Genomic DNA, 60948 nt, shown 5'->3' on the forward strand with positions numbered 1-60948 from the left:
ATTGTGTTATAATCCAGTTCTCATTTGCAGCCCTATTCTTGTGGACGGAGCCTTATCTGGGACTTCGGCGTTTGGCGTAACGACGACGACTGCGCCTTACTCTCTGGACAGATAAGTGGTTACACAAGAGTTGCACGAGTGTGTGATTCGGAGGTGGAGGTTCCCCCTCCTAACGGTGTACAGACCAAGGACCACTGAGTGTACAGACTTACACTCATTCATCTTGTTTCTGCTTTTTGCCAGCAGTACCAGGGTCGACAGCCGAAGACAGAGGTCACCTGGGGATTCGGGACTTGGCGGCTCCGGAGTTCTTCAGGCCGTTGGTGGTGGAAGCCGTGTGGGACGCGGCCTCTCTCTCATCGGGGTCTCCTATCTTCGAGCCTGCCCACACGTCACCTGGTGTTAATTGACTTTGCAGATTTTGTGTGTTTAGTTGTGTATTGTCACAACATTAAATTGTTACCTTTTGGCTTACTCATTGTCCGTTCATTTGCGCCCCCTGTTGTGGGTCCGTGCTACGACACCTTCCCAACACGTAGTTAAAGAATCACCCAAGAATTTGAATCTGACTCAGCTTTGCACTGGGAGCTTGTGATTAAGCGAACTAGTGATATTTTGTTTTTTCCGTGTTGGGGTAGTGATTCTGGCTGTTGCATTCTGGATGAGTTGCAGCCTCATTATTGTTCCTTTTTGGCAGCACAAGCGGAACTGAGCGCTGCAGTAATCCAGAGGATGGAGCAGTTTGTCAGAGTCACCTTTCCATAAGAATACTCTGATTTCAGATACGTTCCTCAAGTGACAGAAGCTGTCCTGGTTAATATGATCAGGAACCACAATGACCCTCAAATTACTCGTTTTATTGTGTATATGTGCGTTGTAGGGGAAGCAGAATCAGTAACACAGCCACAGTTCTTACAGAATACTTCTCTGATGGAAAAAACTTTTTTTTTTCGTGCCAAGCCGAGTGTGCCGGGACCCACTGATGTAACCCTTTATGTGGGTCAGTGGGCAGCAGTGCTCGGTGTAGTCTGAAGTGGGTCTGTTTTAGATTTACTGTGTGCTGCACATTCAAGCTCGGGGTCCCTATCAGGTGCCCAGTTGCTGAAATGGAGCAGATCATTTGGGAAATACCAAGTGCAGTCAGCCAGCATCTTCTGGACTCATCACTGAGGTACACCCCAGAGTTCTGCCCCGGATGATGGACTAACACACCACCCTAAAGTACTGACATTTACAGATAGAGATGTAGTCATTCGCTCCCTTATCAGGTAAAATAACTGCAATGATTTATTTATTGAGACATATTTTATCTACATTTCTCTTCATTCATTCGTTTTTGTTAAATCCTACTTATGCCAATTAAGTATCGCAGGGGTTGGAGGAGAGCAATCACTGGGCAAGATGCTGAGCACATCCAGTTAAGGCCACCACTCTATCACAAGAATGTGGAGGAAGTCTGAGCTCTTATGGGGTATTCTTAGACTACGGGCACTTATTATGTCCTTTGATTATATTGTATGAAAAACAGAAAAAAGGGGAAATTTCACTCTTTTATAGTTATCTTTACAATGACAGTGTGTTAAGAAATTTGTTCTAGTAGTCTATGATGACTTTTTCACCTTTTTTCAGCATCATTATATGCAAATATTGCAGTTTTGTGCTTGTCCCACACCCAGACTTTTGATCTTCAATGATAAAAATGAATGGTAAAGAAACATTTTTTTCTAATGTTTTAAAATATCAGTAAAATAATCAAAACATAATTGGGGTATTCAATGTCATACAACTGTTGTGATTTTTTTTAAACTAAATGTAGTTGTCCCACACTATTGCCGTAATTTCCACCACAACACTGTAATGTCCCTAAACAGTTTGTATGAAAGATTGTTTGGGTAGTTTCTATCAGAGCACATGTATATAGCGCCAAATCACAACAAACAGTTGCCCCAAGGTGCTTTATATTGTAAGGCAATGGTGTGGTGGAAATTACATTTACAAGGCCAATAGTGCCCGTAGTTAAAGAATCACCTGTTTATGTTCCATTAGCGGTGGTTACCAAGACGATGCTTTTCATTTGCTTTAACTCAACTCGAAACATGTTAATAGTTTAAAAAGTAAGACCGTGGATGCAGGAATGAAATGATCCATTTCTCAACATGAGCAAATTGGATTGTTTTATCAGTATAACCAATTAAAAAATGCCAGAAGTGAAAAATTCTGTAGGTGCACTAAAGGAAAAGAAAAGATTTACTGTTCCCCAAAACAGATTTTATTAACGGGCAATAGTGGTTAAATTTCTGTGTAGCCTCTCAGTTGTCCAGGTGGTTTCCATAGTAGAGAAGCTTGAATCTTCGACTGGACTGGGTTGCTTGACGCAAAGACGTTTTGCTTCAAATCGCAGAAACTTCCTCAGCTAAAATTCTTGCTCTGGTGGTCTGACTTCTGTCCTGACTCTTGTAGAGAAGAATAATCAAGAAGTCATGGTAATGAGTCATTCACTTCATCAGCAGAGTCGTCAAGGGAGCCATCAGGAGAGGGTCCGTCCCATCATTAGGAGGGACAGCTGCCCTGTCATAAGGAGGGTGCTAACTAGAGCACAATAGGTGCTAATTAGAGCTATTGTTTAGTCACTAGCCTATAGCAGTCTGCCTCTCAGTAGGAGGGGTCTGGTTAGGTTTAAAACTCCAGCTTTTGTGACTTCTTAATTATTCTTCTCTACAAGAGTCAAGACAGAAGTCAGACCACCAGAGCAAGAATTTTAGCTGAGGAAGCTTCTGCGATTTGAAGCGAAACGTCCTCCCGTCAAGCAACCCAGTCCAAACGAAAATTCAAGCTTCTCTACAGTGCTTAAATTTGTCACTTTGGGTAACTAGTTGAAGTCCCACAACCGCACAGTGAGACTGGAAGTATCAGGGTAGTGAAGGCTTGGACATTTGTTCTTCTGCAGAGGTATTGGCATCAGTGTTGTGGAAATACTTCACTACTGTAGTTAAGTGGAATTTTGACGTATCTCTACTTTCCTTCATTATTTACATTTCTGGTGACGTTCACTTTTACTCCACTACATTTCATCAATAAAATGTATACTTTTACTCCCATACATTTCAAACATTTTAAACATCTTCGTTACTCGTTACTGCAATATAAAAGTAGAATAAATTTGATTGGGCAATGTTTGTTGGCAGAGATGAAAGTAAGCCGGAGCGCAGCAGCTACAGTGCTCTTCCACCCCTGCAGCATCAAGTGTCGTGTTTGACATAAAACAAGTTTAAAAGACAAAAAAAAATAAAAGATGGCAGGTTGAATCTGTGCCCCTGCTGAGGAAGAGGAGACTGTGGAGGGTGACCACCATCTGTGCTTTGGACTCCAAATGCGCACACGGTGATGCGCACACATATACACAGATCAGCTCCCGCTGCAGTCCAGCGCACAATCTGAGAGTTAAAGGGAAAATGTCAGTACTGACAAAACCGGCCGGCGTGTCTGTTTCCTTTCATTTATTTTGTTTGAATGTTTGTGGAGAAGCTCTGCGTAAAAACGGCACTGCATTTTGGATTCGAGAGCGCAAAGAGTGCTGTGTTTGGTTGTTTTGCAGTAGTGATGCTTGCATTGTTTTTGTTGTTTATTTGTTTTATTTTCGTGTCTCTGTTTCACTCTGCACTTGTTCTAGATTTTTTGCACATCACTCGCAATACTCATGTATCAGCTGACAATAATGTCCAGTAACTTACAGTGGGTTCTGTAAACTCTCAAGATGTCCCGCAAAGAAGCCCAATCAACTCAAATCAATCAAACACAAAAAAGCACAATATTCATCACTGTTTTCAGAGTAGTTGGAGAGCTTGGATGCAGTTGATGGTTGTGTTCATGTACAAGGTCTATTAGAAAAGTATCTGACCTTATTATTTTTTTCAAAAACCATATGGATTTGATTCATATGTTTTTACGTCAGCCAAGCTTGAACCTTCATGCGCATGCGTGAGTTTTTCCACGCCTGTCGGTTGCGTCATTCGCCTGTGAGCACGCCTTGTGGGAGGAGTGGTCCACCCCTCTCGAATAAGGAGGTTACTACAGCTTCAAGGACGCCCCACAATGGCACACGGTGCGCCGCACTCCGAGCCACCATTGAGAGGCAGAAAACACCACATCATTTCTACACAGATGGCTGTGTGGAGCCAGGACCGTCGTGAGCAATTTCTCTGGTTATCACAAGAGCTGGACATCAGCCATTTTCCGGCAGATTTCACTTTTAACAAGAGATTGTGTCATGGAAAGCCGCGCGGAGGCTTCGCACGTCACGACCGATTCGCTGATGAAGCGAGACAAAGGAACACCTCCGTTTCGGAGTGCCAGAGGACAAGTTGGGACATGCCCAGCTCTCCACAATTTCTCTTATACTCACTGGGCTGGTAAGCATTGAAAGCCGAGATAGGCATGTCCCAACTTGTCCCCTGGCACTCCGAAACGGAGGCGTTCCTTTGTCTCGCTCGATCAGCGAATCGGTCCTGACACGCGAAGCCTCTATGTGGCTTTCCATGACAAAATCTCTTGTTAAAAGTGAAATCTGCCGGAAAATGGCTGATGTCCAGCTCTTGTGATAACCAGAGAAATTGCTCATGACAGTCCCGGCTCCACACAGCCATCCGTTTAGAAATAATGTGGTGTTTTCTGCCTCTCAATGGCGGCTCGCGGCGCGCCGTGCACCATTGTGGGGCATCCTTAAAGCTGTAGTAACACTCATTCTCTGTGAAGCCCGTAAAATTTTCACCGAAAGCCAGATAAATTTTTCAAATGGTTTCCAGCTGCTTGTCTCTAACAGTTTCTGAAAAGATTCTGATGGAAAAAAAGCCCAAATCATTCCACCATTTCCTCGCAATGAAACGATGATGAGAGGGGTGGACCACTCCTCCCAACAGGCGTGGAAAAACTCACGCATGCACACGAAGGTTCAAGCTTGGCTGACGTAAAAACATATGAATCAAATCCATATGGTTTTTGAAAAAAATAATAAGGTCAGATACTTTTCTAATAGACCTCGTACATGGAACCAGACAGCTCTGGTTGCAGAGCAGCAATAAGCTGATAGTGAGTCCTACTGAGAAGGACACTCATACTTGGCCTGGAACAGACACCAGTGACACACTCCTGTACTTGCTACAATCCAAATGGTAACCTTTGCCTTTCCAGAGAGGGACAACAAGTCCTTTGTTCTAGTCTGTTGGTATGTTACCTGTATCTCTAAAAGAAGCACTGACTGCTTGCAATACCTGGACAAAAGCATGTTCTCCCACCGAAGGGCCCCTTCACACATAACATAAAAGACGCAGAAACCGGAAGACAATCCCCAAACCAAAAACAAAGTGGGGAACCACAAAACATTCCACCTGCTGTCGAGAGGGACTCATGTTCAGACAGGCATGCATGAAGCAATATGTTTTAATTTATTCCCACATGAGGACAGCACACCGAAGTCCACGCTTCACGCTGTAGTTATGTGTCTTCATATCCTACAAGCCAGTACAGGTGTTCCCAAGCTGTGAGTTGCGAGCACAGATATCTGACCAGCTGCACGTTGCAGGGGGACATGCCCACCTCTGTCTCCGGATCTCGGCAGGTCACGGAAAAAAAGGCTCAGTCTCTGTTGCTTTGTTCTGTGATTGTAATTTAATGTATGTATTATTATGTGTTTGTCCTGCATCTGTCTGATGTAACACCTTGCGTGCACGGTCACGTCCAGTTGTCAATGTGCGGTCAGCTGACAGGCACTGTATGTCCACAGCAAAGTGATCACACAAGAATGAGTTCATGCCTTCTCCCTTATGTGTTTTCCCACTCTTTGTCTGTCATATAAACTGCAATTTAGATGTTGGAAGTGAATTCAGCCGGCCGGGCGGCTTCACACCATGCCGCTCGCTCAGACGCTGGCTGGTCCTCATGAGAGTGTGAGCACCCGCTGACAGTGATCAACTGGTCTAGCACCGGATTCTGGGACTTTCAGCCACAGCTGACAATGTTGGATTCATGGTGTGATCGCCTGCTGTCTACTATCGTACCAGGTGTGCGAATAGCGCTGCCTTTTCTAAGTGTGCAGCGAGCAGTGTTGGACACCTGGAATTTGGCCGACACCTGCTGAGAGGGGGATCGCATGAGCACGCACAGGGCATTCGTTGTTTTTCGGCCACTTGTGTGGGCGAATGTTGTGGCAACAGGTGTACAAGGCGTTTGAGGCGGCTCAAATTTTTTCACAAATGGCATGCAATTCCTCCTTAGTGCACTAGCCAGCTTCAATTGTGTTATGTGTCAAGGGGCCCTAAGGAAGTTCAGCCCGATGCCACAGATTCCTGTAGTGTCATGTCTATGTCCAGCGGTGACTCTCTGTATGCTAAAACTAGGAATTCATAGTCCCCGACTTTTTTCAAAGCCAAGTATCACTGAGCCTTTTTCACCACGGTTGCCAGATCCATGGAAACCAATGCAGTCCAGGTCCATTAGTGTCTGTGGTGGCACTGAAATCACTGCTGACCAATTAAGTGTCACCACTTGGGCAAGTCAATCAATCACTGTCCCGTGTTACATTATCACAGAAGAAATTATTTTCATGGCATTTTAATACGTTAACATTTTCATTAAAAAGCTCCATGGACCTGGTGGAGTTTCAGTAAATGTGATAAAACTGATTTGGAGTCACACTGTGTTAAATTAACCAGTTTTATAGGCCACTCCGTGACACGATCCAGCTTAACTGATCTTTAAAGCTTATTAATCATTTGATTTTTGAGCTTTAGATACTCTGTGGGATTTGTGATTATGATTTTATCTCCAAGGATGAGTATTAAGAGCAGATGGAGTAACGGCATGGCGTCTCCGTCATAAACAGAAGATGCTGAGGGAGAAATCAGGACAATCACACGGTGGAAAAGACCTTTCACCTCGATGACAATTGCTCTGCATCTCCAAGTGTCACAGTCCCACAGAGAACTCAGCTGTCAGCGTCGTCATATGTATGACAACTCGAAAAAGTCTCCATCCTACAGCTTGAAAAGCAAACATGTCCACCAACAGCATGAGTTCAGAGAGGACTGAGCAAACACAAGGATGCACAAGACCCAACAACCTTTAATTCGCAGTCTGATCTAGACCACAATTTGTTTATTTTTTTGATGACATAAAAGATTTTTTTTCTTAATGCAAAAAAATATTTTGGTCTTGAGCAGATTTTTCCTACTTTCAGGTCTAAGTGTGAGCAAGGATCGAAACTGTAGCTTTATTTGTCCTCCAGCAAATAGAAACAGTGGAGACCTGAGCCTCACAGCCGAGAAAACAACCTTCAACTGCATTTTACTCCTGCGAGTATTCATACAACACAAGTATGACTATCAACAGTGCTTCTTAAAGGTATTCTAATACTTCATAATTTGAAGAAGGGGCCTGTTGTTGGGGTTTGGTCTGTGGCCGGCAATTTTGTGCTGTACCCATGTCTTTTATGTACGTGGTCATGTATTCCATCCTGTCCCCAATCTCCAATGCTTTAAAATGGACCCAAAAAAACAGACGCGTGGAAGAAAATGGTAAACCACCATCAAAATGGATAGAAGAATAACCAGAATGGCAAAGGCTCACCCATTGATCAGCTCCAGGATGATCAAAGACAGTCTGGAGTTACCTGTAAGTGCTGTGACAGTTAGAAGACGCCTGTGTGAAGCTAATTTATTTGCAAGAATCCCCCGAAAGGTCCCTCTGTTAAATAAAAGACGTGCAGAAGAGGTTACAATTTGCCAAAGAACACATCAACTGGCCTAAAGAGAAATGGAGGAATATTTTGTTGACTGATGAGAGTAAACTTGTTCTTTTTGGGTCCAAGGGCCGCAGACAGTTTGTGAGATGACCCCCAAACTCTGAATTCAAGCCACAGTTCACAGTGAAGACAGTGAAGCATGGTGGTGCAAGCATTATGATATGGGCATGTTTCTCCTACTATGGTGTTCGGCCTATATATCGCATACCAGGTATCATGGATCAGTTTGGATATGTCAAAATACTTGAAGAGGTCATGTTGCCTTATGCTGAAGAGGACATGCCCTTGAAATGGGTGTTTCAACAAGACAATGACCCCAAGCACACTAGTAAATGAGCAAAATACTGGTTCCAAACCAACAAAATTAACGCCTCGCAGATGTGACAAAATCATGAAAAATTGTGGTTATACATCTAAATACTAGTTTAGTGATTCACAGGATTGCTAAAAAAGCAGTTTGAACATAACAGTTTTGAGTTTGTAGCATCAACAGCAGATGCTACTATTATTGTGAACACCCCCTTTTCTACTTTTTTTTTTTTTTTACTAATAGCCCAATTTCATAGCCTTAAGAGTGTGCATATCATGAACGCTTGGTCTTGTTGGATTTGTGAGAATCTACTGAATCTACTGGTACCTTGTTTCCCATGTAACAATAAGAAATATACTCAAAACCTGGATTAATCTTTTTAGTTACATAGCACTACTATTATTCTGAACACTACATGTCCCTGCAAGCGTGCATGAGTCTGCCGTTCCTCCATCTGTCCTCATCTGTGTGTATGCGTGTGTGGATGAGTGCATGTGAGTGTATTGTTATTTGCGTCATGGCTTAATGTCTTGGTTTTTTCTGCAGTTCCGGGTTTGCTGCCGCGTTCGGTTGTCAGGGTGACATGTGGCAATTTGACAGCTGTTAAGCGAGGGCCCCACCCCTTACGTATTTCTTCCTGGTCTTCATGTCTTATTTTCTCCCAATGTTTATTGTATTTCTGTGTTCCACTCTGTCATTTTGTTGGTTCACGTTTTTATGATCGGGGTTTATTTTCCCACCTGTATTGTCCATTTATTTTTTTGTCTTTGTACAGTTATTGATTTTCTCCCATGTGCTCCCTCTGTTCCGTTCCTCACCTCACACCTGTTACTGATCTGTTCTGCTGGTATTTAAGCTTTTGCTGGTTGCCGGTCGATTACTTTGACTTCTTGTGTCTTCACATGCGTTCTGTCAGCCATTCCCGTGCCCTGCATTCCGTTCTCACTCACCGGTGTTCAGTTTGTAAATTCCTCCTCACGGTCACTTTTTGACAGTTGTCTTTCAGTTTTTGTTTTTTTCACTTTGTCTGCCTGAGCTCAAGTAAGGTTCACCTCACTGTCACCCTTTGGACAGTTGTGTTTTCGTTTTTGGGTTTTCCACATTGTCTGTCAGTGCCACTTTTGAATTGTGGCACTTGAAATATTTTTGTCACCTCTGTATTTTTCACCGTCACTTGGACTCATTAGAAACCTGGTTTTGCAGTTTGCACCTTAACCCTTTGTTGTCCGGCAGCCAGGATCCTGGGGTCCAACCTCGTCTCCTTGTGGTTTCCATCTGTAACACCTTTATTGTTATTGTACATAGATGAAATATACATACAATGAAATTTGTCATCTACATTTAACCCATTCTAATTACAGTTAGACACAGTCCGACTCCGGGGGGGACCGACTCCAGATGTAGAGACGCTGCCTTGATCAGGAGTAGAGAAAGGAGGAGACCATGAATTTTGTCATAAAGCAGAAGACCTCCTCCCCCAACATTCATTAGTTATCTTACATCATTCATTACTTGTTCCATATATGACCTACTGTAGTGAAGTTTGGGGAACCACCTACAAAACTAATACAAATCCTATATTTTTACTTCAAAAGAAAGCTATAAGAATTATTTGTAAAAAACCATATCGTGATCCATTGTTCGTCTGTTTGCATATTTTGAAGTTTTGGGATTTGATTGATTATATCATAATACAAATTATGTTCAAAGCACAAAATAAACTTCAACCACAACATGTCCAGGACCTGTTTAAAATGAGGGACTCCAGTTATAATTTACTAGGAACATTATTTCAGAAATCAAAGATTTGAACTATCGTAAAAACTCATTGTACTTCTGTTAAAGAGGTGTTAACATACGGAAAAATTGCCCGGATAACATAAAACCACTTGGTACTTTGGTTGGCTTTAAAAGGCTCTACAGAAACTGTTTGATTGCTCGTTATAGCATGTTAAATTAAGTTTATTGCTTTTGTCTTGTTTTGGTGCGCTGCTGCTTGTATGTTTGTGTTTTGTCCATATTTCTTTTGAAGACTTCCACTTCCGTCTGGATCATCTCACCAGCTGGCTCGCATGTTCTTCCCAGGTATTCCAGTCAATAGAGCAGCTCTACAGGTTGTCCTTCAGGAGGCCCTTGTAGCATTTGTTCTGCTCTCCTCTGAGCTGTTGTTGGGTTGTGGAAACCAGTGGCTTGAAATGTTTTTGTTGGTGAGGAAAGGTTTACTGACCTTGTCTTTGTGGTCGATGCTGTGATCACTGCAGAATCAATAACTACCTTGATTGGAGCACTCGGGAAGCTGAATGGGGAATCCGAGTGTTTGGGATTGCGATTGTCCTCGATCAAGACCAAGATCCAGGGTTTTAATGACTCCTTTGACTCTGACGTCAGAAGCATGTGGTGAAAGTGTTGAACTTGTAGAGACATTCGCTTACGTGACGTTCATGTCTCTGGGTCTTTGGCCTTTGAGTCTGAGAGACATCTGGGAAGACCCAATAGAGTCATGGTCAGTCTGTCACTTTTTGACAGAGGTGTTTGGAGGTGCCGCTATCTTTGCAGCGGATAGGAAAGTGTTTGCAGCACAGACCAGCAAACATCTGCTCTCAAGTCAAGCAAATAGTTTTCTGCTATACATACAGCACTGATGCCAGACGGGATGAGGCTTACACTCTACTTGCGCAAACGATGCATATCAGTGGTCATTCTCCAAATCACACAACAAATTAAAATTAAACTGAGTTGAAAACAAAAATGAAAGAAAAGTAAAACCTAATGGAAAAAACTTGAATAATTCTGAGTTGTACTACCTTTATATTTGAGCTGGTTGCCTTGCTCACCAGGTTCACAGTGGAGAAGATGAAGACAGGATGGTCCGTGAACAGCAGGTGTCTGTCTTTGTCTGATGGGTATGTTGGAGATGAGATGGTGATACAGTGAAATGCTTCACCTCAGAGCTTTTGCCACTTATATCTGGGACCTTGTTACGTCATTATCAAAGCGAGGATGGACAGCCATGTGTAGTGTGTTGCATGTGGTTGCAGGCATTTTATAGTGCAAAGTGCGGTGAAGGAATTTTTTTTTTCTCAATAGTGTGTTACTAACTATGAGGAGGTTAATTTTAGGCCTATGGTGCAGAAGGAGTGATTAAGCACATGTATATATCAATACCTCTGATTAAAACTGTCCTTACTGTGAAATCTAATAGCATTACACTTTATACCATTTTATTTTTGATGAGCTACAATGATCAAATGAAGGAATATTGCATTGATGAAATGTTCGATACATTTTATGGCACTGATACCTTTTAATAATTCTTTATTGAAGAGTAAATGATAGATACATGTGGCCTTTTCTTTAGGTCAGGTTTTTTTGTTGTTGTTACTAACCCAAGGATCTTGGAGAAGAATGAAGGACATCCACAAAGCTATACATTCTCTGCTAGATGTCCGGTTGTGGTGGGAGAGACACCCAACCCACTCACATCAGTCCTGGATGCTCCTTAGCCTTGGTAGGAAACAATTATGCAATTCCCTTTTTAATGGACCTTTGAGGTAAAGTGCTCTGCAACTTTATAAGGGCCCCAACGATTGGGCTAAAACACCAAAGGGACCATTTTGCGGTTTCACAATTGTGTGCACTTTTTGTTTTATACGAGGTCTGTCAATAAAGCAACGGTCCTTTTTATTTTTTTCAAAAACTATATGGATTTCATTCATATGTTTTTACGTCAGACATGCTTGAACCCTCGTGCGCATGCGTGAGTTTTTCCACGCCTGTCGGTGACGTCATTCGCCTGTGAGCACTCCTTGTGGGAGGAGTCGTCCAGCCCCTTGTCGGAATTCCTTTGTCTGAGAAGTTGCTGAGAGACTGGCGCGTTGTTTGATCAAAATTTTTTCTAAACCTGTGAGACACATCGAAGTGGACACGGTTCGAAAAATTAAGCTGGTTTTCAGTGAAAATTTTAACGGCTGATGAGAGATTTTGAGGTGATTCTGTCGCTTTAAGGACTTCCCACGGTGCGAGGCGTCGCGCAGCGCTCTCAGCCGCCGTCGTCAGCCTGTTCAAGCTGAAAACCTCCACATTTCAGGCTCTATTGATCCAGGACGTCGTGAGAGAACAGAGAAGTTTCAGAAGAAGTCTGTTTCAGCATTTTATCCGGATATTCCACTGTTAAAGGAGATTTTTTTAATGAAAGACGTGCGGACGGGTCCGCGCGTCGGGACGCAGCCGACGCGGTGCGGCGGCATAGGAACAACACCTCCGTGTTGATAACCATTTGTAAAATCCAGGCGGTTTTTGATGGCTTTCAGTGGAGTGAGTATATGAGAAATTGTTTAACAGCAGGACATGTTCCAACTTGTCCTTAAGGCTTTCAACAGAGGTGTTTTTCCTGTGGCGGACGCGCGGACCCGTCCGCAAGTCTTTCATTAAAAAAATCTCCCTTAACAGTGGAATATCCGGATAAAATGCTGAAACCGACTTCTTCTGAAACTTCTCTGTTCTCTCACGACGTCCTGGATCAATAGAGCCTGAAATGTGGAGGTTTTCAGCTTGAAACAGGCTGACGCCGCCTGAGAGCGCTGAGCGACGTCTCGCACCGTGGGAAGTCCTTAAAGCGACAGTATCACCTCAAAATCTCTCATCAGCCGTTAAAATTTTCACTGAAAACCAGCTTAATTTTTCGAACCGTGTCCACTTCGATGTGTCTCACAGGTTTAGAAAAAATTTTGATCAAACAACGCGCCAGTCTCTCAGCAACTTCTCAGACAAAGGAATTCCGACGAGGGGCTGGACGACTCCTCCCACAAGGAGTGCTCACAGGCGAATGACGTCACCGACAGGCGTGGAAAAACTCACGCATGCGCACGAGGGTTCAAGCATGTCTGACGTAAAAACATATGAATGAAATCCATATAGTTTTTGAAAAAAATAAAAAGGACCGTTACTTTATTGACAGCCCTCGTATATTAATTTATTTTACAGACTGTTCATATTGTTCACCTCATGTCCATACAAGTGTTATGGAACTGTTGAGGTCGTGTCTGAGTCATTATTGTTGCTCACATCTTTGTCTCTTAAGAATCCGGCTCTTCTGATACTAGCCCAGGTTATCATTACTCTATTACACTGTAATCCACATTTATATTGCTAAATTGGTTACAGAAAGCATCCAGGAAACATTTTTCAACACCCCCACCCCACAAACAGAAAAAAAAAAAAAAAAAATCATGAACACTTGAACAAGGACATTCCAGGAATAGAATGGCCTGATCACAGTTCATCCAGCTGAGTGGGCACCGATCCTGTCAAGAGTATCTACATGAGAATCCTGGTATTCACATGAAGAGAACACCAATCAGGTAAGGATTGGCATGGAATTTTTAAGCTTGGCATGTGGTGTTCTGAATGAGTCACTCTGCATAAACCCCGGAGCCAAACTTTAGGTTAAGAGCACATTAAGTGGAAAGTCGGACTGGATATACGTAGTCATTCCTACATTTCACTGATATCTGGCTTGTAGCAATAATTTCCAAGATCTCATCATCAAATTAACATTCATCCGCTCTCAGATTATTAAAAAAAAATGTATTAAAGTTTGAGGATTCAAGTGAGAAATTGTTCATCTTTCTAATTTATACAACTTTCAGATCACAAACAGGCAGCCTGAGCCGTCCACAGGCATGTGGTCCAGAAGGCGGGTTCACACTCATCTCATGTTTAAAGACATGTCGTCTTTGTCGTGTACGATCGGGGCGCACTTAACATTGTAATGGAACACCGGCTCATACAACACCCGCCAGAGTGTCAAGACTTCACACATTTGTAGAGGAGCAAACACTTTGTGAAGGAGGTGACAGTGAAGCAGATGAGATTTCAGGAACAGGAGGAGCTTCAGCACTTCTACACAGAATGTGTCTCACTTTGGCACATCTGGACATGCACACAGGGATTAATTTGACATAAAAGGTCAGTTTATCACATTTTAGCCTGTCAGCACCATTCTGGATGACTGCTGGCTGTCATATTACTGGTGTGTGAAGTCGTCCAGAGGTGAGCGTTGGACACAATGTCTCCCTAGGCATAGCTGGGTTGAAAGGGTTCCCTCAAAACTTAAGATAGTTGTGATTCAAAGCCTACGTCCACAAAACTTTTGGCTTTATCCAAGATTTTAGCTGCAAATTACATTGAAACCTCCTCTGTGAAGGACTGACCTGTGACTCACATGAGTCTACATAATCTCAAAATCCATTAAAAGTAAAAGCCCTTGTGTTGCTCTTGCTTACTTGTCACATTCCAGTGCCGCTGGAAAATAAAGACAAGCAAAGTATCTAAACATACAAAAGGAGATGTGAGAACCACATCCTGCCCATGTCTTCCTCATACACATCCAGGAGCTGCAGGGAGGAATCTGGGGCACAAAATCAATGTACTTTGTCGCGTCACCAAGAACGACTATTCCAGTGGACCAAACAAAATTTAATCCTAGCATGACTCCTCAATTAAAGAAAAAAAAGTGTATTAGTTCCTGAGACATCTATATTTTCAAAAGCAAATTAGACACAGAAATGACTTCTTGGTAATAACAGAAATGTTATTTTACAATGGAAATGTGGCCAGTGGGTGTATTTTGACAGGCACCAAGTAATAAACCGTATGTGTGATAGTTTAATATTGTATTAGCAAAGTCCCAAATACCATATTGTTTCCTATTATAAAGACAATCCTGAATGCAAGAAGCCCTCAAACCCCTCTTCCCCAACAGTGCCTTAATTAAGATACACTTCAATCAAATCAATCAATCAATTTTTTTATATAGCGCCAAACAAAAAGTTGCCCCAAGGCGCATAATATTGTAAGGCAAGGCCATACAATAATTATGTAAAACCCCAACGGTCAGAACGACCCCCTGTGAGCAAGCACTTGGCTACAGTGGGAAGGAAAAACTCCCTTTTAACAGGAAGAAACCTCCAGCAGAACCAGGCTCAGGGAGGGGCAGTCTTCTGCTGGGACTGGTTGGGGCTGAGGGAAAGAACCAGGAAAAAGACATGCTGTGGAGGGGAGCAGAGATCGATCACTAATGATTAAATGCAGAGTGGTGGATACAGAGCAAAAAGAGAAAGAAACAGTGCATCATGGGAACCCCCCAGCAGTCTACGTCTATAGCAGCATAACTAAGGGATGGTTCAGGGTCACCTGATCCAGCCCTAACTATAAGCTTTAGCAAAAAGGAAAGTTTTAAGCCTAATCTTAAAAGTAGAGAGGGTGTCTGTCTCCCTGATCTGAATTGGGAGCTGGTTCCACAGGAGAGGAGCCTGAAAGCTGAAGGCTCTGCCTCCCATTCTACTCTTACAAACCCTAGGAACTACAAGTAAGCCTGCAGTCTGAGAGCGAAGCGCTCTATTGGGGTGATATGGTATTACGAGGTCCCTAAGATAAGATGGGACCTGATTATTCAAAACCTTATAAGTAAGAAGAAGAATTTTAAATTCTATTCTAGAATTAACAGGAAGCCAATGAAGAGAGGCCAATATGGGTGAGATATGCTCTCTCCTAGTCCCCGTCAGCATTTTGAATTAACTGAAGGCTTTTTAGGGAACGTTTAGGACAACCTGATAATAATGAATTACAATAGTCCAGCCTAGAGGAAATAAATGCATGAATTAGTTTTTCAGCATCACTCTGAGACAAGACCTTTCTGATTTTAGAGATATTGCGTAAATGCAAAAAAGCAGTCCTACATATTTGTTTAATATGCGCTTTGAATGACATATCCTGATCAAAAATGACTCCAAGATTTCTCACAGTATTACTAGAGGTCAGGGTAATGCCATCCAGAGTAAGGATCTGGTTAGACACCATGTTTCTAAGATTTGTGGGGCCAAGTACAATAACTTCAGTTTTATCTGAGTTTAAAAGCAGGAAATTAGAGGTCATCCATGTCTTTGTCTGTAAGACAATCCTGCAGTTTAGCTAATTGGTGTGTGTCCTCTGGCTTCATGGATAGATAAAGCTGGGTATCATCTGCGTAACAATGAAAATTTAAGCAATACCGTCTAATAATACTACCCAAGGGAAGCATGTATAAAGTGAATAAAATTGGTCCTAGCACAGAACCTTGTGGAACTCCATAATTAAACTTTAGTCTGTGAAGAAGATTCCCCATTTACATGAACAAATTGTAATCTATTAGACAAATATGATTCAAACCACCGCAGCGCAGTGCCTTTAATACCTATGGCATGCTCTAATCTCTGTAATAAAATTTTATGGTCAACAGTATCAAAAGCAGCACTGAGGTCTAACAGAACAAGCACAGAGATGAGTCCACTGTCCGAGGCCATAAGAAGATCATTTGTAACCTTCACTAATGCTGTTTCTGTACTATGATGAATTCTAAAACCTGACTGAAACTCTTCAAATAGACCATTCCTCTGCAGATGATCAGTTAGCTGTTTTACAACTACCCTTTCAAGAATTTTTGAGAGAAAAGGAAGGTTGGAGATTGGCCTATAATTAGCTAAGATAGCTGGGTCAAGTGATGGCTTTTTAAGTAATGGTTTAATTACTGCCACCTTAAAAGCCTGTGGTACATAGCCAACTAACAAAGATAGATTGATCATATTTAAGATTGAAGCATTAAATAATGGTAGGGCTTCCTTGAGCAGCCTGGTAGGAATGGGGTCTAATAAACATGTTGATGGTTTGGATGAAGTAACTAATGAAAATAACTCAGACAGAACAATCGGAGAGAGAGTCTAACCAAATACCGGCATCACTGAAAGCAGCCAAAGATAACGATACGTCTTTGGGATGGTTATGAGTAATTTTTTCTCTAATAGTTAAAATTTTGTTAGCAAAGAAAGTCATGAAGTCATTACTAGTTAAAGTTAATGGAATACTCAGCTCAATAGAGCTCTGACTCTGTCAGCCTGGCTACAGTGCTGAAAAGAAACCTGGGGTTGTTCTTATTTTCTTCAATTAGTGATGAGTAGAAAGATGTCCTAGCTTTACGGAGGGCTTTTTTTATAGAGCAACAGACTCTTTTTCCAGGCTAAGTGAAGATCTTCTAAATTAGTGAGACGCCATTTCCTCTCCAACTTACGGGTTATCTGCTTTAAGCTACGAGTTTGTGAGTTATACCACGGAGTCAGGCACTTCTGATTTAAAGCTCTCTTTTTCAGAGGAGCTACAGCATCCAAAGTTGTCTTCAATGAGGATGTAAAACTATTGACGAGATACTCTATCTCACTTACAGAGTTTAGGTAGCTACTCTGCACTGTGTTGGTATATGGCATTCGAGAACATAAAGAAAGAATCATATCCTTAAACCTAGTTACAGCGCTTTCTGAAAGACTTCTAGTGTAATGAAACTTATTCCCCACTGCTGGGTAGTCCATCAGAGTAAATGTAAATGTTATTAAGAAATGATCAGATAGAAGGGAGTTTTCAGGGAATACTGTTAAGTCTTCTATTTCCATACCATAAGTCAGATCTTGTTCTAAGATATGATTAAAGTGGTGGGTGGACTCATTTACTTTTTGAGCAAAGCCAATAGAGTCTAATAATAGATTAAATGCAGTGTTGAGGCTGTCATTCTCAGCATCTGTGTGGATGTTAAAATCGCCCACTATAATTATCTTATCTGAGCTAAGCACTAAGTCAGACAAAAGGTCTGAAAATTCACAGAGAAACTCACAGTAACGACCAGGTGGACGATAGATAATAACAAATAAAACTGGTTTTTGGGACTTCCAATTTGGATGGACAAGACTAAGAGTCAAGCTTTCAAATGAATTAAAGCTCTGTCTGGGTTTTTGATTAATTAATAAGCTGGAATGGAAGATTGCTGCTAATCCTCCTCCTCGGCCCGTGCTACGAGCATTCTGACAGTTAGTGTGACTCAGGGGTGTTGACTCATTTAAACTAACATATTCATCCTGCTGTAACCAGGTTTCTGTAAGGCAGAATAAATCAATATGTTGATCAATTATTATATCATTTACCAACAGGGACTTAGAAGAGAGAGACCTAATGTTTAATAGACCACATTTAACTGTTTTAGTCTGTGGTGCAGTTGAAGGTGCTATATTATTTTTTCTTTTTGAATTTTTATGCTTAAATAGATTTTTGCTGGTTATTGGTGGTCTAGAAGCAGGCACCGTCTCTACGGGGATGGGGTAATGAGGGGATGGCAGGGGGAGAGAAGCTGCAGAGAGGTGTGTAAGACTACAACTCTGCTTCCTGGTCCCAACCCTGGATAGTCACGGTTTGGAGGATTTAAGAAAATTGGCCAGATTTCTAGAAATGAGAGCTGCTCCATCCAAAGTGGGATGGATGCCGTCTCTCCTAACAAGACCAGGTTTTCCCCAGAAGCTTTGCCAATTATCTATGAAGCCCACCTCATTTTGTGGACACCACTCAGACAGCCAGCAATTCAAGGAGAACATGCGGCTAAACATGTCACTCCCGGTCTGATTGGGGAGGGGCCCAGAGAAAACTACAGAGTCCGACATTGTTTTTGCAAAGTTACACACCGATTTAATGTTAATTTTAGTGACCTCCGATTGGCGTAACCGGGTGTCATTACTGCCGACGTGAATTACAATCTCACCAAATTTACGCTTAGCCTTAGCCAGCTGTTTCAAATTTCCTTCAATGTCGCCTGCTCTGGCCCCCGGAAGACTTCACATTTCTCAAAATAGAGTCGCCAATAACCAGAGTTTGATCCTCGGCGGGTGTGTCGCCGAGTGGGGAAAAATGGTTAGAAATGTGAACGGGTTGGCGGTGTACATGGGGCTTCTGTTTAGAACTACGCTTCCTCCTCACAGTCACCTAGTCGGCCTGCTTTCCCGGCTGCTCGGGATCTGCCAGGGGGTAACTAACGGTGGCTAAGCTACCTTGGTCCGCACCGACTACAGGGGCCTGGCTAGCTGTAGAATTTTCCACGGTGCGGAGCCGAGTCTCCAATTCGCCCAGCCTGGCCTCCAAAGCTATGAATAAGCTACACTTATTACAATTACCGTTACTGCTAAAGGAGGCCGAGGAATAGCTAAACATTTCACACCCAGAGCAGAAAAGTGCGGGAGAGACAGGAGAAGCCGCCATGCTAAATCGGCTAAGAGCTAGTAGCTACGCTAAGCTAGCGGATTCCTAAAAACACGCAAAGTGAATAATGTGTAAATAATTTATAGGCGATTCAACAGAAGGAGTGCTTTAGTTAAGGCACGTAAAGATTACACTGGGAAACAAATCGTAATCTAGATAAGTAGATCAATCTAACTGCGCAAATTAAACAGCTAACAGATACAGAAAAACACCGCTGTGCTCCGGAACAGGAAGTGATACAATACCGCAGTGAGAGCCAACCACCAGTAGAGGCCAGATCTTGAGAACAAGATTTTCTGTACCATAAATCTTTTTTTTTTTTTGTATTATTACTAAGAAAGCCTTTATTTGAACATTATGCTAATAAAAGCACACTATATGGGGAGACACTCATTTCTTTTTCAAATATATACCAACACACTGCCATTGTAAGGACCAGCCTTTTTAAGGTGATATTTTTGGGTTCACCATCTTCTAACATTACACTCTCCCACTGTATATCTTGGCTACTTGAGAATTGTTTGATGAATCTGCTGCATTTACTACCATGAGGTTAAACTTTGCATCATAACTTCTCAGTTACTAGGTAACTTAGCTGACCATTGAAGTGTACTCTTATCAGGACTTTCAATGTATCACTGTCATGTAGCACAATAAGCTAGTTACAAGGGCAAATGGGCAAAGGGAAGCACATTCATTTCACAGATATTTGCCGGCACTTACAAATGTGTAAGTGTTGCGATTCTGAATATAAGAGAACCCATTTTTTATATTCTGATGGTACTGTTGCGTGGGCCGCTGAAGAGGAGGTACTGCTGGCCCACTCCCAAAGGGCGCCCTGCCTGAAGTGCGGGCTTCAGGCACAAGAGGGCGCTGCCGCCTCACAGGAACAGCTGAGGTGACAGCTGTCACCCGTCAACTATGACAGCTTTCACCAATCACCAGCTCTTCAACCACACACACAAAAATCGGACGACATCTCCACCTCGTCGCCGAGATATCATCTACCTCTATGGTCAATTCTTAGCCGTTTTGACTGTGCCGTTACGCACATAATTCCTTTCTGAGTGTTTGCAGGAGTTGCTGTAGCTGCTGTCTGCAGCGTTTTGTGGTTCCGTGAAAGTGACGTTCTTCACCCTCACGCCAAAACGCTAAGTAGCTCTTTGGCTCTGCTTACCTGTGTTCTGTGTTGAAGGTGGCGGTGTTGTTTTCCACCTGGAATATCGGATTGCTGACTGTTTACTGAGAGAACTGTCAAACACTCATCACATCTGTTCTTCTGCCAGCAGTACCAGATCCGACAGTCGGAGACGGTGACCACCTGGTGACTTGGGACTTGGCGGCTCCAGTATCCTTCAGGTTCGGTGGCAGTGGAAATCGTGTGGGATCCGGTTCTTCTCGGGACAGATGTCTTCTATCCTCGAGCCTACTCACACATCACCTTGTACAATTTGATTGTAATCCAAATCCTGCATTTGTCTGTATTCTCATTGTGCATTTTTCACAACAGTAAAGTGTTGTATTTTTGGCTCATCTATTGTCCGCTCATTTACGCCCCCTGTTGTGGGTCCGTGTCACTACACTTTCCCAACAGGTATATGTTTAAAGCTCATACTGGACTGAGGCTCATTCACATTAAATAGTATCACAAGAGTGGTGGACAGCTTTTATTTCAATGCATTTTATTTCAATGCTTGCATCTGTGAGAAAACAATATAATGCACTCTGTCAAAGTTTCAGTTATAAATACCCACAGGCAATGTATAAATACGAGGGCTGTCCGTAAAGTATAGGTCCTTTTTATTTTTTTCAAAAACTATATGGATTTCATTCATATGTTTTTACGTCAGACATGCTTGCACCCTCGTGCGCATGCGTGAGTTTTTCCACGCCTGTCGGTGACGTCATTCGCCTGTGAGCACTCCTTGTGGGAGGAGTCGTCCAGCCCCTCGTCGGAATTCCTTTGAGAAGTTGCTGAGAGACTGGCGCTTTGTTTGATCAAAATTTTTTCTAAACCTGTGAGACACATCGAAGTGGACATGGTTCGAAAAATTAAGCTGTTTTCAGTGAAAATTTTAACAGCTGATGAGAGATTTTGAGGTGATTCTGTCGCTTTAAGGACTTTTCACGGTGCGAGACGTCGCTCAGCGCTCTCAGGCAGCGTCATCAGCCTGTTTCAAGCTTAAAACCTCCACATTTCAGGCTCTATTGATCCAGGACGTCGTGAGAGAACAGAGAAGTTTCAGAAGAAGTCGGTTTCAGCATTTTATCCGGATATTCCACTGTTAAAGGAGATTTTTTTTAATTAAAGACGTGCGGACGGGTCCACGCGTCGGGACGCAGCCGACGCGGTGCGGCGGCACAGGAAAAACACCTCCGTGTTGATAACCATTTGTAAAATCCAGGCGGCTTTTGATGGCTTTCAGTGGAGTGAGTATATGAGAAATTGTTTATCAGCTGGAGATGTTCCAACTTTTCCTCAAGTCTTCCAACAGAGGTGTTTTTCCTGTGGCGGAGCGTCGCGGCGGCTGCGAGCCGACGCTGCAATCCGCCCGCACGTCTTTCATTAAAAAAATCTCCTTTAACAGTGGAATATCCGGATAAAATGCTGAAACCGACTTCTTCTGAAACGTCTCTGTTCTCTCACGACGTCCTGGATCAATAGAACCTGAAATGTGGAGGTTTTAAGCTTGAAACAGGCTGATGACGCCGCCTGAGAGTGCTGCGAGACGTCTCGCACCGTGAAAAGTCCTTAAAGCGACAGAATCACCTCAAAATCTCTCATCAGCTGTTAAAATTTTCACTGAAGACCAGCTTAATTTTTCGAACCATGTCCACTTCGATGTGTCTCACAGGTTTAGAAAAAATTTTGATCAAACAAAGCGCCAGTCTCTCAGCAACTTCTCAGACAAAGGAATTCCGACGAGGGGCTGGACGACTCCTCCCACAAGGAGTGCTCACAGGCGAATGACGTCACCGACAGGCGTGGAAAAACTCACGCATGCGCACGAGGGTGCAAGCATGTCTGACGTAAAAACATATGAATGAAATCCATATAGTTTTTGAAAAAAATAAAAAGGACCTATACTTTACGGACAGCCCTCGTAATACAATAGTTTGGTGCATCTCTAGCTTAATAAACTAAGTGTTTATGAGAAAATTTAACCATTTTAATCTTTGAACAATGTCTACTTCTGAGATGCAAAACACCAAGCAAGTGCATGCAGGTCCCCACGGACCGACAGCAGAGGTGAAAAATGTAAATGAGGAAAGGAAGGGAAGAAGGTGTAAATAGAAACTTGTCAGAAAGTTTTAGATAACTTCGTTTAACCTCTGAACCTCCCTCAGAGAAGAAAATGTCTCTGAGCTTCCTGGGAGGAGAATGATGATGATGGACATGATGATGATGGGGGAAGATGACAGCCATCAGACACATTTTGCCATCATGTAACTCCTCAACTGACAAAGTGAGGAGAAAAGTGGACATAAATAAGAGGGGATAAGACATGATGATGACGATGATGGCAAGGTTCAAAGAAAGAAACTGAGAATAAGAATAATATTTTCAAGAGGACTGTTCTCGCCGCCATCATCTGTCTATCTGCCACACCACCTTGGGACTTCATGTCACTGCACCTTCACCAAATTCTGATATCACTCATATACAAACATCTGGATTAAAAAGACCAGCACCCCAAAGTGCAGAAAAGACACTAAAAATATACTTATGTCAGCTTCTAATCCCAGTACATGCCTGAACCACGCATGATGCACATACTGTAGCTTGAGTCCCCTTAATTCAGTGATCCTCCTTGGAACTTCTTAACCTCTGTGCAACTCAGACCAGCGTATCTGACCACGTGTGCCCGCTGAGATCATATATAGTGCTCCTAGATGGTGTTGATAAGCTCCAGGATACCTATTTTTGTGTTTTATGGTTATCTATGCACAGGGTTCGAGTTTTATGGTTATCTATGCATAGACATTAGAATTTTAATGTCATAGAAAGACAAACGAAAGTGAATTTATGTTGACTTAATCTGACCTCTTACTTGTTTCCATTTGTGGCTCGGGAAGACATCTACCCCTGCCATTGTCAGGATGACTTCATCATCAAATGGTGGATAAGCATAGTCAATCATGAAATCATACAAGATCTACTGCTGGCTCTTCATTCATTTATTTCATACACAAACTCTGATTGGTTTATTGATGCTCATGACTAGTAATATAAAGGATAAATACCCCTGTAATACATTTTACACACCATTTTGCACTCAGATTACCTGCCCCGATGAGCCCCAAATATACTTGGGTTGTGTGTCCTAGACCATGCCCCATTCGTTCCCAGCCTTTCTTGGGATTTAAGATTGTTTTAGTGATTGTTCTTCATGGTTTGGTGTCAACCAGGAAAGGTCTTGGCAACAGTGCACAGCTCTTATAATTACATGAGCATATGTAGAAAGACAGAACACTCAATTCACATTTTTCCCCCCATTGTGTTCAACTCTGCAGACCTTTTAAAGGTTTCATGAGAATCATAGGTGTGTTTCCCTTCTTTGTTTGTTTCATTAAAATGTCCATTTGAAGCAAATAAGTTGGAGTCTGAGTGTTTTCAGGCCAAACTAATCTTGAGCCTCAGTAGTTACTGAGATCTGAATACTGGGTCAATTTTGTTATTTCTGACCATTATAATGCTTCAGGATTGAACAATAATTTCCATAAGAGTCTATTAAAAAGCTAGCATCTTGTAAAGCGTATTTCAAAAATAAGACTGTTTGTTTGGTTAATGGCCCCCACAAGAAACAGGATAACATCCAGAGAAGACTTTTCAGAAGAACGTTCCATTCAACAAGGCTTCAGCATCCATCTTTCAATGAATGGAAATATTAATTCCATTGCATGAATGGAAAACATTCATTATTTGTTTTATATGACACCAAAATAGAACCTTGTTATTTGATACTTTAGTTAAAATTAATTTATCAAGTACTTACATTTGCTTCCCTCAATCCAGCAAGCAATTCTTCATCTGACACCATGTTTACAGCCATTGAAGGCGTCTTGTGAATACTGCGTAAGCTTCTGGTTGACTTATGGTGTACGAAATGTAGCTTCCTCATATCATGGATGCATGTTTACTAAAAGTTAGAGAAACATGGAACAAAAATGAACAGTAAATGGAACCAAATTGCATGAAAATGATGCAAAACATACATTGGACTATTTTTCTATACAGCGAGAGAAATAATACCACATGAGATACCACCCGCCAATCAAATCAAGGATCTATTCAGGTGTTATACAACACAAACTATTTGAAATTTAAATTTCTTGGTCTGGTCGGTCTTTGGATTATACAAGCGTCTCAAAATTATCTTTGAAACTTTTATATCGCCATAACGTTCCAGTGAAGAAAGGTGAATATTTTGGACATTTTGATACAGAGACCTCTGAGGCGCAGTGAGAATAAATAATCCCTGACCTCCCTGACTATTTGAACAACCCCACTTCTAAATTCCAGTAAATGTTGGTATTAGCATTTTGGCATTTGCGCTGTTTGCATGTGCATGATTTTATTCGTACCTCACTGTGAATGTAAAGCCAGGCACTGTTACAGTATGCCTATCGGATATTTAACTTTTCAGATATTTTCCCCTCCTTTTCCCCCTAGAGGACTTTTGTCCTCATAGATCACTGCAGGCTGACACTGGGTCATGGCCTGGAGGAGCAGGACAGGAGAAGAGCTGGATGGCAGAATCCTAGATGTCAGAACTATCCCCTGGAGAAATTCTCAACATGCTGTCTGCCCTTTTCACTGGGTCAAACTCACTTTTCACTGATCTCATTACAGACAGTGGCATTTCATTAGCTGGATCAATCATAAAACACCATTATCTCCTCATCTGGTGGAGTCTGCTCTTCACAGTCTTCCAGGCCTGCTATAAATGATCACTAATCTAATCCTGGACTTCTCTGAGCCCCACGTATAAGCAGTGTAGAGAAAAATTAGAGGACAGATGAGGAGTGAAGGAGGAAAAAGGTACGTTTAGGGTTTAAAATGTGCTTAAAGGCTAAAGAAAGAATCCTGTTTGTTGACTAACTGGTCAACAAACAGGACTGACATCCCTAGATGCCAGCACCCTGCAGGACAAGATCTGAACTTCTCATATGGTGCTTATCCTACTGACAAAGGTTGCTGTGTGCTGTTAAGTGGTGCTCTCTCATTGGACTATATTGGAAAAGGTTAGTACACAAATGTTTGCTTAATATATGCTTCTCCCTGCCCTTCCCGAATAAAAAGGGTAGAAAAAACACATGCATGAATCTTATTGCAAAACTGTCAATTCTGGGCGCACTGTCCCAAATATCATAGCTAATGATTCTTCACATTGCAACTAATTCTCCTCATCTGAGTCTTCACAGGGAACCAATTGCATGACTCAAAGTCATTCCAGTTGTAACCAAGGACCCTGAGTGGAGACCAAGTAATTAACAGATCCAGTTGTTGTTGCCTTAGGTCATAGTGTACAAGTCTCACACCTGTGTGGGGAAATAGGAAACACAAGGACCCAAAAGATGGACAATTGTTCTCTTGCAAAGACATTGAGGCCAACAAATACCTCTGTCCAGTGTCCTCATGACTTTAATGGTAACTTCCCAGTTGGTCTACTCCCAGTTCGTCTACTCCCATTTCATCTGCTCTCGTATTTTCCTGATTTTTTTCTTAATTATTTACAAGATTTTGAATTATAAGAGGTTGGGTTAGGGAGTAGATGAAATGGGAGTAAACGAAATTGGATTTATGTACTTTCCTAAGGGTAGACCAAATTGGAGTCGACCAACCGGGAACCTCGCTGTAGACGAACTGAGAATTTTAGAGTAGACAAAATGGGAGTAGACCAACCGGGAATAAACCGACTTAATAAACTGCTCCCAGGTGTCTCTGTATTATGGAGGCCTCAAGAAGGTTTGATTTGATTTTTTGTTTGTTTTTTGTAATTCAGTAATATACACAACATGGAAATGCATAAATATGAATATGCATTCAATGTTTTATATATATATATGGAGAACAACAGAAAAAAGTGAAAATCAGGGGATGGATACAAGAACATTTGCAAGACACTGAACTTGTTTTGGACTTCATTTTCATCAGTCCTTAAGAAGTACAAGCAGTACAACAGAGTTAAAAGTTAAACACTTTTGCCGTATGCAGATACACTTCTGATGGTCACATCCAGGAAGGTACTGAAAGCCTCGATCTTAGTCTTGATCCAGGACAATCACAAACCCAATTCTTACAACATCTAGCAGGTAAAATGTGGATTTTGGTTTTCACCGTATACATGTTGAAGTACTAGCTCATTACACGACCTCTACGGACGTTAATTGACAGACTCAGATGCAGAGGAATTTCACGAGCAACAGCACACGGCTGGTTGGAATGCTTGGCCTAAAGTTATGGATGAGAGCTGTCGTCAACATCTGAGCCTCTTATAGAGAAACTGCTCACGGATTAAAGACTGTGCTGTTTATTCTCAGAATAAAAAAATTCTGTCTTTATTCAAATATTAAGTTACAACACAGCTCGACTATTATTTCCCGGGTTTTGCACAGCGTGCGTTCTGGTCCATGAGCAGTTCGACAGCGATTAAATGTTTGCAATTTTGACTCTGTGCAGCATCACAATGGAGCTGAGATGAAATAATCAAAATGTGCTCATTTTGTAGACTTTCAGCTGGAATTCAAGGGTTGGATTTCTTAAGAAGCCTGACGATATACTGGTGCTGATAGATGGTTACTTTCTAGAGGTGTTGCAGACCGAACGGTCCCCCTAAAAATCAGTCCCCCCGATGACACTGTTCACAGATTAACACTTCAAACTGCCTACAGTCATCATCTATCTCAGCAACAGATATCTGAAGCTTTTATACAGCAATCATTTCCACATAAATTTAGCATTATTTCATCAGAAAAAGGCGGCGGAAGCGATCAGAGTGCCACGGCTAAATGAGCTGCTAGCTGATGCCTTCACCATGCGTCGGACATTTCAAAACGTCAAGGAATTTTGCCTCATTTCTGCGTAAAACTGCCTCGCATCTGCTTAAAACTGACTTTATAATGATTTAAGAGGTTTTACCTTTATCATCTGATGGTTAATAATAACAATCCATTTGATTGCTTTGGGTGGAGAGACTCTGTCTCAGACGTGCTGATGTTGTCCGAAATGATGCGTGCACAGATGCAAAAGGCGGACCGTTCAGTCTGCGACACCGGATGTCTGCTCGGAGGATTGCCCTGCAGGACACAAGGTGGTACCTTGAAGTGTGGCCCATGTTGGCATCTTTTGAAATAATAATTTGCAGTTATTCATTGATATTTTAGTTTGAAAAGGAATGTTGGATGGGACATGTCTTCTTCAGGCAGCTACTAAGGCTGCTGCTGCTTGAACTGATATCAAAGCCTGAATGTTTTCAAGCCGCAGACATCACAGCACAATTGTGCTTCAAATTCCAAATTGCAGAACCTTTGTGGATGGGAGACAGCAGCCACAGAGTCGATCACATTCTGTACTTCAGAAATGATTTCCGTTAGATTGTTTGAAATCATGTTATAGTTCCTCCATTTTTATGTGCGTTGCCACAGACCGTCTGATTTTCAGCTGTTGACTGTCAGTTTATGCCAGCGTGTAACACAGCAGAAATGTTACGTTTAATTACTATTCACCCCTTAACGCCCAAATTTATATAGCTGTATATAAAAAAATGTTTTGTGTGTTTTTGCCTTTAAGTAGATGGTAAATAATGTTGAGATTATTAATTTCACTTTTTCACAAAAACTAGATAGTAATATTGGGTATTCTGGTAATGACTTTGTTATAATAATAATGATGGTATGTTGAAAATTTGCGACAACAGGCATACAGGTCAATTTGGTAAGTTGCATATTTGAGTCAGAGATTGTAGCATATATGTGACGATGGGCGTTAAGGGGTTAAATGTTTGTGTTACTATGGATACATCCCAGCGGCACCAATTCAGCGGCATTTATATTGGAGAAATACCACCTAGTTCTCCACAGTGAGTTCACAGTGGTTGTTTTATTATGAGTCAGAAACATTATTATAGAGAATGATGAACTCATTAAATACCATTAACAGTTGAATCAGTCAGTGTCACATTCTGCTGATACAAAAATGAAGACAAGGCTTACATTAAATAGCAGTTCAACTCAGGTCAACACATCCACCACATCACCAAACCACCTTGGTTCCCAACCAACTAGGCAGACAGCCAGACCGTCCTCAACTCTTGAAGGTGGCCATCTACATATCTGCTGCAGCGAGGTCAGACTTGGTCTTCTCCAGCCACTGGGGTCCTCAACACTTTGGCAGCTACACGTTTGGTTGGAGAAACCCAGCACATGGCCAAAATGTTATAGCTGGCATTCCCTCACAGTGCAAGTTATACACCCATAGTCTCCCGACATAACCGTTTGTTGAACACAAAGTCATTCCAGTGATAACCAAGAATACTCTGAAGAGACCTAGTACCAAAGACATCTATTCCTCATTGTATGTCACTGGTTGGCACCCACATCTCACAACTACACAGTCAGACAGGAAGTACCATGACCTTAAAGACTTGGGCTTTTTCTCCTGCCAAGGTGTCAGCTTCACTGAGCTCCTCTGTCCTGCAAGTGCATGAAATCAGTAATTTCATCTTCCAGAGTATCTCTCATTCTCAAAGACTGAGGATCCAGAGACATGAATGTGACTGCCAAGATACAGAATCCCTCTACAACATCAACACTTTCACTGTATATCAATACACTTCTGATGGGTACATCCAAGAAGTCATTGAATACCTGGATCTCAGTCTTGAGCCAGGACAATTATAAACCCAAATGCTCTGATTCCTGCAGTGCTGCAATCAAGGTCTAAGATGGTGAAGCCCAGACTAAAAAGATATTCCTACTAGCTTGGCTAGTGGGAATTTCCACTTGGCTGACCTGGTTAGAGCATTGGTCTCATTGAGTCAGTATTGTGGTGTTCAAACCTCACTGGAGCCACAAAAACATACATCCCTTGATTACAAAGGCATCCATTGATTCTTCAAAATCAATTTCAATCATCCTTTCCTCAACAACAAAACCACCAAAGCCAGATAGACAGACAGACAAGAATGCATTTACTCCACCTTAACGCTGTGGGTATTAAAAATCATTAGTATGTATTAAAGTGGAAAATCATTTGTGATCTAGATTGGTGTGAAAACAATAAAAAGTAAAGAAAATTTGTCCCAAACATAAGCATGTACCAACATCCCAGTATCATACAAAAATACCAATACGGTGTTGGTGTCAGTGATTGTGTAGAGATGCTCATAAAGAAGCACTCAAAGCTGTTTGTGCATCTCCCTCCGTAATAGAATAGATTAGAGTACTTAACAGGATTTTCCAAGAAATATGTGGATGTTTGTAATCCCCATAATCCCAGTGCCCAATAACACTAAATACAACCAGCCATCAACATGGCAGCTGTTTCACCCACTCATCACCTACAGTAGCATTTCCTGTTGAATTGGAGACCTGGATATTTATCCCTCAATGATATTCAGATCTTCTCAAATATCCAGCAGGGAAGTAAATGTTGTCCTAACTTAAGATAAGACTCGACTCGCTTGATTATGTTCCTTCTTGACGAATCGCGATAAAGTCAATCTTCCCTCCAAGGTCCACGCTAGTTGATAGTTAGCAATAACATGCTAGCTAGTATTTTGCATAATCAAGCGAGTCGAGTCTTAAGTTAGGACAACAAAAGTTGTTTGCACTTACATTAGATGATGGCGACTGCTCTCCTTGTCCGTCCAGCTCATATCAGAAGTCAAAATGAGTCAAATGGCTGAGAGATCTAAATAGACGGCTGTGTAATGAATGGAACCACACTGCCATCTAGTGGATATCCAGTGTGCGAGAGTGTGTATTTGTGAATCAGTAGGCATTTGTTTGTGGATCTGTGTGGATTTCGCGAAAAGAATGTCTCAAAATTACGTCACAGAGGAAAGCGATGAATGCGTGTAATTGGTGATCCACAAATGCTGAAACTCAATTCATAAAGACAATTTCCAGTTTTACAAATGTTTTTTTTGTTTGTTTTTTTTACAAATTAATTGTTTTTTTTACAAATTAACTTTTATATTTGCAAATACATTATTTGCAAAGACCAATTTACAAGTTACAAATATGAAAATTGCATTTGTGGATATCTGAACACATTTACAAATCAATGATTATTTGTAGATCACCCTGCGTGCATTTACAAATATTAATGAGACAATTTTAATCCCATACGAACAGCTCAATGCTACCTTTAACATTGAAAACGCCATAGACATGCTAACGCATTAGCATCAGTCCCGTTTTTAAGTTATAAAATACATCAACTGTTTCAGAAGACCATAACAGGTCGGTTTAACATAAAAATATTAAATATTACTCAGACATATGCTCTTCAGGGTTTTAGCGGGAAAAAAAAAAAAAGTTTAAAGCAAAATAAAATCCACGAATCGCAGGTCGAAGCACTGCTTCGACCTGTGAATCACTGCTTCGATTGGTTCAAGGTTCAAAGCAAAGCCACACTGCAGAAAAGTTGATTATAGACCCGCTGCAGGTCTGTAATCAATGTAGAGAAATGATCATTTTCCAGACCAACACCCCACAAGTGCACAACTGCAAAAATGCCTACCGGACATGCCTCATGACAAATCGGCCTGACTTTGTTGCAGTCACTAGCAATCAGTGGTGTCTCAGGCTGAAAACACCACTTTTTTCGTGTGCTTTTTTTGTAACGAGTAACGGCATGGCACATAGAAATTGTATCGGAGTAGAAGTATGCAATTAAGGTCGGAAATGTAGTGAAGTAAAAGTAAACTGAATTAAAAACCTCAAGTAAAGTACAAAGTCTCCCAAAATGTACTTAAGTACAGTAGTGAAGTATTTTTACTTCGTTACTATACAACATTGGTCACAGAGAACCTGACAACTCTGAACACGAGAGCACTTTTCAAAATTCTATTGTACCTGCATTAATTGTCCACAAGGCTGAGATATTGCTCCATTTCAGGAACCTTGAAACACGGTCAATCTGTTGCTTATTGTAGTAGATGTCTAAAAGTGGCCCGAGTTTAACAAACTTTTGTGACTTGTGCTGATATTCGCTGAGCAGTACGCTGACCTCCCCCTGAGATGCTCACAAATTGTTTCGATGCACAGCTCAGGAAATCTAGTCACTAGCATTCTGATATTCAGCAGTTGGGTGAGCAAGAGTTGCCAGTGGCCAACCTGACTGTTTTAGTTAGTGTTTTTGACAACAGCCTCCAGCTACTATTGGGATGCTGGTTGTCACTCTTATTCACGCTATCCAGATAGAAAGCAATCCAGATTGAATCTGGTTCTGGCCGGATTTCCAACCCCAGTCTGAAAGGGGCCAAAGTTGTGCAGCAGTTAAGCTTATTATCCATCCAGTAACACCTCCAGAAGGATTGCTCTACAACAAAGATGGATCAGTCGATTGCACAAAAAGACTGACGCCAGCTGATGAATGTATGGAGTCGACAACTAAGTGTTTTGTCAGGATCTGATTCAGCAGCGTTTTACAACGAAGCTGACTCACTGACATGTCATCAGCCTGGATTTCTGCTTTTGTCTTTGGCAGGTACACTCTGCTCGTACCTCTTCTACAAATGGTCCCTGTTTGGAAATTAGAGAGATACAGTATGAGGGTTTCTCACTCCCAGCAGGAGGAGACAGAGTGCTGCAGACATGGTGTGGTGATTAGTCCTCATGTGTCAACCTGCAGTCGAGGTACAGATAGGACTGTTGTGTATCTAACCTCATCATTGCCATATTAGCTTCTGTAGCTGAAGACAGCTGAGACTAGTGATGGAAAATATTAATTTCACCCAGTAGGAGTGTGATCGTCTGTCTCCTCTGTCGCTGGATATGATTCAGGAACATTAGACTGCAACAATGACACTTTGGACAATGATAATCAGGATTGTCTCAACTGGCAAGTTGATAAGGTGTATCTTACTAAGAATATGCATAAGAAGAACTTGTACAGTCTATTTGCCACAGGAAGGACCTCCTGTGGCGTTCCAACCCAGTCTCACAGCATGTCGTGATTCAGCAGCACGAAATAGACATTAATCTATTGGTTCATCATATTGTCACAAAAAGTGACAAATTTGACATGTGAGCACAAATTTATTCTAATTCATTCCATGACGGGTGCACGTAATTAAAAGTGGAGCGGGGGGGGGGTCAGAGTGGTTATGGTTAGGGCTAGAGGAAGGAGTAGGGTTAGTAATAGTGAGTAAAAAAAAAACCTCGTCATGAAAATTTGAATCATTTCATGACAGGAGGACGATAAAACGTGAGACTGGGCTGGACGTTCTGTGGAGCACCTCGGTGGTCTCAGTCTATGGCTGAAGGTGCTCTGACAGGATGAACTGAGTAGATTATTTAGCGACTGTGCAATTTGGTACTCTACCGATCGAACAGAAATTAGAGATTAAACATCTGGGACCCCATAGACCAGAGGATTTCACCCATTGTCAAGAAGGAAAGGATAAAAAAACAGATCATTCAACTATGAATGGTTCAAACGTAAAAAATGGTGAACGGCTAGCCATTCGAAAAAAAAGCACTTCTGTTTTCCATATCTTCTTTTTGGAGGGGAAACTGTCTGGACAACAACTGAATTTAAGGACTTGAAAGATCTATCAGAAAGGCTGGTAAAAAAAATGAGAGCTGTGCATCACATGTGGATAATGCCATTAAGCTCGGCTTATTAGGTACCGCAAATATTGCATCTCAGCTTGACAGTGCATACAGACGTGGCATTGAAGAGCACAATCGCCAGACTGAAGAAAACAGGTATGTTCTTGGTAGAATAACCTGTTTAAAACTGTGCAGGAAGTGTGAACTTGCCCTGCGTGGACATGACGAGTCTGCCAGCTCCTTAAACCCAGGCATTTTCAGGTGTATTTTTGAGACGATGTGTGAGGGAGACTCCAGGCTCAGAGGACACTGATTCTCAACCTTATTTTAAGGGCACTTCAGCAATAATCCAGAATGAACTTTTGGATTGCCTGTTTACAAGGATGAGGTTACTCAATAGTTGGTAGACACCTTTTGTTGCTGTGCAGGCAGATGAGACCACTGACATCTGTAAATCACAGATTGTCATAGTGCTGCACTACATGGTCAACAACACAGTGACAGAGAGGTTTTGGGAGTTTGAGGTGAAGGACAAAACGGCTGCTGGTCTCTCAGCTGCTATAACTGCATCTCTTGAGCCCCTGAACCTGGGAAACAAGCTCATAGCGCAAACATATGACGTTGCAGCAGTAATGAGTGGAGGTGTGCGTGGAGTTCAGACTCTTGTCAAGGAGCACTATCCAAATGCCCATTTTGTGCACTATTAAGTGCACCAATTAAACCTGACACTCCAACAAACCTGCTCAGCAAGAATTTCCGAGCTGAAAGTGTTTTTTGCTGATCTGTCAGCATTCGCAGTGTTTTTCTCCAATCACCAAAGAGAACAGCTGCTCTTGATGCAACATTGAAGAGGTGCATCCCGAGACCTCCAGCCACGCCATGGGCGCAATTTGGTGGGGGATACGGGGGGACATGTCCCCCCACCTTTTCAACCAGGGGGGACAGAATATGGTATGTCCCCCCACCTTCTGACATACGTATATGTGTGTACTTGAAACATGCTATGTCAATCTTATGTGCAAAACCATGCCAGAATAGTATCTTTGTTTCTGCTAGTTTGTATTTTTAGCAGTATTGACTTGTTTACACCTGTTTGTCACATTCGGAATTTTCTGGGACTGCATTTGCCCAGATTTGAAACCAAAAATAGTTGCCTCTAGGGACTAGTGTCTACACATAAGTATCAATGGACCATATGCTACTTTACTAAATTCTGAAAGTTAGAAAAGGAAATCAGAAAGTCTATCTGGGACCTCAGAAAGCCCATCTGCAATTATTGCTAGATCTCCAAAATCAGTCTATGCAAGCGAAATTATGTTCAGTATGAGTGTTGTCATTAGTGCCACTTCGAAAATTAAATTCATGATAAGTAATTTATCCTAAACTTATGATCTGTTGTTTTTCAAACTTATGCAAAAACAAATCTTGAGAAAAAAAAATACAGTATGCGATAGTTAATAATGATTGAGAGCCTGTTCTTTCATATTTATAAATACATTTTACCACATTGCAGTTTTTTTAATGAAAACTCAACCCATCATTCTTTTTGAGTTCTACACATGTGGTGATACCTTATTTACACCAGGATGTTAAAATCAATGCTGGCTATTCTCAGAATAAAATACTTATATCCACAGTTTCAAATTGCATAAGTCAAATGGTGTCAACTTTATGGTCTTCTCAAAACATTAAAATTACTGTTCTGGATGTTCAGAATGCATCTGAACTTATCTAGAAACCGTTGGCTTCTGGGGGCCTAAAGCGGACCCCAGACCCCCGGCCCTGCGGGCCTCGCACTTTGTCCCCCCCCAATTTCTAGTTCTAAACTGCACCCTTGAGCCACGCAGTAGAATTTCAAAAGCAGAACAGTATGTTGTGTGGGAATGCTGCCAGGAGACAAAGGAGTGTTTGGACAACATGCGCACACAAGGGGGATGGGACAGGGTGACCATGAGCGAGGCCTATGGCTTGTCCATGCACCTGCAGGACCCAACGTTCCTACACTTCTTGCAGTTCTTCTGAGCTCATGCCAGAAGTGGACATTTTGTACAGTGTGCTGCAAAAGCGGGACATTGATGCGGCCGGCATCAGTCAGGTGATGGGCACCTTTAAGAAGAACGTGGGATGCCTCAGGGAATGAGCTGATGTATTGTGCAAGAAAGTGGAGCAGAAGGAAATAAAAGGAGGAAAACTGACACTGCTACAGTCATGAAAGAGGCCTGCGACACTGTGTTAAGTCAAGTGGAGGAGAGGTTCACCAAGAGTGACCATCTGATTGCAACAAAACTCATTGACTGCACACTTTTCCCCAAGTTTGTGCAGTCCTTTCCAGGGGCTGAACTGGAATGTGCTGTTAAACTATGGCCAATAATAAATAAGTGGAAGCTGAAAACAGAGTTGATGTCCTACCAGCACAGTGAACTCAGCACAGGCAACACCACGCTTTCTTTACTGAAGTCCATTCATGAAAACAACATCCAGGAGGCCTTGTCTGAAACAGTGACACTTCTACAAATCATAATACCAATGACAAGCACTGAATCCGAGAGAAACTTCTCCACTCTAAAAAGGATAAAAACGTTTACACAGAATACAGTAGGACAGCAGAGATTGAACGCCCTAGCAATGCTTTCTATTAAAATCTGGCAGTCCATGGATGAATCTGTTTTCAACAGCAAGGTCATTGAGACGTTTGCCACCATGAAGAACCGCCGAGCTTCATTCCTCTCAAAAACTGAACCATGGTGAGTTTTATTTATTTTTATTCTTAACTATGACATGTGTGCTGCTGTGTTTAGATGTTGGGCATGAGAAGTTTGGCGTACAAGTGTCAGAGGGCGACTTAATTTACTTATTTTTATGTGGAGTTGATTATATAATATGTATATTGTATAACTGTAGCGGAGTTGGAGTAATGGGTTGCTGGCGTGTATGGGTGTGTTGAGGACGCACAACCTCAAGCAGGCTCCCCAAAGGAGCTGATCACCTGTCTGTGGTGCTGAAATGGATTTCTGACTGATTTATTGATTGTCATGTATTGGCTGTGGGCCGTTTACGCAGTGGGTTCTTCATTATTTTGTTATCGTCACGTTGTTGTTTCAATATTAAGTATTTAATTTTGGGAGAGCTTTAACACCGTTCTTTGGTGATGGTGTTGATATGGTAATAGGCTATCTGTTCGGATTGTTATGTGATTCAAGATGGTATTACTGAGCTGGGATTTTGTCATCAAATGTCTTGTGATCTCCTCTCTTCTGCACTGTATATGTTGTGACAGTATGAGAGTGGTAATATGTTTGGATTGCATCAGATTTTCTTGCATGAATATTGTGTGGCCCCACCAGAATTTCCATACCAAAATCGCCACTGCCCTGCACACTTCAGTGTAGAAGATGATGCTGGAGACCACCGAGTGATAAAACATCTGCAACATATTTCCGCAGACATTGAAAGATCTGAGCCTCCTGAGGAAGTACAGTCGGCTCTGATCTTTCTTATTGCACCATTACAAAAGAGACCTTCCAGAAATGCTACCAACAATGGCAGAACCCCTGGGAGAAGTGTGTGCAGTCCCAAAGAAACTACTTCAAAGTGTATTAGGATTTCAAACCCTGTAGGTGTGTAATTGTATTTTTCGCAGCTAAAAGTTGGATACTTTTTGAAGTCACATCATATACACAAGCAGTGCAAATAAGAGTTGATTCTGTCATCTGTGCTGCTATTTGGAACTTGGTGATATGCTAAAAGGCAGTGGAGGACATCCCGGAGAAAATGCATGTAACTCTGTCTGCAGGCAGTAAGCCCAGAATGCAATCATTTCAAACCACTTCACCAAGTCTCAGTGTGGGTAAGTAAAGCTGCCACAAATACTTGTTTTATCTCTGTGATAGGGTTGCTGCAGTAGTTCAACATCAGCTTTCACTGCATCAACCCAACAGCATTTCAGTGCGCATATATATATATATATATATATATATATATATATATATATATATATATATATATATATATATATATATATATATATATATATATATATATATATATATATATATATATATATATATATATATATATCACACACATCTATTCTGATTTACAATCATTTAAGCTCTGGCACTTATAAACAAAAGAATCAAATTAAACACACAGGTCCACAATGCAGGCTCCTCTAGTTAGACAGTGAGGCAGAAAATAAATTGAAGAAATAGAGGTGGAAGGAGAGGGAAAGTAGCTGAATTAATGATAGCATCATGAACACAGCCAAGCGAAAGAGGAGGACAGAGGTTATGTGATCACTCCATTTCTCCTTGATATTTCAAAAACTGAGTGGATTTGATTAAAGTTTGAGTCAGGAGGCAGTGGTACTGCCTTAATTCATTCATTCATTCATTTTCTGCCATTTATCTGGGTCCAGGTCATTGTGGCAGCAGACCAAGCAGCTTATTCCACATGTCCCTATCCTCTATCCTCCTACGTCTTCTGACCCTTCCTGGAAGATCCTGACAATGTGTTAACCCATATAGCCCTAATGATGCTGTCCTGCATCTTGGTCAACTTTTCATCATATTTCTATTAATATATCATATCTTTATACAGTGTCTTAGACAAATATATGTCTCATATACAGACATAAGTTGTACCGAAGTACAAATTGCACTTCTTAAAAAATGCTTCTTGAAGAGGAATAACCCACATAAATGTCATCTTTTCCTTGTACTATCAGCTCTTTTTGGGATTTTTGAGGCATTTTTCACAATACCTCTAGAGGAAGAATGACCTTATGGGGGAGAGGTTTGTGTGTCCCTATGAACCTGAAAGCTCTGTTATCTGGAGCCTTCATGCTCCTGATAGGGTCTTCCATAGCAAATTTTGTTTCAGGCCAGGGGCCAGACTGAGAATGGTTCACAAAGACTCCATGGACAAACGAGGCAGAGGGAATATGACCCTGCCCGGAGGAAGGCCGGAGCCCTTATCTGGAGCCAGGCCTGAATGGAGGGCACGTCAACGACTGCCTAGTGGGTTTGCCACGGAGTCCATTGACACAACATGGTCTTTTTATCTGCAGCTTATGGGCTCAACTACCAGGCTCTACCAGGCTCTGGTCTGGAACCACTCTCCTTGATAGGGGTTGGACCTTATTCTTCTCAGGAGTTTCCCATTTCCCAGGGTGTGGTGCTGGGCGTGTGGGGATACTGATAAGTCTTCGACTAAGCACCGCTGCTTTGGAGTTTACCCCAGTAGATAAGAGGGTCACCTTCCTGCGTCTTCGGGTTGCGGGGGGGGGGGGGGCACTCTGTTAGTGCGTATGCACAGGACAGCAGTTCAGAGTATTTGACCTTCTTGGAGTTCTTGGATGGAGTCCTGAATGGGGCTCCAGTAGGGAAATCCTGCATCAGACTGGAGCACCCTCTGTAGTAGAGGCTGAGCTGGAAGCTGATGGAGGATCATCATCAGTTTCAAGTCACTGAGCTAGTCAAACAACTCCACAGTGGTTGATGATCCATCTAGAAATGCTGAAGGCTCTGGGTGTGGAGGGACTGTCTTGGAGGGACAGTCTTGGATGAGATGTTTGTTCAACATTGTGTGGAGATCTGAAACAGTGCCTAAGGAGTGGGAAACTGGGTTGGTGGTCCCCATATTTTAAGAGGGGGACCAGAGAGACTGTGGAACAACTGACCAGCTCTTCACTCTCACAAGGATCCTGGAGGGGGCCTAGGAGTATGCCCATCCAGTCTCTGTACTCAAAGTGAGAGCTGTGTTCAGGTCCTCTGCAGTAAGTTGGACTCATTTCCGGTGGAGGTTGGCCTCCACCAGAGGTGCACTTTGTCACTAATGCCGTTTGTGATATTCACGGACAAGATATGGAGATGTAGTTGGGAGGAAGAGGGTCTCATCACTGCTTTTTGCAGATGATGTGGTCCTATTAGCATCAGCCTGTGACTTCCAGCACTCACTGGGTTGGGTCACAGCCAAGTGTGAAATGGCTGGGATGAGGATCAGCATCTCTAAATCTGAGGCCATGGTGCTTAGTAGGAAACATATGATCTGGAAAACTACTCCGGAAAATACGGTACCTTGAAAGGGGAATTTGTTTAGGTATAGTAAAATGGAGAAAGTCCTTGGGGCTCAAAGGGTTAAGTGTTCTTACTCTCATTCTGAATTCCAGCAACCGACCACCCCATCCACTCAGAATCATACTTGATAACCAAAAAGAGACAAAAACCTGCAAGTGGGATGATGTGGGAGATGGTGAGAACAGAGGATGCAACAGTGTACTCACATGCAGAAATATGGTGAACGTGGAGCTGAGATGAAGAGCGGTGATGTGATCGACACCAAAACAAGTAGGTGTGCGAGTAGCTCAGGGGAAGAATGAGTGTGAATGTGGGAGTGAATGAAAGACGTGGTAACAGATAAAAGGTGAGAACAAATCCAGTCCAGACAGAGCACCAGGAGTCAACCACAGCGGATGCACGTGTGTGTGCACGGACACACACAGAGACAATCAACATGTCACAGTGCAGCCTCAGCCCCACTACGACATGTCTAAATGAGACAATTAAAAAACCTTACACCCTGTCTGTGGGAGGAGGAAGACGGTGTCTGTGGACTCACTATGTGCCATTTAAGGCTCTGGATTTGATGCAGAACACGACATCTTGTGATTGAACAGTCACCAATGTCATGCATAATTCAGCATGTGTTCCAATATGCCCTGAATTTTTATTGAAAAATAATGAGCCATTTACTTTGGTTCACAATAACAGTACATGATAACAATCCAGGCAGACATGGTATCTTGATAAGGTCGAAGTAATAAAGAGCTTTATTTCTGAGAGCTGGCAGATTGTCCGACCGGCTCATAAACGCTGTAGATAGTTGTGTTTAAAGGGCTAATATGATACACCTTCTCAGATGTGGAGAAACCACATATTAAAGTTAATATCCAGAAATTAGACACTTAAGTGAAGCATCTTTTACACCACAAAAAAAAAATCCTCATATGCAGGTGACTCGCCATCTTTAGTCAGAACTTCAGCCTGCTTACAAAGCCTGACATTCCTCTACAACTACATGTTGTCCCATTGTAGTCATGGCAGTTGAAGTCTCAGATTAGAGGGCTCTACTGTCCCATTTGTTCATCTTTTGTTGTCCAGCTGGATGAGACTGAGCCTCTTGCCAGGATGTTAGACAGCTCCAAAGTCAGGTATCTGATGGTGATCCACTGATGAACTTTGCCATATCTCCCAGTTGTGTGCCTCCTCTGACATCAGCATGTTGTTTATCCAATTATTAATGGCCTCTGAAGGTAGTTCATGCAACATTTTTTGTCACTGTCCAAAAACTTCCGGACCTCCTGTACTTTAAGTACTTCAATTTCTATGACTTTTTAAGTTACCTGCATTTGATCAAGTTTAAATCTGTCCGAGCCCAAATCAAAATTAACTCCACGTCGTGGTAAGTTCCAAAGATCCACTAAATAAATAAATAAAAGAAAACAAGATCAAAGGAAAGATCCACACAAAGACCGAATCAAGTTTAATGAATTTCCTTGGCCAAATGTCACCTCCATACTTTAAATGGTAGCAAGAGAACTCGACTAGTGTTAGGGTTATGCTTAACGTTAGGGGTAGGGGTATGGTTAGGGTTAAGGTTAAAGGTAGGGGTACAGGTAGGGTTAGGGGTAGGGTTATTGTTAGGGGTACAGTTAGAGTTAGCATTAGGGTTATAGTTAGGGGTACAGTTAGGTTTAACGTTAGGGTTATGGTTAGGGGTAGGGTTATTGTTAGGCGTACAGTTAGAGTTAGCATTAGGGTTATAGTTAGGGGTACAGTTAGGTTTAACGTTAGGGTTATGGTTAGGGGTAGGGTTATGGTTAGGGGTACAGTTAGAGTTAGCATTAGGGTTATGGTTAGGGGTACAGTTAGGTTTAATGTTAGGGTTATGGTTAGGGGTAGGGTTATGGTTAGGGGTACAGTTAGAGTTAGCATTAGGGTTATGGTTAGGGGTACAGTTAGGTTTAACGTTAGGGTTATGGTTAGGGGTAGGGTTATGGTTAGGGGTACAGTTAGAGTTAGCATTAGGGTTATGGTTAGGGGTACAGTTAGGTTTAACGTTAGGGTTATGGTTAGGGGTAGGGTTATGGTTAGGGGTACAGTTAGAGTTAGCATTAGGGTTATGGTTAGGGGTACAGTTAGGTTTAACGTTAGGGTTATGGATGGGGGTAGGGTTACATTTTGAATGCCACATTTGTTTCATGTAATCAAGTGTACACTGTACACAGTTGTGACAACGTGGGTTTCCCCCATCATTGTTTTATAAACATTATTGTTGGATCGGTTTTGTACCCAGGTCCAGTGTTTAAAAATTGCCCGTGTCCTCTCCTGGCTGGTAGTTGCACCGGGGGATTATGCTTTTAATCAGTTTCCTTTTTTTTCCAAAGATTGTTCCAGCAGCCATTTTGGATGCCAAAAAACGGAAGCCTTCGAAAACTAACTTTTTACTTTCTGGACTTCTGGTTAACCTAAGATCATGATTGGAGTAAGTAACTAAATAAGATTTTATGGAGGGCAAATTATCCAGACCTTAGAGATAGGGTGAGACAGGATGAGAAGCTCGGCCATCCATGAGGAGCTCGGAGTACAGCCGCTGCTCCTTCGTATTGAAAGGAGACAGCTGAGGTGGTTTGGGCATCTGGTAAGGATCCCCCTGGGCGCCTCTCTCTGGAGGTGTTTCGGGCACGTAGAGCTAGGAGGAGACCCCAGGGAAGACCCAGGCCAGGTGGAGAGATTATATCTCCACACTGCCCTGGGAACGCCTCGGTATCCCCCAGTCAGAGGTGGTTAATGTGGCCTAGGAAAGGGAAATCTGGGGTCCCCTGCTGGAGCTGTTGCCACCGCGACCAGATCCCGGATAAGCGGTTGAAGATGAGTGATGAGAATTATCCAGAAATACTGACTACAAATTACTGAAGCAGAGTAATCATGTGTGTGCTGCCTTTTTGAATTTTTATTGCGTGTAGGTGACATCAGTGACATATAGGACATAGAACCTGAATCATGTGGGCGTCTTTTCCTTTCTAATCAGATCCAGGTGGTAACTGTCTATTATTTTTTATAACGTATTGAATCCTTCTTGGAATTTATAATACAGGTTATGAACCCTTAAATGATCAATGGTGCTGTTATTCATTAACCGCGTGGCAGGAGACTGACCCACAAATGTACGTGAGTGGAACATGTCATCTCAGCATGAAGAGACGATTCTGCACAAGCTCCAACGTGATTTAATTAATCTTTTATTTATGTCAGCTAGTTCCTCACACATTAAATACCTAATTGTTACATCGGGAATGGGAGGCGAGGAGGATGGAATATTATCCAGCCGTGATATCTTGACTGAGGGAGCATGATTATGCTGCTGCACACAACACATAAATATGTAAGAAAAGAACAAAGACATAAACGGTACTTTATATGCTTGATGGGGTTTTTTAAAATTAAATATCAAGGGAGGTGAAAAATAACCAGCAATTAATATTTTAGAAAAGAGATTCACCTTCACTGTTATACGGTTCAGGCATGCAGAGTGTTTTTTATGCACAGTTCAACATTATCTCGAGAATAGAATGTGATGATTTGCTGTGATGTGCTGCGTCAGGTTTTAATCAGGTCAGTCTCCCTCAACCGATCCCTCTCCTGCAAGAATCATCATAAAGTGATGCACTGCACCTTTTGGGATGTCGAAAAATGCTGCTCGCAATGAACTAAACTGCACTCTCCGGTTTCGTTCCTGTAGCAGCTTTTAAAGTTTACTGGTGAAGGTTCGTTTGTAGCCAGTCTGGATTTGATTTTTGATTCACAATCAACAAGAAGTGCCCTTCAAGAAAAGCGAAAATAATCTCAACTTACTTCAGAGACGATTAACTCAGCGTTTTCGAACAGCATTTGGTACTATTATTAGAACATGCATGTGCACGTGACCGTGTTCATGTTCTCTATTTACCGTGCTGGATGATTCTGTTGGTATTTTTCCACTTTAATGCAACTACGCAGCAGAGCCTTTATTTTCTATGAGCTTAAACAATTGACAATATCTTGCATCAGGCACAACGTGTACACGCAGTATAAGTACACTGGCTCTGTGGGTTGGGAACAGTTGGTATTTCATAATAACACAAGATGGATTTTTCAAGAAGACCATCTTTTGTCAGAGCATTGAAGTGACTGGAACACAGAATATAATTTAGGCGTTTGGGTGAGTTTTATTTTAAAAAGAAATGTCTGTAGTGTCTCAGAGACAAAATAGAATAAAATAACCAATACTGAATATATCACACATCTAGTCTGCTTGAAAGATGGGGGGGGTTAGGGTTAGGGTTAACCCTAACCCTAACCCCTAACCCTTTCTGTGAGATTGTTCCCAGCATGGGGTTTGTACAATAAAAATGTAAAGGAGAGGATGAGTGGGTTGTTAGTCCATTCCAGCCACCTTGTCTAGACAATAGCACAAGGGCTCATGGGACAGCACACATTGTGACAATGGAGGCACCTTGGGTCATGGATGGCAGCCACCCAAGCAGACAACCGGATCATCCCCATATCTCAAAAAGTTAACATCCATCTACTGTAGCCAGGTAGAAACATAAGCATCTCCCTGGCTGTCTCCAGCCTGTGCACCTGTGGTGGATCATGCACTAAAAAAAGCCGACATCCTCATCTGACTCTCCCCAAGTAGTCATTTGTTTGATGCAAAGGCATTCCAGCAATACCCAAGGATCTTCTGAAGAGACCAAGTACCAAAGACATAGTTATCACCTTATGTCGCTACCTAGTATCCAAGTCTCACAGCTATACAGTAAGAACCACAAGAACTTTCAGAATAGTGTAAAGCTTTTGGTGAGTATATCACCAAACCAGTCCAATCTCATATTTGTGTTTCGTGATACCGAATGTGTGACACGGTCAAGTTTAGATCACTGTTTTTAACTAGAACCATAACCATAATCCCAATGCCCCCCCATGTCACCCCAAACTTTGTAATACCTTTAGAAAAATGTAACATTTTGTGACGTATCATGAACTTATACGTAGATTGATCAGGTCCTTCCCAAGTGTCTCTAAACTGTGAAGGCCGAAGACCTTTAGGCATCAAAGGAAAGGACTGGTTCCTTGAGGAGACAAATACGAAGAGTATCTCTTGCATTGTGAGGGAACATCAGCTACCATTATGGCTTTGCGGGACATTTCTCTGGGCATGATCAGTGTTGAGGACAACAGATGGAGAAGACCATGGTTATATTTGAGAGGTGGGGATGTAACAGCCATCTACCTGAGTGGTTGCTATCCAGAGCCCAAGGTGGTGCCGTAGTGTGGTTGACTGTGGCAATGTCTAGCACGAGCACATGCGACGTAATGAGGAAAGCGTATAATACCTCTCAAGTGGCTTTCCTTTTGAAGTACATGTAACTGTACTTATTTTCAGCAGTGGTTAAACTTTGAATGTAAAATTTAATGTGTATTTGAGTGTTTGTTACTTTTACTGCTGTTTTTTTTTTTTTTGGCAGCTATGATTAGCAGTAATTTGACAAATACCTCAAACTCTACTAAGACACAGTATCTGAGTGAATTGCTTATTTCCACAACCAACACAGGACAGACTGGAACTTTCTTAATCTTCTCAATAAAGTTTGACAGAACGAAGACTGAGTAGGACAGCTTTCATTGTTTGGACACCCTGCTGCTGATCCACAGGAAACTTCATGACTGTAACATCATTACTTCTGTTTTATCTCCACACGCTTCACTCACTCCAATCTCAGAAAGCAGCCTCTGCTATCGATTCATCTCAAACTAAATATAATATTTCTCAGCGTATCTTTCCTATCTGGGATTGTATTTACTAGGCCGCACGATGGATACATGGTAATTGGACTGTCACCTGCTCATTTTGAAACACCAGACCAGAAGAAAAGCACAAGCTGTGATAGCTGCACTGGGTATTGCCCCAGTTTGCCCAGCTGTCAGTGGGTACCAGCCTTGACCAGGGAAGTAACCTGTGGACTGGCCTCATGGTCCATTTCACACTATGAAATCTGGAGATCAACACTGGCACCAATAGACCTTCCAGCCTCTAGAACATTTTTTCTTTATGCAGGGAGATCAGTAAGGCTCCCAGCATGTAGACATCAGTTTGATTGATGATCATGCTGACTGAGATCCAAAAAGAAAATCATCACCATTTCACTCCTGGACAGCTAGTACCCTGTGAACAAGAGTGTCTCATCCTTTACAGAAGAAGGTCTTCAGAAAATCCTTGAAACTTTCAATAAAGCCAACACCAAGCTTGGTCTTCACATCAACCCTAAGATGACACAGATCCTGTATCAGCTTCCACCCAACATAGTCAATCCAGTGCTTCCTACTGTGAGACTGTGCAGACAGGTCCTGGAGAATGTGACCCATTTTCCATACCTGGGCAGCTGTGTGCAATCAAACGCCAACATCGACAATGAGAACCAACTTACACTGAAGTATGCAGGAACTGCCTTGAGCTATTGCACTCATGTTTTCAACAACACAGACCTTTGAGACTAGAAAAAAAATCCTTGCATAGAAAGCCATCATCATGTCAACCCTGCTGTACTCAACTGAGACTTGGACCACTTACCGCTGCCACCTGAGGACCCTTGAGTAATAACACCAAGGCTGCCTGAGGTGTATCCTCCACAGCAGGTGGGAAGACTACCATACCAGCATCAGCATCTTGGCTGAAGCCAAGCTACAGAGCATAGAGTGTGTTATCATGAAGAATCACCTTTGGTGGGTGGGTCACGTCGTTAGGATGGATGAGCAGATCTTCTATTCCCAGCTTTGCAAAATAAATTATTCCAAAGGAGATTAGAAGAAACACTACAGGGACATCCTGAAGCACAACTTCAAGAGCTGCCCCATCAATTGGAAGACCTGAGAAGACCATGCGAGGGACCAAGCCATCTGGAGAGCAATAATCCACAGAGGAATGAAGTCTTCAAAAATATGTGTATGAACAACATCAAGGAGAAGAGGAGAAAGAAGAGAGAGCAAGATCCTGACTGGCAGAAGCTTACTGCAGCAACGTCTGTCAGAAACAGACGAGATGATCAGTCATCTCCGTGATCACCATCACATCTGGGAATCGACTCAGAGACCATCTTCCTTGCCACTAATGCATTGCCCCAACCTATCTGTGTCCTTGGACAAGACATTTCATCTGCATTGTCCCAGTCCTAGCAGCTGTAAATGGGCACCAACCTTGGCTAGGGAAGTATTGTCCCATCCAGGCAGAGTTTTAGACTCTCAGCTACTTCACACTACAGAATCCAGAGATCAACACTGGCATCAGTGGTCCTCAGCAGCTATATAGGACTTACTCTGTCCATGTGAAATGTGAGATAGATTTTGTGGAGGTGTCCCCAGTGATAGAGGACTCTTTATGTTTGCAATTATTTACTCAGTCAATACAAAGCACCTCCAGACCCCTACACACACACACACCTCTTTGTCTCCATTGTCACGGGGACGGTAGCCACAGGGGATAGCCGGTACACAGGAAATTAGGAGTGTGACCAGATAAGACCCAGCGTTTATCTGATATTGTTCCTCAGCAACCAGCGAGGGAAGAGAATAATTTAAAAAAAAAAAACAACAGAACATGGAGGAAAGGGTTTGTGTTACTGTAATACCAATTTTTTTCTTGCCAAATATTTATCTACAAACTGCAATTGCCATAAAACAAATATTCCCATCATGCATGTGTAAGTATCTGTCGTTACCGACTGTGGTATTAACAGTCAAGGCTGCCAAGTCGATGTCTCACCATTGTGCTCGGAAACTGTGCTGACGTGTGACTCTAAGCCTATCTCATGTTGCGCTTTATGGCTTTCTGAAACAGTATGTGCTGATAACGTGTTATTAAAGCATCCATCCCAGCCAAAAATCATTAAAAACAAAGACCTACCTCAGGTATCAGGATTTCTCAGTTTTAACCTCCTGTCGCTTAGGAAAATAATGAAAAGATGCTAAATATAAAATAAAGCTATGTCTTTTTGCATTCTGATGCATTGGAATTTCATGTGATGCTGCATTTGGGATGCTACCATCTGTTCAGGAACAAAACGCACTCACCACCATACCTGCCTGATGGTTTGCATTGGTGTGGGCATTAAAAATTATAACCGCCTGATTTTGTCAGTAGTTGGAGATAAGCTTGGTCAAATGTCATCAAGCTACCGATAACTGCTAAAACTGCTTATGAAATGGTGGCCAGCAGGTGGTGCTGTGCAGTAATGTAAACTTCATTCCTCGATGCCAAAAGAAATTCAAGCAAAAGATGACAGAAGCCTTGTTTTATGTTTTATTTTTGCCTTGTGGTTGGAGCGCCTGCCTCTCATCCTGCGGACAGTCGGTTCAAAACCAGTGAGGGATAAAGCGACACAGGTTACGCTAACACTGTTAGCATCCTAAATTAAAAATCACACAATCGTTTCACTTGACAGAAATACTGGTGCGCAGATTATCCATTAGGGCAATTAGCCATACAGCAAGCCACATTATTACAGATATTTGTAATAAAATTATACCAACACCATCCTCCACAACAGCTACCAGACATGGCTAGCAGCCTCTGACCACCTGACACTCTAAGCACACACAAACTGTCACTTAAAGCAGCCACACCCCTAATTATGGCTTAAAACATCTTAAACTAAGACATTAGAAAAAAATTATAATACTAACAACCCAAGTATTTATCCCCCATAGGCTGCATGACTGGAAGTCTAGTCCGGGCATATGTGCTGATGACATGCTTTGCTGCATCCATGATACCACAGAACCACACTGGGTCCTGACTGGCATGCACCCAGGCAGACAAAAATTCCATCCCCATATCTCCATGGTAAACATCCATCTGCCACAGCCAGGTGAGACGTGGCCATCTTCACCTACTGGAGTCGGTACCTGCGTCCTGGATCAGAGACAGAGATACTCACCGCATGTCAAGAAGCTGATGTTGCCTCAATGCAAGTGATGCTCATCAGCTTACTCTCACTACGTAACCACTCATTTGGTTTGATGACCAGAAGGGTGATATAGAATCTCTGTGTGTGTGTGTGTGTGTGTGTGTGTGTGTGTGTGTGTGTGTGTGTGTGTGTGTCAGTCCCATTTTCTTGTGCACGATAAACTGAGTAATTTCGCAATATGCTGCACAAGCAGACTGAGAGCTGAGTTAATGATAATAAACCACTGGTCGAGCTCGTTCTTTTAAACTTTTAACCAGTTTTCTCCTAAATTGATATTTGGTGCTCACAAGGTCTCCTGCAATGAATTCATCTGAAAATATAAGAGAAATGAAAAATATAGTGGTGGGGGCGGCGGGGAGCGGAGGTTCAGCCGACTGTGAAGCAAAAACTGTTTGATACTTCTGCTCTAACATTGATTTTTGCATTTAAAAGATTTATAAATCAGCGGATTCTTTTTAATAAACACCAGAATGAACGTCTCTATGCCTGATAACTTTTACTATTCAGTGCACTCAGTCATATTTAGCAGCAGCACAGCCCACGCACAAACAATAATTCATATATGTGCTATAACTCAGTGCTTACATTTTAACGTATGGAACCACTCGCCGGGTCTCTGGTCATTATATAGAAGCAGAGATGATGACGAATCGTTCAGCCTTCTGGTTGGGAAGTTGTGTTGGAGAGCATATCGATAGCCTCAAAGTGTGTGTTGGCCTTAAAACTGCAAAGCTACTTTCATCCACCTGCTTCACGGTGAATGTGGAGGCCAGATTTTACTCAGTGTTCTTGAGATCATTCAAGAGAATCTCTCACATATCACAGTTATTTATGACTAGAGCACTTGGCGAAATTCTGTTGCACCTACAGTAATGGTGAATGTCCACCAAGTGGCGCTATTGCTTCATTTCAAGAACTTTCACAACAGGCTGTCATGGGACACGACAACACTAAAAGAGAGCTCTCTCAACATTTAAGGCTGCCCCTGAACATTAGATACTGTTTCTGGGTTGCCGGTTGCTACTTATGAAATCCACACAGGGTTATGCACCTGACTGTGTAACTCTTGTGGACAATAACTCCAACTGCAAGGCAAAAGCAAATGTCAGCCAGGCCCGCTGTGAGCATCTGGGTTTCTTTTTTCAGAGGTCTCTGACAGGCAAACAGAACCAGATCACCACTGTGTCATGTTTTTGCTTTAGTTTTGTTTTTGTTTTAATTGGCACCAGGTGTCATATTCCATCACGATGCTCCTACAAGCCATTGAACTGAAAGGCAGCAGAATAAATTTCTCTGGCGGGTGATTTTTCTCTTCGGTGAACATGGCGTTAAAAGTGAGCATCTGTTCACGTCCACAGGCTATTTGGAATCAGCCTATTTGTGGACATATGTTTATAGACTAGCAGAGATCTGTGTGGAAAGTAGGACATCATGGTGATCATCGGGAGTTAGAAAGCTCCCACGCAATTATTTTGAAAAAATATGAATCCGCAGTGATCAGATCCAGAACTTTGATCAACAAAGCCACACGAACATGTTTGTGTTTCATCTCTGACCTTCAACACGGCGCTCAGTCATTCCATTATAACATTGATCATCAATGAAATCTCAGCACAGGGTGGTCACGGTGCGGAGCCGTCGACAGACAGCAGGTGCACTCAGCAAACAGAAGACAAACGACTGAAAATAGATCTTGAACTAAACAAACCCTGACCTTCAGAGCCGCTCTCAGACACCGACCCCACAGTCGGAAACCGGCGACAAATATCTGACAAATGATCTGATACAACGGCGGTTTGAGTTGAGCTTTCCTGTCACCATCTCCGTGACAGCAGGGGTGTTTACAAGGGTCGACATCGGTCTGAGCTCGAAAGCTTTTATGTGTAATTGAGACAGTAACTATCAGCCATCATCCCAAACGTCACCGAGACAAAACAGATTTATACACAAACAAGCAAACCTGACAGACGGCAAATTCAACACCGTCTGCTGTCTGATAGATTCACTTCAACCACAAAGGTGAAAAGAAAAGTGTCGTTCATCCACACTTCAGATATGAAGTAAAAGTGCATTCAGGTTTTACCCCCCACAAATCTTACTTTAAATTCAAATACAGTTGCAGGCCAACACTCACTCACTCACCTTCAATCGCTTGCTCCAATTAAGGGTCCCGGGGGAATGGAGTCACACGCACACCGACAGAAAATTATAAGCTTCCAATCCTCCTAACCTGCAAGTCTTTGCATGTGGGAGGAAGTTGGAGCTGCCAGACGGAACCCACATAAGAACAGGGAGAACATGCAAACTCCACACAGAAAGGCCACAGGTGGGAATCGATCCCATGACCTTCTTGTTGTGCAGCAACAGTGCTAATCACTAATCCTAATCCACCATGCTGCTGCAGGCCTAAACTATAATAAATAAATAAATAGAATGACAGAATAATTCTGTAGAAAATTGCAGTAAAAATATGTAAATCCCTTTACAAAATAACCTGTAAACTTTATGGTATAAAGCATTTGTAACTTCCAAAAATAAATAAATAAATGAAATATCTTATATTTCTCTAAATTAACATTATCATGCTGTTTTAAAAAAATTATTATTTCTGTAGAATGTAAATGCATTCTTATTTATTGTCAGCTGCCATTCATTAAGATTTTGTTGTGTTGCTCAGAGAGCATTTGAAGACGCAATTCATTCATTGAGAGCTCGATTTGGTAACAACATGACATTGTTCAGTTTAATCAAGTTGTACTTGGATTAAACTGAACATATAGATGGTATTATCATTAGCTTGTCAACTCTACGCAGGCACCTGAGGACTTTGCGGCTCTTGAGAAGGAAAGCCCATTCAGATCTGCTAGGCATAGTATCAGGTCTTGATAACTGGTTTGGCTGGACGCAAATGCTGGACTGACAAACTCTGTAGCTAAAAATTGTTTACTGAAACAGTAGACGGGGTCTGGTACACAGTAAAGCAGTCCAACAAGAATATCAAAATCAAAACCATCAGGCAAAGGCATGGTCGAGGATACAGGCAGGTAGTCAAAACACACAAGAGGCAAGCAGGTCGAGAATACAAACAGAGCTGGAGAGAAGGCACATGGCGCATCAATCTGGCAAATTACAAGAGGAATGGAGGAGCTTAAATACACCCCAGTGATGAGGTGCTGATTAGGAACAGGTGTGCGTGGAACAAACCAGAAGGAGGGCGTGAACAGAGGGAGAGAGAAACGCCCACCACCAAGAGTCAGCAAAGAGACAAGAGAGAAAGGGACAGACAGACCCAACAGAAAAACCCCAACAAGAGACTAAACATAACCAAACCAACAAACCAAGACAAGAAGCACAGCAAACAAAGCCCAGTCCTGACACATAGGAGTTTTTCTCCAAGATCAGTTGGACAGATACGGTATGCTCCATGGATACTATTTTTTTGTTAGTGCCACCATCTCTAAGCCATACAACATAGCTCACAGACCACCAATAACCAGTAAAAATCTATTTAAGCATAAAAATTCAAAAATAAAAAATAATGTAGCACCTTCAACTGCACCACAGACTAAAACAGTTAAATGTGGTCTATTAAACATTAGGTCTCTCTCTTCTAAGTCCCTGTTAGTAAATGATATAATAATTGATCAACATATTGATTTATTCTGCCTTACAGAAACCTGGTTACAGCAGGATGAATATGTTAGTTTAAATGAGTCAACACCCCCGAGTCACACTAACTGCCAGAATGCTCGTAGCACGGGCCGAGGAGGAGGATTAGCAGCAATCTTCCATTCCAGCTTATAATTAATCAAAAACCCAGACAGAGCTTTAATTCATTTGAAAGCTTGACTCTTAGTCTTGTCCATCCAAATTGGAAGTCCCAAAAACCAGTTTTATTTGTTGTTATCTATCGTCCACCTGGTCGTTACTGTGAGTTTCTCTGTGAATTTTCAGACCTTTTGTCTGACTTAGTGCTTAGCTCAGATAATTATAGTGGGCGATTTTAACATCCACACAGATGCTGAGAATGACAGCCTCAACACTGCATTTAATCTATTATTAGACTCAATTGGCTTTGCTCAAAATGTAAATGAGTCCACCCACCACTTTAATCATATCTTAGATCTTGTTCTGACTTATGGTATGGAAATTGAAGACTTAACAGTATTCCCTGAAAACTCCCTTCTGTCTGATCATTTCTTAATAACATTTACTCTGATGGACTACCCAGCAGTGGGGAATAAGTTTCATTACACTAGAAGTCTTTCAGAAAGCACTGTAACTAGGTTTAAGGATATGATTCCTTCTTTATGTTCTCTAATGCCATATACCAACACAGTGCAGAGTAGCTACCTAAACTCTGTAAGTGAGATAGAGTATCTTGTCAATAGTTTTACATCCTCATTGAAGACAACTTTGGATGCTGTAGCTCCTCTGAAAAAGAGAGCTTTAAATCAGAAGTGTCTGACTCCGTGGTATAACTCACAAACTCGTAGCTTAAAGCAGATAACCCGTAAGTTGGAGAGGAAATGGCATCTCACTAATTTAGAAGATCTTCACTTAGCCTGGAAAAAGAGTCTGTTGCTCTATAAAAAAGCCCTCCGTAAAGCTAGGACATCTTACTACTCATCACTAATTGAAGAAAATAAGAACAACCCCAGGTTTCTTTTCAGCACTGTAGCCAGGCTGACAAAGAGTCAGAGCTCTATTGAGCCGAGTATTCCTTTAACTAGTAATGACTTCATGACTTTCTTTGCTAATAAAATTTTAACTATTAGAGAAAAAATTACTCATAACCATCCCAAAGACGTATCGTTATCTTTGGCTGCTTTCAGTGATGCTGGTATTTGGTTAGACTCTTTCTCTCAGATTGTTCTGTCTGAGTTATTTTCATTAGTTACTTCATCCAAACCATCAACATGTCTATTAGACCCCATTCCTACCAGGCTGCTCAAGGAAGCCCTACCATTATTTAATGCTTCAATCTTAAATATGATCAATCTATCTTTATTAGTTGGCCATGTACCACAGGCTTTTAAGGTGGCAGTAATTAAACCATTACTTAAAAAGCCATCACTTGACCCAGCTATCTTAGCTAATTATAGGCCAATCTCCAACCTTCCTTTTCTCTCAAAAATTCTTGAAAGGATAGTTGTAAAACAGCTAACTGATCATCTGCAGAGGAATGGTCTATTTGAAGAGTTTCACTCAGGTTTTAGAATTCATCATAGTACAGAAACAGCATTAGTGAAGGTTACAAATGATCTTATGGCCTCAGACAGTGGACTCATCTCTGTGCTTGTTCTGTTAGACCTCAGTGCTGCTTTTGATACTGTTGACCATAAAATTTTATTACAGAGATTAGAGCATGCCATAGGTATTAAAGGCACTGCGCTGTGGTGGTTTGAATCATATTTATCTAAGATTACAATTTGTTCATGTAAATGGGGAATCTTCTTCACAGACTAAGGTTAATTATGGAGTTCCACAAGGTTCTGTGCTAGGACCAATTTTATTCACTTTATACATGCTTCCCTTAGGCAGTATTATTAGACAGCATTGCTTAAATTTTCATTGTTACGCAGATGATACCCAGCTTTATCTATCCATGAAGCCAGAGGACACACACCAATTAGCTAAACTGCAGGATTGTCTTACAGACAAAGACATGGATAACCTCTAATTTCCTGCTTTTAAACTCAGATAAAACTGAAGTTATTGTACTTGGCCCCACAAATCTTAGAAACATGGTGTCTAACCAGATCCTTACTCTGGATGGCATTACCCTGACCTCTAGTAATACTGTGAGAAATATTGGAGTCATTTTTGATCAGGATATGTCATTCAAAGCGCATATTAAACAAATATGTAGGACTGCTTTTTTGCATTTACGCAATATCTCTAAAATTAGAAAGGTCTTGTCTCAGAGGGATGCTGAAAAACTAATTCATGCATTTATTTCCTCTAGGCTGGACTATTGTAATTCATTATTTTCAGGTTGTCCTAAAAGTTCCCTGAAAAGCCTTCAGTTAATTCAAAATGCTGCAGCTAGAGTACTGACGGGGACTAGAAGGAGAGAGCATATCTCACCCATATTGGCCTCTCTTCACTGGCTTCCTGTTAATTCTAGAATAGAATTTAAAATTCTTCTTACTTATAAGGTTTTGAATAATCAGGTCCCATCTTATCTTAGGGACCTCATAGTACCATATCACCCCAATAGAGCGCTTCGCTCTCAGACTGCAGGCTTACTTGTAGTTCCTAGGGTTTGTAAGAGTAGAATGGGAGGCAGAGCCTTCAGCTTTCAGGCTCCTCTCCTGTGGAACCAGCTCCCAATTCGGATCAGGGAGACAGACACCCTCTCTACTTTTAAGATTAGGCTTAAAACTTTCCTTTTTGCTAACGCTTATAGTTAGGGCTGGATCAGGTGACCCTGAACCATCCCTTAGTTATGCTGCTATAGACTTAGACTGCTGGGGGGTTCCCATGATGCACTGAGTGTTTCTTTCTCTTTTTGCTCTGTATGCACCACTCTGCATTTAATCATTAGTGATCGATCTCTGCTCCCCTCCACAGCATGTCTTTTTCTTGGTTCTCTCCCTCAGCCCCAACCAGTCCCAGCAGAAGACTGCCCCTCCCGGAGGTTTCTTCCTGTTAAAAGGGAGTTTTTCCTTCCCACTGTCGCCAAGTGCTTGCTCACAGGGGGTCGTTTTGACCGTTGGGGTTTTTACGTAATTATTGTATGGCCTTGCCTTACAATATAAAGCGCCTTGGGGCAACTGTTTGTTGTGATTTGGCGCTATATAAATAAAATTTGTGATGATGATGATAGCTGGTCTCAACTGTCTTGTAAACTTTCCCCTTCACTCTTGCTGATATTCTTTGGTCACAAATCACTCCTGCCACGTTTCTCCACCCACTCCACCCTGCCTGCACTATCTTCACCTCTCTACCACACTTTCCATTACTTTGAACAGTTGACCCCAAATATTTAAACTCATCTACTTTCACTTCTACTCCTTGTAACTGCACTATTCCACTGGGCTCCCTCTCATTCACACACATGTACTCAGTCTTGCTTCTACTGACTTTCATTCCCCTTCTCTCCAAAGCATATCTCCACTTCTCCAGACTAGACTCAGCTTGCTCTCTACTCTCACTACAGATCACAATGTCATCTGCAAACATCATAGTCCATGGAGACTCCTGTCTGATCTCATCCGTCAACCTGTCCATCACCACTGCAAACAAGAAAGGACTCAGAGCTGATCATTGGTGTAATCCCACCTCCACCTTGAATGAGTGTCATTCCGACTGCGCATCTCACTGTTGTCACACTATTCTTGTACATGTCCTGCACTACCCTAACATACTTCTCTGCCACTCCAGACATCCTCATACAATACCACAGCTCTTCTCTTGGCACCCTATCATAAGCTTTTTCTAAGTCCACAAACACAATGTAACTCTTTCTGGCCTTCTCTGTAATTCTCCAGCAGTATTCTCAAAGCAAACATTGCATCTGTAGTGCTCTCTCGGCATGAAACCATATTGCTGCTCACAGATCTTCGCCTGTTTTCCAAGTCTAGCTTCTACTACTCTCTCATAACTTCATGCTGTGGCTGATCAGCTGCCTCTGTAGTCACTGCAGCTCTGCACATCACCCTTGTTCTTGAAAATAGGAACCAGCACACTTAAATGACCCCAACACCATTTCTCTTCCTGTCCTCACCATGGTACAACAACTTGTTCCCACCGCCGATGCTCCTGCTCTTACTTCCCTTCCACTTGGTCTCTTGCACACACACACAGTATGTCTACCTTTCTCCTCTCCATCATATCAGCCAGCTCTCTCCCTTTACCAGTCATACTATCAACATTCAAAGTCCCCACTCTCATTTCCACCCTTCTAGTTTTCTTCTTCTCCAGCTGTTTGTGAAAACGTTCTCCTCCTCTTCTTCGTCGTCTTCGCCTAGCAGCAGCCCAATTTCCACCAGCACCCTGTTGGGCAACAGCACCGGTGGCGGACATTGTTAACCCGGGCCGCGACTGATCCGTTATGGAAATTCGATTCTTAGTCTGCATAGTTGGGTTGGCTTGTTTTACGCTGGATGCCCTTCCTGACACATAAAAATGATGGTAGAAGCAGTTAGATTTGAGATTAGATTACCTAGAAATTTAATGATCCTTTGGGAAGACTCTCTTGGGGATAATGAAGTTCCAGCAATATTGTATAGCAGCACACAGGGTAAAAAGCACACAGAGTATAGAAGTAAAAAAAAAAAAAATTGCAAAATATAAATGCAAATGCCAGAAATACTGCTCACTACTGGGTTACTGGTGACTACTGTTCCTCTCCTTCCCATCCCCTGTCTTCCTGTTATTCTTCCTCTCCCTGAGTGAGGAGTTATTCCCCATTCAAGGCTGCATGTACCCCATTCATTTTCAAAGTTATCCACATATTACTCCTGTATTTTACTTTGGATTTTTTTTTCCAATTCTGCAATAGACAAGTAATAGTATGCTAGAGAGGCTTGTTTGTTTGTATTTGTTTAAATGCTGTAGAACTGTTGTTATTAGCGTGTAGTCATGTGGAAAGCATTACCAAATTAGCTGGTCAGATACGCTCCAGACACCAACCACATTTATTTATGTTTTTAGTTTGGGACGTCCAGTGACTTTTATACTGTGGTGTGACATATGGACCGAAAAATCACAGTTTTGCTATTAATACAAGTAATCATAAGAACTATTTATTTCAGGCTTTCCCAGGAATCAAAGCACGAAACAAAATAAAGTCTAACAATAAAGAAATAAATGCCAATAATGATGATAATGAATCCACAACAACAATGCACAAAAATCACAAATTATAAAGGTAGAACTTATACTCGGGACTGGTAGCAAATCAGAACATAAATTAATGCGTTTTGTAAACATTTCTGAAAAATGTCTCAGTGAGCTACAACGTGATGGCAGCTATTGGCTTAGCCTCCTTGATGCATAGGTCATATAATAATCTGGGTATCATAGTTGATTTTGAACAGTTTTGCAATACTACAAACTGAAAGATGTCTAATTATGCACGCGATGCTTGGAAGAAGGCGTGTACTTCTACTCAAGTGAGCTGTCACACGACCTCATGAGAATAAAACAGTCTGTGAGTTCAGGATGTCCACCGGCAGTCAGACCGCCTGTCCACTCTTTGGCCCCACAGATCCAGAACCCCAAAGTCACACACTGGCGAGGCAGACGTGACGGCAAGACAAGGAGACAGGAAGTCACGGAGAAATGGGTGAAGGGGGGAACCGACTTATGAAGAGGACTGTCACCTCCCCCTTGGTCCCTGCTGACTTTTACAAATCACAGTCACTCATGACACCTTCTGAGGCTACAGTGTGTGTGTGTGTGTGTGTGAGATTCCAGACACATCACTCCAGGCATGTGATTAAAGCTTCTTCTCCATCCCATCTTCACATTTGTCAAAATTTGACATGTGAGTCACATCGGTGTCTGGTGGACTGACGAGAACCGACTCATACATGTTGCAACTATTTAAAAGCAAATTACGTGCTCAGGGAGCGTGAAGCACGTACTGTGTGTTCTCTGTGATACCAGAATTTGTAGATCTCAAAATCATGATCCAAATCAAACCACTTCACCCTTTGGCCAACGTGCAACCTTACCAATATATTTAGTTCATGATGCCTCCAAACTGTATGTTGGTCGATAGTTATGACCTTCAAAGGTCACCTAAAGATATAAAGGGTTGGTTCTTTTTTGTGAATTTGTGTTTGTGCACCCAATTTCTCATAAAATATCTCAAATATCTCAATTTCTCAAAATATAAGCAGTCATTTTTTTGACGTTGGCCCATCACCTTCACTTTTGTCCAATCGGTCTCAAAATAAAATCACTTTCTGCTTAGCTGAGTTTCAATCATTCCAACAAGTTTGGACACACAGGATTCATGTGTACTGATGTAAAAAGGATTTTTATGTCTGTACAGTGTGAGAAGAACTGACAGAATTGACATTGTGGACCATATAAGCTTTATAAAGCTCACTTAGAGGATCTGTCTCCTGTTCTGGGCATTCAATTGTTATTGATCACTACAAATCCAATCAGGTATGAACACACAGATGGATGAGGAAGAGGACGATGTGCGGCTCTGTTGTCATCACTCATCTTCAACTGCTTATCTGGGATTGGGTCGCAGGGGCAACAGCTCCAGTACAGGACCCCAAGCTTCCCTTTCCCAGGCCAGTGTGGAGATATAATCTCTCCACCTAGTCCTGGGTCTTCCCCGGGGTCTCCTCCCAGTTGGACGTGCCTGGAACACCTCCCTAGGTAGGCACCCAGGGGGCATCCTTACCAGATACCTGAACTACCTGTGCTGGCTCCTTTCAACGTGAAGGAGCAGCGACTCTACTCCAAGCTCCCCACAGATGACCGAATTTCTCACCCAATCTCTAAGGGAGACACCAGCCACCCTCCTGACGAAGCCCATTTTGGCCACTTGTACCTGCAATCTAGTTCTTTTGGTCATGACCCAACCCTCATGACCACAGGTGAGAGTAGGAACAAAGATTGACCAGTAGATCGAAACCTTCGCCTTTTGGCTCAGCTCCCTTTTTGTCTAAAGAGCACGGTAAAGTGAATGCATCATCACCGCTGCTGCACCAATTCTCCTGAGGGAAGACCTCATTCCCTACCTGTAGTAGGCAATCCATCGGTTTCCTGCTGAGAATCATGGCCTCAGATTTAGAGGTGCTGATCCTCATCCTCATCCACACTCGGCTGCAAACCGACCCAGTGAGTGTTGGAGATCAGAGCCCGACGATGCCAGCTGTGGTGGTTTCATACAAAAGTAAAAGTTTAAGCTCTGAAGCTGTGCTGATTGTGACGGCTCCATCACTGCAACATATGGCAGTCTGTATCTGGTTTTCTCTGCAAATCTTGCTGTGCCTACCAGTCAACCTCATCCTGATTTCACTGTTACTTCATCCTCTTTCCTCCTGTTTAGTGAGTTCAGCAGCAGATACTAAGAAGATATGTGCAAAACCAGACGTGTCGCCTGGAAGGTCAATTAACAAAAAAAGAAATTAGATTTCTGGATGATGATTTGATGGACTGATTACATCATGACACCTTCTCTAAACAGTGGTGGCATATTGAGATATCACCTTTCTCCCACCTATAATTCTGTACTTTCATCCATACCCGCCTCTCCTCAATTTATACTCAATCCAGTTCAATTCAGTGTGGGATCAAAGGTCCCCCCAAGGTTTTTCACTTTATCACTGTGGCAAGTAACACACAAGTCCAAGGTTAACTGTAGCTGGTCAAACTGATGCCTATGTCTAGCAGAACCAATGACCGTCACCTTGGTTTAGTCAGAATTTAAAAGTAAGAAGCTGCTACACATCCATTTTTTTCGCTGAAGCCAGGCAGTTGTCTTAAGTCTTATATGTTAGATTATCTGCATATATACAACTGAGTGCCGTCGGCATAACAAAAAGTAATTCTAAAACCTCATAATATCTGGCTTAAGGGTGCAATATAGAGGCAGAATAAGCAGAGGACCTGAACTGGAGCCTTGTGGTACCCCATATTTCACAGGAACAAGGATTGAAGTAGCCTTATATAAGAAACACTGAACGTGACTAGATAACCACCCTATAACATTGCAAGCAAACAAAGTAATTCTCAAACCTATCCAGTACACAGTAAATTTTTCAGAGTAAAATATACTCTACCAGGACAACATTTGGTCCCAGTCCAAATAGAGTTAATAATACTCTATCACAGTCTAATGTCAACTCTACCATGCTGTGAATGACTCTTATTGGAGTAGAAAAACTTGATTTGACAAGACGGTAATGCTGATTTCACTCTATAATAGAGAGTATTTTACTCTATTTAGACTGGGACCAAATGTTATCCCAGTATATTTAGTATATTGAGTATATTTTACTCTCCTAAATTTACTGTGTAGTATACAGTGATCTACTGTGTCAAATGCATCGTTAACATCCAGCATTGATCCAGCAATGGCAGCAATGTGGTGGTATCAGCATCCATTGCAAGCAGAAGATCAGTCACCACTTTGGTAAGTGCTGTCTCTGTGGAGTGGTGCATTCTAAATGCAGACTGTAGCAGCTCAGGGGTCAGTGGTAAAATAATCCACAAGCTGCTGTGAAACCACTTGCTCCAAGAATTTTCATGAAAAAGGATAGGTTCAATATTGGTTTGTAATTTTTTTCAATAAGCTTAGATCCAGATTAGGTTGTCTGAGAATAGATTTGATCACTGCAGATTTAAACTTGTCAGAACCGAACCTGAGGTTAGTAACAGCTTAATAATTTTCAGCATAGTGGGCCCCCGTGTAGCCCACAGGTCTTTAAAAAGTTTAGTCAGCATCAGGTTTGCAACAACATACCCAGCGAAACAGTATCAAAATTGGACACTAACAACAATAGCAACCTTGTCTACGCTGTCGCTTCCATGCACTTTGACATCTGAGCTTCCCGCAGCTCATCTCAAGGTAACCTGGCACCTCTGTTTTCTGTAATAGCGTATTTTGACCTTTAGGTGTTTCCAGATGCCTTCCTGCGTGGCTTCCACGCTGCACTGCTCCTGGCGTCCATGCCACTACCAGCACTATGTCACTTTGGAACTCGCTGCTGTGCCACAACTCATTTGCGCTCACCCTCAGAGCATGCGGCTCTGCTCCGTTCAGTTAAGTTCCTACCGACTGAGTTTGTGAGATTCCGCCTCTCACCCTGCTCCTGTTTGTGACTGTGCATTACCAAGAACTGTTACCAAGAACTGTATGAACTGTTGTGAAGAAATTATAGGTCATTTCTGAAGCCAGGTCCAGCTTAA

The 60948-nt window shown here is 42.1% G+C and overlaps 2 long non-coding RNA genes across 2 annotated transcripts; one reads left to right on the forward strand and one right to left on the reverse strand.

Annotated features, from left to right (window-relative positions):
* Nucleotides 1–27654: 27654 nt before the first annotated feature.
* Nucleotides 27655–55054, reverse strand: LOC117527758. Its single transcript, XR_004565599.1, has 5 exons — nucleotides 55043–55054; nucleotides 47636–47640; nucleotides 35822–36367; nucleotides 28844–28849; nucleotides 27655–27665 (listed from the first exon to the last, which is right to left on the reverse strand). It is a non-coding gene; the product is annotated as an uncharacterized LOC117527758 (long non-coding RNA).
* On the forward strand, nucleotides 30499–32838 carry LOC117527760. Its single transcript, XR_004565600.1, has 3 exons — nucleotides 30499–30511; nucleotides 32542–32551; nucleotides 32731–32838. It is a non-coding gene; the product is annotated as an uncharacterized LOC117527760 (long non-coding RNA).
* Nucleotides 55055–60948: the final 5894 nt, after the last annotated feature.

The sequence above is a fragment of the Thalassophryne amazonica genome, chromosome 16 (genome assembly GCF_902500255.1).
Source record: "Thalassophryne amazonica chromosome 16, fThaAma1.1, whole genome shotgun sequence".
NCBI classification, from domain to species: domain Eukaryota; kingdom Metazoa; phylum Chordata; class Actinopteri; order Batrachoidiformes; family Batrachoididae; genus Thalassophryne; species Thalassophryne amazonica.